This window comes from Gopherus flavomarginatus, chromosome 5 (genome assembly GCF_025201925.1).
Source record: "Gopherus flavomarginatus isolate rGopFla2 chromosome 5, rGopFla2.mat.asm, whole genome shotgun sequence".
In the NCBI taxonomy this organism is placed as follows: domain Eukaryota; kingdom Metazoa; phylum Chordata; order Testudines; family Testudinidae; genus Gopherus; species Gopherus flavomarginatus.
Window position 1 is genome coordinate 7,188,717 of NC_066621.1, and position 68,479 is coordinate 7,257,195.

At 55.8% G+C, this 68,479-nt stretch overlaps 3 protein-coding genes and 1 long non-coding RNA gene across 15 annotated transcripts; 3 read left to right on the forward strand and 1 right to left on the reverse strand.

Annotated features, from left to right (window-relative positions):
• Positions 1-3,909: 3,909 nt before the first annotated feature.
• On the forward strand, positions 3,910-30,150 carry SLC43A3 (solute carrier family 43 member 3). Of its 9 annotated transcripts, none has more exons than XM_050954324.1 (15): positions 3,913-4,007; positions 10,177-10,328; positions 10,959-11,073; positions 14,978-15,216; positions 15,748-15,877; positions 18,056-18,102; positions 19,071-19,147; positions 23,273-23,365; positions 24,603-24,742; positions 25,848-25,993; positions 26,687-26,869; positions 28,155-28,274; positions 28,536-28,741; positions 28,991-29,114; positions 29,519-29,617. In XM_050954324.1, coding segments are annotated over exons 2-15 (1,626 nt in total). In that variant the 5' UTR covers positions 3,913-4,007; positions 10,177-10,324; the 3' UTR covers positions 29,521-29,617. The 9 variants fall into 9 exon arrangements, with proteins under 9 accessions (XP_050810282.1, XP_050810281.1, XP_050810278.1 ...); XM_050954321.1 differs by having other exon boundaries at positions 3,914-4,007; positions 29,539-30,150; XM_050954322.1 differs by having other exon boundaries at positions 3,914-4,007; positions 28,190-28,274; positions 28,555-28,741; positions 29,539-30,150.
• On the forward strand, positions 26,883-27,636 carry LOC127051737 (uncharacterized). Of its 3 annotated transcripts, XR_007774581.1 has the most exons (4): positions 26,883-27,083; positions 27,180-27,209; positions 27,307-27,354; positions 27,452-27,636. It is a non-coding gene; the product is annotated as an uncharacterized LOC127051737 (long non-coding RNA). The 3 variants fall into 3 exon arrangements; XR_007774579.1 differs by having other exon boundaries at positions 26,883-27,209; XR_007774580.1 differs by having other exon boundaries at positions 26,883-27,209; positions 27,500-27,636.
• Positions 30,151-30,833: 683 nt separating the features above from the next.
• Positions 30,834-34,816, reverse strand: LOC127051714 (bone marrow proteoglycan-like). 2 transcript variants are annotated; one of them, XM_050954390.1, is made up of 6 exons: positions 34,220-34,816; positions 33,463-33,543; positions 32,811-32,992; positions 32,121-32,255; positions 31,473-31,584; positions 30,834-31,089 (listed from the first exon to the last, which is right to left on the reverse strand). In XM_050954390.1, exons 1-6 carry the CDS (start codon positions 34,440-34,442, stop codon positions 31,031-31,033), a joined length of 792 nt encoding a protein of 263 aa, XP_050810347.1. In that variant the 5' UTR covers positions 34,443-34,816; the 3' UTR covers positions 30,834-31,030. The 2 variants fall into 2 exon arrangements, with proteins under 2 accessions (XP_050810347.1, XP_050810346.1); XM_050954389.1 differs by lacking the exon at positions 30,834-31,089 and having other exon boundaries at positions 31,389-31,584.
• An 8,072-nt stretch (positions 34,817-42,888) lies between these two features.
• On the forward strand, positions 42,889-58,014 carry LOC127051701 (bone marrow proteoglycan-like). The gene is made up of 10 exons (XM_050954367.1): positions 42,889-43,143; positions 43,845-43,932; positions 44,412-44,587; positions 45,262-45,396; positions 45,910-46,021; positions 55,145-55,210; positions 55,643-55,824; positions 56,626-56,760; positions 57,198-57,309; positions 57,756-58,014. Exons 2-10 carry the CDS (start codon positions 43,872-43,874, stop codon positions 57,812-57,814), a joined length of 1,038 nt encoding a protein of 345 aa, XP_050810324.1. The 5' UTR covers positions 42,889-43,143; positions 43,845-43,871; the 3' UTR covers positions 57,815-58,014.
• Positions 58,015-68,479: the final 10,465 nt, after the last annotated feature.

Genomic DNA, 68,479 nt, shown 5'->3' on the forward strand with positions numbered 1-68,479 from the left:
TGGGAGACAGGCCAGTCCTCGCTTACAGACACCCTCCTGAAGCAAATACTCACCAGCAACCACACAACAAAAACACTAATCCGGGAACCTATCCTTGCAACAAAGCCTGTTGCCAACTCTGTCCACATATCTATTCAGGGGACACCATCTTAGGACCTAATCACAACAGCCATGCCATCAGGGGTTTGTTCACCTGCACATCTACCAATGTGATGTATGCCATCATGTGCCAGCAATGCCCCTCTGCCATGTACATTGGCCATACCGGATAGTCTCTACGCAAACGAATAAATGGACACAAATCAGACATCAAGAATTATAACATTCAAAAACCAGTTGGAGAACACTTCAATCTCCCTGGTCACTCAATTACAGACCTAAAAGTCTCAATACTCCAACAAAAACCTTCAAAACACAGACTCCAACGAGAAACAGCAGAATTGGAATTAATTTGCAACCTGGACACTATTAAATTAGGCTTGAATAAAGACTGGGAGTGGATGGGTCATTACACAAAGTAAAAACTATTTCCCCGTGCTAATTTCCCCACTACTGTTACTCACACCTTCTTATCAACTGTTGGAAATGGGCCATCCTGATTACCACTACAAAAGTTTTTTTTCTCCTGCTGATAATAGCCCACCTGAATTGACTAGTCTGGTTATGGTTTGTATGGCAACAAGTACTTCGAACCAGAATTGGCGCCAATAGCATTAGGCTCATCCGATTCGACTCCTGTGTCAATCATATATGATCTCAGTGGAGAGCAGCAGCAATAGATGCGACAGCTGGTCCAATCCTTTCCAGCCATGCTATCGTCCTGCCCTGGATGCATGAACCTAACATACCATCACATAGCCACCAGCCCAGGGCAGAAGGTCGAAGACTATCATAAGCCAATACACCAGAAGATGTGAGTAGTCATCCAAGAGGAGCTCAAAGCAATGCTGGCCCTGGGGGTTATAGAAGAGTCTTGAAGGGAGTGGAGGAGGCCCACTGTATTTGGGTCAATGAGATTCTGCATCGACTTTGGGAAAGTTGGTGCTGTCTTGCATTTTGATGCTTACCCAGTGCCCCAAGCTCCTCAAACCTCCAGGGAATTTATATCCATGCTGAACTGGACAAAGGTTTACAGGCAAATTCTCCTGACCCCAACAACACAGGAGAAAACAGCCTTTGCCACTCCTTTTCCAGGTTATAACCATGCTGTTTGGACTCCATGGGACCTCAGTGAACTTCCAATAGCTAACGGACCAGCTGCTGCAACCTCATAACCAGTACACAGCAGCTTATGTTGCTGATTTTGTAATTTAGAGTACTAGCTGGGAAGATCATCAACGACACCTCACCGCAAGGCTGCAAACACTCCAGGAAGCTGGGCTAACTGCAAACCCAGCTAAATGTCACCTAGGGCAAAGGGAGATGACATACCTAGGGTACGTGGTAGGACGGGGTCAGATCCAAGCCTTGAGAGACTGCCCATGACCACAAGGCAGGTAAGGCAGTTCCTCTGGCTGACTAGCTACTACAGGCACTTTGTGCCCGAGTTCACCACCCTAGCTGCGCCCCTTACAGATAAGATGAAAAACTCCTGGCCATGAAAAGTGCAGTGGTTAAAGGAGTGTGAACAGGCCGTCCAGGCCCTAAAGGGCCAGCTGAGTCAGGAACCAGTCCTATTCCGTCCCAGTAGCGGGATGGGGAGGCGCACCCTACACTTTACTTAAGCAGGAAATTAGTCCCCTTTGAAACGAAATATTCTACAATCGAAAAAGAGGCCCTGGCAGCCAAGAGGGCAGTTAAAGCCCTATAGTATTACCTGCTGGGGAACCCTTTCCAACTCATCACCGACCATGCACCCTTTTGGTGCATTAACTCCACAAAGGACACCGACGCCAGGGTTATGAGGTGGTACCTCTCTCTCCAGCCCTACAAGTTCTAGGTCCTTTATCATCTGGGTAGGGCTCGTGTGAATGCCGACTTCTTCTCCTGAGTGAGAGGGGGTGACACCGGGCCCTAACTTGGGGGGAAGGATGTGTGACAGGGTGTATAAACTCAGCACTGGTCGGGGGGGAGGTAACAAATCACTTTGCGCGGAGAAGGCCACGTGCTTCTGGTGGAGGGAACAAATAAAAGGCAACTGGTCAGTTCAGTCAGGGCTGGCTGAGGAGAAGGATGGACATATCGCAGGCTCCTGCTGAAGAACTGTCAGCTCTCCAGACTGCCGAGGAGGATATCCTAGACTATCCCTCAGAGGATCCACCAGCTATGGAGCCCAACGGAGACGCCAAGCCGCTGCCCAGGGAAGACAAACCTGTGGGAGGCTCAAGAGTAAGAAGTGACCCAGAGAATGCATTGGGAGCTGACACTTGAATACTTAATAAGGAGGTTACAGGACCCTGAGTTGGAACCAGTGCTTAATTTGTAATTAAAGAGGTGCTGGGGCATAAGCAATTATATGCTGGGGCAGGGCCACCCAGAGGATTCAGGGGGTCTGGAGTCTTCGGCAGTGGGTCCCAGGGTGAAAGGAGCCCCCACCGCAGGTCTTCGGGGCTGCTGAATTGTTGCTGAAGACCCAGAGCAGAAGAAGCTCTGGGGGCCCGGGCCCCACAAGAGTTTACCAGGGCCCCCGGAGCGAGTGAAGGGCCCCACTCCAGGGCCCCCGAAAAATTCCTGTGGGGGACCCTGGGGCAAATTGCCCCACTTGCCCTCCCCTCTGGGTGGCCCTGTGCCAAGGCTAAGCAATTTTTTGCAAAGCCCAGAGGTGCTGGGGCTACGAACTGCCAGGCCCAGAGGTGCTGGGGCTATGAACTGCCAGGCCCAGAGGTGCTGGGGCTACGAACTGCCAGGCCCAGATGTGCTGGGTCTCAGCACTGCCAAGCCCTGGCACAAATTAAACACTGGTCAGAACCCAGTGGAGTAGGGTGGATCCGGGTTCCCCTACACTCACCCTGTGCTAGCCACTAGGCTTTACAGCTGAGGATCATTGATATAGACTGTTTTCCCCTGCCCAGACTGCTATTGTCAGCCCTAGCCAGGAGGCCAAGGGCTATACCAGGGCTAGGCAACCTATGGCACAGGTGCCAAAGGCAGCACGCGAGCTGATTGTCAGTGGCACGCACACTGCCCGGGTCCTGGCCACTGGTCCGGGGGGCTCTGCATTTTAATTTAATTTTAAATGAAGCTTCTTAAACATTTTAAAAACCTTATTTACTTTACATACAACAATAGTTTAATTATATATTATAGACTTCTAGAAAGAGACCTTCTAAAAATGTTAAAATGTATTACTGGCATGTGAAACCTTAAATTAGAGTGAATAAATGAAGACTAGGCACAGCACTTCTGAAAGGTTGCCAACCCCTGGGCTATACACCGGCCCTGCCAAAGCAACAGCAGGTGACCAAAGCAGTACTGAGGATTTTTTGGCACCTGATGGCCATGCAAGAAGAGGCAGTTCAGTGTCTGATACAATATCATGACATGCAAAAGGGACAACTCCTTTTTCATACTGCGCCCTGTGACAGCCCCTGAGAGCAACTGTGCATTGGGGGTGGGGTTGCAGGGATCTGCAACAGTGTGTGTGTTTGTGTGTGAGTGCATGTGTTGTGTGTGAATGCAGCATGTATGTGTGTGTGTGTGTGCATGTATGAGTGAAGTGTATGTGTGTACATGCTGGGTGTATGTATGTGTGTGCATGTATGAGTGACGTGTATGTGTGTACATGCTGGGTGTATGTATGTGTGTGCGCATGTGTGCTGTGTGTGCACATACAAATTGCGTGTGTGCAGTGTGTGCATGTTGTGTACATGCATGAGCATGTGTGCGTGGGAGCAGTGAGTGCTCATTCCAACATCTGTTTCCTGGGAGGGGGCAGAGGCAGGGGTGGAGCTGGGGAGAGGGACAGAGGAGGGAGGAAGGAGAGGGTGTGCCCTGGAGTTTCTTGGCTGTGCTCTCGTGCTGTTGGTAGTCCAGTGCCAACACCCCCACTCCTGAGCTGGTGACCCACGGTGAGTCTCCCCATGCACCTGCTCTGTGAGGGGCCCATCCCCACACTGAGCCTGCCAGAGGTTTGCAGAAGGAGGGGCAAGAGTAGAGGAGGGGGCTGCTGGTTGTGCAGGGGTCAGGTAGGCTGTGTCCCTCTGGCACTGCTGCCCTTTCGCCTGACACTCTCCACCCCAGATCTCACAAGTGCCCAGCCAGGCACCTGGGGCACAACACAGGACTGGGTGGATGCGGGGAGGGGCAGGGGAGTGGGGGGCTTTGGAAATACTTAGCTGATGACGTGGCTTAGGCTATGTCTCCATGTCTACACTATGGACCTTCCCGCGGCACCGGTGAAACATATGTCGATCAAGGGTGTGATTTTTCACACACCTGAGTAACAAAGTTTTACGGACAAAAATGCTACTGTGGACATAGCCTAAGAGAAAACAGATGCATTGTGAGCGATGTGGGGGGAGGGGTGGGTGGCTCTGGCTGCTGCTAAGGATGAGTGACTCAGACAGTGGGGGAAGGGCATGGAGAGTCAAGGGGGGAGAGGGGGGAGGCATTACTGCTCAGGAGGTTCCCAGATAAGAAAGAAAGAAAGAAAGAAAGAAAGAAAGAAAGAAAGAAAAGAGTGTGCATGAGATAGATAAGGTGTATGCAGATAGATTGATAGAGATATCTGCACATAGATAGATGGGTGCATGCAGATTGTTCGATAGAGGAGTATATGCAGATAGATATGTGTGTATGCAGATGGATGGATGGATGGATGATGGAGTGTTGCAGGTGGATGGGTAGATAGGGTGTTGCAGAAGGATAGGTAGATGGGATGTTGCAGAAGGGTGGATAGATGGGGTGTTGAAGATGGAAGGATGGATAGATGGGGTGTTGTGGATGGATAGATGGGGTGTTGCGGATGGATGAATGGATAGATAGGTTGTTGCAGATGGATGGATGGATAGATGGGGTGCTGCAGAAGGGTGGATAGACGGGGTGTTGTGGATGGATGGATGGATGGATGGATGGGTAGATGGGGTGTTGCAGATGGATGAATGGATAGATGGGGTGTTGCAGATGGATAGCTGGGGTGTTGAGGATAGATAGCAGAAGTGTTGCAGATGGATGAATGGATAGATGGAGTATTGCAGATGGATAGATGGGGTGTTGCGGATGGATAGATGGGGTGTTGCAGATGAATGAATGGATTGATGGGGTGTCTGCATAGATAGATGGGGTGTTGGGGATGGGTAGATGGGGTGTTGCAGATGGATGAATGGATAGATGGAGTGTTGCGAATGGATAGATGGGGTGTTACAGATGGATGAATGGATAGATGGGATGTTGCGGATGGGTAGATGGGGTGTTGCGGATGGATAGATGGGGTGTTGCAGATGGATGAATGGATAGATGGGGTGTTGCGGATGGGTAGATGGGGTGTTGCAGATGAATGAATGGATTGATGGGGTGTCTGCATAGATAGATGGGGTGTTGGGGATGGGTAGATGGGGTGTTGCAGATGGATGAATGGATAGATGGAGTGTTGCGAATGGATAGATGGGGTGTTGCAGATGGATGAATGGATAGATGGGATGTTGCGGATGGGTAGATGGGGTGTTGCAGATGAATGAATGGATTGATGGGGTGTTCTGGATAGATAGATGGGGTGTTGCGGATGGGTAGATGGAGTGTTGCAGATGGATGAATGGATAGATGGGGTGTTGAGGATAGATAGCTGAGGTGTTGCAGATGGATGAATGGATAGATGGAGTATTGCAGATGGATAGATGGGGTGTTGCGAATGGATAGATGGGGTGTTGCAGATGGATGAATGGATAGATGGGGTGTTCTGGATAGATAGATGGGGTGTTGCAGATGGATGAATGGATAGATGGGGTGTTCTGGATAGATAGATGGGGTGTTGCGGATGGGTAGATAGGGTGTTGCAGATGGATGAATGGATAGATGGGGTGTTGCGAATGGGTAGACAGGGTGTTGCAGATGAACGAATGGATTGATGGAGTGTTCTGGATAGATAGATGGGGTGTTGCGGATGGGTAGATGGGGTGTTGCAGATGGATGAATGGATAGATGGGGTGTTGCGAATGGATAGCTGGGGTATTGCAGATGCATGGCTAGATGGAGGGGAATGTATGGAGTTGGTAGATGAGCAGGTAAGTGGGAGAGACACCAAGGGAGGGCTGGGTTGCAGGTGGAGCAGGGCAGCCAGGCCACGCCTTGGTCAGTGCCTTGGTGCCATCATCCTCCCAGCCCCCACCACTGGGACGCTTGCTGACCCTGTGCCCCAGCCAGGGCAGATGGGGAGGGGCAGTTGGCCCTTGTGTCCCTGCCCCATGTGTGGGAACTCAGACTCCCTGGGAAGTGGAGAGGACACCCCGGGGTTTGTGTCTGTCTAGCGTGGAGCACGTGTAAGGGCAGAGAGCAGTGATGCCTAGTGACCCACCTAGGGAGTGGGGGGCTGGCAGCCAGCTGGTCCCGACACTGCCATTCCTCCCCCAGGGCAATGCATGCTGTGTCTCTTGGGCTGTGCCAGGGCGGAAGGCTGCTCCTTTCAGGGAAAGCTGGGGGTTGCGAGTTGGGTGGGCATTCGCCCTGGGGCAAAGCAGGGCCCCTGGTAGTGACAGCAAGGCAGAATCCTGGGAGCACATACTGCAGAGAGGTCGGGTTACACAAGCGACATGTCACATGTATGCTGCATGGGTTGGTATTAGGCACTGTATGTGGCTGCTGTGTTACACATAGAGAGATTCCAAAGCGAGACAGGACCGTTGTGATCATCTAGTCTGACCTGGATAACACAGGCCAGAGACCTGCACCCAAATCATTAGAAACCAGCTCCTCTTGGCTGAAAAATCGTCAGTGATGGAGAATCCACCCTGACCCTTGACAGGCTCTATCTATCTATCTATCTAATCTCTACACACTTTGCACAGCTGTTGTGTCGCACACAGGCTGCACACTTGTCATGTTACACATTCATGTGACATTGCACATACACATTTCATAGGGTTGTATTGCACATACTGCAAGGGGGAATGTCACACACACTGCCTGGTTGTCATGTCACACACATCCATGTGACATGTCACACACACATTGCACGGCTGTTGTGTCGCACACATGCTGCATAGGGTCTCATTGCACGTGTGACACCTCACACACATACTGCATGTCAGTCATATCACACACATGTGACATCTCACATGCTGCACGGGAGTCATGTGTAACACCTGACAGGTGCTGCATGGCATACGTGTCTGACACATGCATGACACCGCACACCCACTGCATGGCAATTGTATCACACACATATGTGACATCTCACACAGGCTGCATGGCAGTTGTGTCACATGTGCATGACAACTCACACAGGGTGCATAGGGGGGTCAAGTCTGAGAGGGATCTGGTCTTCACTCCAGGGTGTGTAGCCTGGAGTGAGACAGCCCTTGATTGTGCCTCAGTTTCCCCTTCGGGAAGTTGAGGAGCAGGCACATTCCCAGGGGATGTGGCTTCATGCATGGGGGAAGGGAGAACGCCTGGCGAGTGGCATGTGGCGCTGCCATAGAAATGCAGATGATTATTTATAACATTTCCCACCACCCACAGCTGAGAGGAACAGGCTTCAGTACAACAACGTGCCATTAGTGAGTCACCCGTGCACCCCCAGTCTAGAGGCCAGAGCTGGGGAAGACTGTCACCTAGGGGCTGGGACATCTATCTATCTATCTATCTATCTATCTATCTATCTATCTATCTATCTATCTCCAGCCGCCCCATCTATCTATCTATCTATCTATCTATCTATCTATCTATCTATCTATCCACCAACCTCTTCCTACCCCCTAGTGTATATACTGTGGTCAGACACTGTGGTGATGAGCCTCATATGAAGGGAGGGAGACAGATGGGAAGAAAGAGGGTGTGTGTGGGGCTGGATGGATAGACAGAGAGTGAGTACGGGACCGGTGCAGAGTGTGGGGTTGGAAGCTATGGATGCAATAGACGAACAGAAAGGTGGAAGGCTAGCGGGTGCATATGGGATAGAGGGTGAGGTGATGGGTGGGTGGGTAGCAGGGCATCCTGTGACCCCTCTCCCTGGCACTATGGAAGCACATTCCAGCCCTGCCCTGCTCCGGTCCCTTTGAGTCGCCAGGAGCTCTGCAGGCACAAATAGCTGGTTTTCCGCCGGGCCCCGTCCTCCTGGCATTGATGATCTCTGTGTTCGTGCTGCGTTGCTACATCACATGAGCCCTCAAGCAGAGATCACAAACCGCACTGTGTGGGTGCCCCTGCCTGGATTCCCACCAGCCTCCTGGTCACACCCCTGCACACGGATTCCCCGTGATTGGGGCTCATGGAAATGCTCAGGGTAAACAATTCAGTGGGAACAAATTGTTGGGACCTGAGGGCATCCGCCACTTGGCTGCTGTTTCTATATCAGTAGCACCCAGATATCAGAGTCCCATTGTGCCAGATGCTACACCGACACACAGCGAGAGACAGGCCCTGCTCCAGCTGAGATCACAGCCCCATTGTGCCAGGCACTGCACAGACACAGTGAGAGTCATGCCCTGCCCCAGGTGAGATCACAGCCCCGTTGTGCCAGGTGCTGCACCAACACACAGTGAGAGTCAAGCCCTGCTCCAGCTGAGATCGCCCCGTCGTACTAGGCACTGCACTGCACAAACACAATGAGAGTCAGACCCTGCCCCAGGTGAGATCACAGCCCTGTTATGCCAGGCGCTGCCCAGACACACAGCGAGAGACAGGTGCTGCCCCAGGTGAGATCAGGGCCCTGTTGTGCCAGGTGCTGCACCAACACACAGTGAGAGACAGGCTTTGCCCCAGCTGAGATCAGGGCCCCTTTGAACCAGGAGCTGCCCAGACACAGTGAGAGTCAGGCTCTGCCCTAAAGAGCTCACACTCCAAATAGCCAAGGCAGATGGGGAAACCAAGGTACAGAGCAGGGCAGTGACTTGCTCACAGTCACCCAGCAGAGGCAGGACTAGAACCCAATCTCCTGAGCAGCAGGCTAGTGATTTAGTCCCTGGGCTGTTCTGCCCCTAACCCCCAGCTCTGTCTCTACGATCCCACCGGAGTCCTGGAATGTTGAGTCCGAGTCACCCTGCCAAGGGGCTCCAGGCCTGCAGCGCCCTGTGGGAACTGGTCCCTTGGGGATGCCATAAATCACTGCCCGTGGCCCTGTCCCAGAGTTACCCCTGCGTCCTTCCTAGCTCAGCATTAAAATTCTGCTGACAGGATTGTTCTTGCCAGTACTCAAGGTGCTGGCTCCTGCGCCCGGCCAGCACCGGCCAGTCCCTTATTGCCTCCAGAGCACAGCCTGCTCAGGGCGAGGCTCCGATTCTTGGCACTGAGGGGCAGGGAGTAACCCGACTGGCTACCCCTCAGCCTGGGCACAGTGCCAGAGCCCCCAACACAGCCCAGGATGGGCAAAGAAGCACAGCGAGAAGGAGGGGGGAGGAGCGTGGGAGATAGAGAGGGAGGCTTTTATAGGTTCCCTGATCCATATCCCACATTTTCCCCACCTCCCCAATCATCTGTGCTGAGCTCAGCACGTGTCCCCTACTGAGCCCCTGGCTCTGTGCAGGTGGCAGCTAATGCAGCCGTCCCTGCCGGGGAAGTGATATTTGCTCTGACCCCCCCAGGCCTCCCACTAAGTGGGGGGAGCTCTGGGATGGGGGACTGGGAGAAACCCAAATGGTTCAGTAGGGGGCACACTCCCCTCAGAGTCAGTGCAGACCTGAGAGCTAGGGGGCGCTGGGCTTGAGGGAGCAGGGCAGGGTCTCACTAGGGGGAGCTGTCAATGCACAGTCAGTGCTGACTCCAGTGCCCCAGTGCGGTGCTAGGGGGCGCTGTGCTGCAGTGAGCGTGTCAAGGGCTCAGTGGGGTGTGCTGTCCTCACACAGTCTGTGCTGACCCCAATGCCCTAGTGTGGCACTAGGGGGTGCTGTACTGAAGGGAGCAGGGCAGAGGATCAGTAGCGGGTGCTGTCCTCACACAGTGTTAATCCCAATGCTACCAAGGTCTCTTGAACTTTCCAAGGGCATGGAGGATCCAGTGGCATTTTTCACAAGACCTCCCCCCATGCACTGGCCTGTTTCCCACAGGGTTAATTCTAATTTGCCATATTCAATTTCCCTGTGGTTCCAGCTGGACGCATCCAGCCTTCAGCTCTTGTGCGCTGTTTCAGTGCCACTTCTGCATCCCACCCCAGAGGCAGCTGCACCGCTGCATTGGGCAAGGAACCCCTGCATAAAGAGCTGATGTACCCTACCCCAGATGTGGTATCCCTGCAGTGATGGGTAAGGGATCTCTGTATAAGCATCTGCTACTCCCCACCCCAGAAGTGGCTGCTTTGCAGTGCTCGGTGAGTGATCCCTGCGTGGTGATGTGCTGTGGCTGGTAAACAGCTGCCACTGCTCACCCCATAGGCAGCCATATCTCAGCACTGGTCAAGAGAGTCATCTACAAATAGCTGCTACACTCCACCCCAGTGGTAGCAACATCTCAATGTTGGGTGGTGGCTCTGTCTGTAAACAGCTGTTATGCTCCATAAGAATATAAGAGAACATAAGAGCTGACACACTGGGTCAGACCATAGTCCATATTGCCAGTGTCCTGTCTCTGACAGTGGCCCATGCTAGAGCTGCAGGGGGATTGTACAGAAAGCAGCAAAGACTGAGTGATCCACCCCTGTCTTCCACACCTAGCTTCTGGCAGTCAGAAGTTTAGGGACACTGAGAGCATGGGCTGGCGTTCTTGACCATCTTGGCTAATAGCCATTGATGGATCTATCCTCTGTGAACTTAGCTTTTCTTTTCTGAAGGCAAGTGTACTTTTGGCCTTCACTGCATCCCACAGGTTAGTTGTGCACTGCGTGAAAAGGTCCTGCCTCTTGTTTTTATTAAACCTGTTTGTGATGTTCCCTTCAGGTGTTATCTGGACCGGTGATCTGCTAGGTCACTCCAATCCTGGACTCTGGGAGCCAGCCTCATCCTGCTCTGCTGTGAGAACCCCCGCTCCTGGGCTGTTCACGCATAACCTCTGGCAAGTAAGCTGCTCCTTGGATTGTGCAACCGAATGACACGAGCCAATATCTCTGGTCCCAGACTCAACCCTAGGAACCTGCAGTGTCCAGTTCTGCCCATTGGACGCTGTGAGCTTATATGAGTTCATCAATTTAACAAAGAAATTGATATGTACCAGGCTTGTTATCCCAAGGAGAGTCACTGACACGCTTCAAACCAAACATGCTGCTTCAGGTAGAATAGACAAAACAAATTTATTAACTATAAAGATAGATTTTACGTGATTATAAGTCAAAACATAACAAGTCAGATTTGGTCAAATGAAATAAAAGCAAAACGCATTCTAAGCTGATCTTAACACTCTCAGGGCCCTTACAAACTTAGATGCTTCTCACCACAGGCTGGCTGGTTTCTCTTCAGCCAGGCTATCTCCTTTGATCAGTGCTTCAGTTGCTTTGTGTGGTGTCTGTAGAGGTAGGTGGAAGAGAGAGAGTGCATGGCAAATGTCTCTTCCTTTTATCCTGTCCTTTCTTCCTCCTTGGCTTTCCCCCCGCTCCCTTCAGAGTCAGGTAAGCATTTCCTCATCGCAGTCCCAACCTGGCCAAAGGAAGAGGGGCTTCTCACTTGAGAGTCCAACAAATTCTTTTGTTGCTGCCTAGGCCAGCGTCCTATGTTCCTGTGAGTCTGCGTAGGTTTGTCCCATACCTGCCCTGATGAAGTGTGACCTGCCCCTCTGTTCTTGGAGAGTTTTTGCCTGGGCCTGCTTTAAGCCATGAGGACACATTTTCAGCCTCATAACTATATACATGAAATTATAACCTATAACATTGCTATAACATTACTATAACAATTACTATAACATCATTATAATGACCATGCTCAGTGCATCATGAGCCTTTTCTAAGACACCCAACATGACAAACTTTGCATTGGATACCACACAATCATTTTATAAAGGTGAACATGGGGGTGCAGGGTGTTCCCCTAAGGTACAGAGTCACACTATTGCCTGCTAATTTCACTGGGTGACCCCAGTTTCTGTATATGTAAAGGGTTAATTAACAGTGCACCATTCATGATTTTATAGACCTCTCTCATATCCCCTCTGAGTTGTTTCTTCTAAGCTGAACAGCCCCAGTCTTTGTATGGAAGCTGTTCTATACCCATGATCATCTTTGTTGCCCTTCCTTGAACCTTTACCAGTTCCATGCATTCCTTTTGAGATGAGGCCACAAGACCTGGACACAGTATTCAAGCTGTGAGCACACCCTGGGTTATACAGTGGCGTTATGATATTTTATGTCTTATTATCTATCCCTTTCCTCATAGTTCCTAACATTCTGTTAACCGTTTTGATCCCTGCGGTGCACTGAGTGGACATTTTCAGAGAACTATCCATGATGACTCCAGGATCTCTTTCTTAGGTGGTAACAGCTAATTTAGACCCCCTCTTGTTGTAGGTATAGGTGGGATTACATTTTCCAGTGTGTATTATTTTGCACTTATCAGTGTTGAATTTCATCTGCTATTTTGTGGTCCAGTCACCCAGTTTTGGGAGACCCCTTTGTAATTCTTCACAGTCAGTGTTGGATGGAACTATCTTGACTATTTTCGTAACATCTGCAAACGTTGCCACCTCTCTGTTCACCCCAGTTATTGATCCATGAGGGGACCTTCCCTCTTAGTCCTTGGTTACCTTATCAAAGGTAAACTGAAAATCCACGTACACTATATTGTCTGGGTCACCCTTCCCCACGTGTTTGCTGCTCCCCTCAAATAATTGTAGTAGATTGGTGAGGCATGATTTTCCTTTACAAAAGCTGTGTTGACTCCTCCCCAACAAATTGTGTTCATCTGTGTGTCTGGTAATTCTGTTCTTTACTAAAGTTTCAACTATTTTACCCTGGTACTGAAGTTAGGTTTAGTGGCCTGTAATTGCCAGGAGTGCTCTGGAGCCCTTTTTAAAAATCAGTGTTACATTAGCTATCCTCCAGTGATCTGGGATAGAGGACGATTTAAGCAGTAGGTTACATACCGTAGTTAGGAGTTCTGCAGTTTCATATTTAAACTCCTCCAGAACTCTTGGGTGAATCCTATCTGGCCCCGGGGCCATTACTTTTTAATTTATCAATTTGTTCCCAAACCTTCTCTATTGACATCTCAATTTGGGGCAGTTTCTCAGATTTGTCAGCTAAGAAGCATGGCCCAGGTGTGGGATTCTCCCCCACATCCCCTGTAGTGAAGACTGATGCAGAGAATTCATTTAGCTTCTCTGCAATGACCTCGTCTTCGTTGAGTGCTCCTTGAACCCCTCTGTTGTCCAGTGGCCCCATTGACTGTTTGGCAGGCTTCCTGCTTCTGGCGTACTTAAAACTTTTTACTGTTAGTTGTTGCATCTTTAGCAAGCTGCTTCTTAAATCCTTTTTTGGCCTGTCCTGTTAGACTTTCACATTTTCTTTGCCAAAGTTTATGCTCCTTACTTTTGCCGCTAGAAGTCTCCATTACTCTGCTGTTTAGCCCTCCTACCATCTGTTTGGATCTGGAGGGGCATTTTGTCTGAGCCTCAAGGATGGTGTTTGTAAGTATCTCCATGCAGCTTGCAGGCGTTTTACCCTTGGCACTGCTCTTTTCAATTTCCATCTAACTACCATCCTTTGTAAAGTTACGTTGTTCCCCTTTGTAAAGTTACGTATGAGTATGGTGGGTTTTTTTGTATTTTCTCCCCTACAAGGCTACTACATTTAACCATGTTATGGTCACTATTACCAAGTGGTTCAGCTGTATTCACCCCTGGGGTCAGATTTTGTGTGCCACTGAGGACTAAATCAAGAATCCTCTTTCCCCTTGTGGATCCCAGGACTAGCTGCTCCAAGAAGCTGTCATTTATAGTATCTATAAACTTTATCTCTGCCAGGGGCGGCTCTAGACATTTTGCCACCCCAAGCATGGCGTCATGCTGCAGGGGGCTCTCTGCAGCTCGCTGGTCCCGCGGCTCCAGTGGACCTCCCGCAGGCGTGCCTGCGAAGGGTCCGCTGGTCCTGCGGCTTTAGTGGAGCTGCGGGACCAGCGGACCCTCCGCAGGCATGCCGCTGAAGGCAGCCTGCCTGCCGCCCTCCCGGTGACTGGCAGAGTGCCCCCCGCGGCATGCCGCCCCAAGCACGCGCTTGGCGTGCTGGGGCCTGGAGCTGCCCCTGATCTCTGCATCCTGTCCTGGGTGACATGTACCCAGTCAATACGGGGAAAGTTGAAATCCCCCATTACTATTGGGTTTTCTGGTATTTTAGCCTCCCTGATGTCCCTGAACATTTCACAGCCATATGGTGGGTAGTATATCCCTACTGCCGTACTCCAATTGTTTAAGCACGGAGTGTCTAGCCATAGAGATTCTGCAGAACTGTTTGATTTGTTTAAGATTTTTACTTTATTTGGCTTGGTGCTTTCTTTCCTGTACAGTGCTACTCCCCCACCAGCATGACCAGCTCTCTCATTCCTGTATATTTTGTACCCTGGTATTTCTGTGTCCCAGTGGTTAGCCTCATTCCATCAAGTTTCTGTGGTGCCTGTTACATCAATAGCCTCCTTTAATGCCAGGCACTCAGGTTCACCCAGTGTTTAGATGTCTAGCATCTGTGTATAAGCACTTGTGCATGTTGTCTATATGCAGTTGCTTGCCTCCATGTGTTGTGTTTAAATGGGATGCTTACATTTGACTGTTCCTCATCTGGAATTTACCAACTTCTTTCCTCGACTCCATATTAGGATATAGGTTTCCCCCTGAGGCAGCTGCATCTCAGTGTTGGGTGGGGGAACCCTGTATTAATATCTGGTCCACCCCCTTCCCCAGAAGCAGCTGCATCTCAGCACCGGGTATGGGCTGTCTCTGCAAAGTGTTGACCTCCTGGAGTGTCTCTTTGTGGTTCCAGGCTCAGAAAGGGACCCTTCCAGGAGCAGAAGGGAAGCGGGCAGGGTGCCATGGAGGAGCAGGGTGTGAGACTGGCCAAGCGGCTGGGCACACTGCTCTCGGGCCTGCTGGAATGCATGTGCTTTGCTGGCGTCATCTTCGGCTGGGCCTCGTTGGTGTACGTGCTGAAGGACATGCACTACTTCGAGGAGCTGTGTGTGCCGGCAGCTAATGGCATGGGCAATGGCACGCAGGGCCCAGGTATGGCGGGGGGCAGCACTAGAGTGGCACCGGGGAGCGCTGCAGGGGAGTGGGTGGATGCTGGAGGGAGGAGGAGCAGCAATGCAGGGCCGGGGGGATGGGGGATGTCCTCATCTCAGGTGCTGCACCAGGGCCAGAAGGCTAATGAAAATATGCAAATAATGCAACACCCTTATTTGCATATCAGGACTATGCATTGTCTCATTTGCATATTCCTAAATTAAGATTTCTTCCCTTTCTGGTTCCCTACCTTGAGCTCCCCCCCCGGCTCAGTGCCACCCATTTCCCCTAGACACCCTCTTGGGCCATGGGTGAGGTGAGGAGAGGGTATTGGGGTTGGGGGATGTGTGTATGGGAGGGGATGGGGTGTCAGGGCAGGGGGTCCATGTTTGGGAGTGAATCCATGTTAGGGTCCCGTATGAGTGTTGGGATCCAGGTGGGGGGTCTATGGGTGTCAGAATCCATGAGGGGCATGTGGGAGCTGTGGAGCTGGGTTGGTCAGTTCAGTGTCTCAGGCCATGCTCTCCCCAGACTGCCGGGCACAGGATGAGCAGCTGTCACTCGTCTTCACCATCGGCTCCTTCATGAACAACTTAATGACCTTCCCCACCGGCTACATCTTTGACCGCTTTGGCACCATGCCGGCCCGCTTGCTGGCCATGTGAGTGTGGGGGCGGGGGGCCCCAGGGATCCACCCTGTGGGACCCTCCCGCTGGCCCCCTACCCCACTCCCACTGCGACCCTTACCCCCCTCCACTGGGACCCTCCTCTTGGATCCCTCCCCTGAATCCCCTGAACTGCATCCCCTCTGGGACCCCTCCCCTAGGATCCCTGGGGACCTGGAGGTGGGGGATGGGATGCTCTCCCCTCGGAGCCAGACCTTATTTCCATGGGTTTGGCTCATGCGTGTGTGGGGAATAAACCCCATGGAATCACAGGGAGGGGAGAGGTCCCCTGGGACAGGATCCCCCATCCCTCCCCACTCTTTCTTTCTATGGTTGTTTCTCTTCCTCACTCTCCCCACAATGCGGTGACAATGGGGGACACCAAGCAGGGACCATGCCTGGCCCAGGTTATCCAGTGAACTCATCCGCCTCTCCCGGCAGCGGCCTACCTGGGCCCACGGATCAGTGCCTGTAGCAGCAAGCCCCTCAGACCACACCCCCCAGCACAACCCCCGACCACTACTTTCACAGGGTCAGCCCCCCCAGCACAGCCCCTCCCCACAGCTGGGACTGGTGGTTGCCAGCTGTCCCTTGTCCTTAGGGCTCCAGGGCACCTGTAGCTCATTCGTTTCTCCTTGGCTGAGTTAGTGTCTGTTAATGGGCCAAGGGCTAAGCCTGTATGCAGCTGGGCCAGGGGACACTGGTGCAGCTGGCTCTGGGCTCACTCCCCTGCACCCCAGAGCATGGCCAGCAGGCTACTGCTGAGTTTGCACAAGAGCCCAGAAGGAAGTGCTCGCTGCTTGCTTCCCGCAAGCTGTTCCCTCCCGTCCTTGCTGCAGAGCTGGGACTGCTGCTTCCGGGGCTCTGCAGCTCCAGTACCTCCCGCTCAGCTGAGCTCCCTCACCAGGACTCTGTGGGCCAGCCCCACAGCCCATGGCAGTCAAAGCAAAGGCCTGCTGCCTGGGCTGACATACACCCTATCCGTACATCCATCTATTGATATACACTCCATCCATCCATCCATCGACATACCTTCCATTAATCCATCCACATACCCTCCATCGATCCATCTACATACACCCCATCCCTCCCTCCCTCCCTTCCTCCACATACACCCCATCCATCCACTTACACCCAATTCATCCATCGACATACCCTCCATCAATTGATCGATCGATCTCCATACACTCCATCCATCCATCCACCCACTTACACTCCCGCCATCCATCTATCCATGCATCTACATACACCCAATACATCCATCTATTGACTACACCCCACCCATCCATCCATCCATCCATCCATCCATCCATCCATCGACATAGCCTCCATTGATCAATCGATCTACATACACCCCATCTATGGATCCATCTATCTATCCAATCCAGGAAGGGCACTAAATGAGGGGAGGTCTGCCCAGGTATATTAACCAATCAGGCTCTATCATTCTAATCCTGGTGCTGTGCTTAGACGGGGGTAACTCACTGTGGGATCTGGTTCTTCACTCTTTAGAGTGATGCAGTACTGGAGTCAGTCTCCCAGTGCAGACAAGCTGGCTGGCCCGAGCCCCAGTGTTCAGGACCATGCTGTGGCCTTTTGTGCCCTGGCTGCCAACACCCAGCAGTAGCCCCCTGTCCCCAACCCAGCTCTGCCCCGACCACCTTGCAGTGTCGCCTGTTCCATCCCTTGCACCAGCGTGCCTTGCCGTGCTCCCCCCAACCCACTCTTACTGCTCCCAGCATTCCCTGGGGTGCAACCAGTGTTTGTGGTGTCCGGTCTGCAGCTCCTGGTTCGGCTTGGGCCCTTCTCCCAGCCCTGTCTCCTGCCCTCCACCACCTTGACTGTGGGGTTAAATCCTGCCACTGTCCCCCATCCTTCCCTGCCCACTCTCCTCCTCCCCCTCCCTTCCTGACTTCCCCTGCATCCCTGTCCCACCATCACCCCCTCCCCATCCTCCTCCTTCCTTCCACTCCCCCTCTCTGCCCCCCATTGCACCCCAAGTGTCTAGCTCCCCACTGTCTACCTCACCGCTGCGTTCCACTAGCCCCTCCCTTGCTCCCCCCACCCCTGGAGTTGCAACTCCCCCATGTGGGACAGAAGCCACAGTAGAGAGGAGGTGTTCTCTGCCCCCCTTGGTTGCTCCCCCAGCATGGCCCTGTGTTTATGTGTTTCAGATCCCTCTACACCAGCGGCACGCTGCTTATTGCCTTCTCCACGGCAGGTGAGGCCTCTGCCTGTGGGCGCGATGGGGCAGGGCACCTCCTGATGGCCTGGGCTGGGGTTGGGGCACCAAGCAGGGTGGGGCTCTGCCCCTCATGGTAGCACTGGGGGGACCCAGCCCTTCTGTGTGGAAGCACCCCCACTGGGCTGGGAACTCTGCCTCTGCTTGTGACTGGGCGCAGTTCTGCCTCCTGCTGGGCAGAGAGAGCCAGTCCTGATCCACCATGGTTTGGAGACCCCTCTGGGCGAGTGTGGCTGGGCACCTACCTTGTGTGTGTGTGTGTGTATGTGTGACATTCGCTGGGGCTTGTTACGAGGCCCGACAGTGTGTGTGTGTGTGTGTGTGTGTGTGTGTGTGTGTGTGTGTGTGTGTGTGTGTGTGTGTGTGGCTTGTCATAGGGCCCAACAGGGTGTGTGTGTGTGTATGTGTGTGTGAGACACTTGCTGGGGCTTGTTACAGGGCCCAACAGGGTATGTGTGCGTGTGTGACAGAGAGAGAGATACTCACTGGGGCTTGTTATGAGGCCCAATTTTGTGTGTGTGTGACACTTGCTGGGGCTCGTTATGAGGCTCGACAGGGTGTGTGTGTATGTTTGTGTGTAACACTCTCTGGGGTTTGTTATGAGGCCTAATTGTGTGTGTGTGTTTGTTACCCTGCATCTTTTTATGAGACCTGACTCTGTGTGTGTGTGTGTGTGTGTGTGTGTGTGTGTGGACATTCACTGGGGTTTGTTATGAGGCCGGATGGGTGTGTGTGTGTGCTACACTTGCTAGGAATTGTTATATCTCATGATTGTACGTGTGTTACACTCACTGGAGTTTGTTAAGAAGCCTGATAGTGTATGTCCTTGTGTGTGTGCATGTTGCACTCGCTGTCTGTGTGTGTGCCCAGTGCCTTGGCGTGTATGGTATATGGTGCGTCTACGGTGTGCTGCTCCCTGACGTGCGGTGCTTGTGTGTCCCCTGCAGCCACGGCGCTGATCCTTTTCCCAGCTATGTGTCTGCTCTCCATTGGCGGGATTCTCCTCATCCTCACCAACATGCAGGTCTGACCCTCCCACGCCCTCCGTCTGGGCTTTCCTGGGGGTGCCAGCCATGGGGCGAGAACTGCCCCAGGCAATGGCCGAGTGATCTCTAGCTGGGCACTGAGGAAGGGGCCTACTGAGAGGGGGCGGGTTTGCTGCCTCCTATTGGTCCCCCTGGGGAGAGCAAGGCTGGATTGATGAGATTGGAGGCCCAGGGCTAATGGATTTTAGAGGCAATCAACAAGTCCTGCACATGACTGAATAAGGGCTAGGATGGGACATGCACCCACCCCGATCTGGGCGAGGTTCAGGAGCTCCTCTGGCCTCACGTGCTATTGGATCGGCCCAGCTGCAGAGCCCGAGGCAGCAAGGTTAAAAGGGGAGCTTGGCACAGACGGGGCTGCAGCCAAGAGGAAAAGTAGCTTTCTCTTGCTACAGAGCGGAGAAAGGGAACAGCTGACAAGCTTCTGCTGCCCACTGGGATGTAGGAAATCCAGAGTAAGCTCATCACCACAAGACACCCAGGGTCCAGCTGTGCTGGACCCTCATCTATTAATCAGACCTTTATAAAGAGCCTCAGAGACTGAACGTCCCCTGAAGTGGGAGACCCCCACAGGGGAGAATTCAGGAAAGCTGGAGTATGGTTCCCAAGTGGAGGGAGAACTTTGGAAAAGGAGGGGACACTGAGATGGCTCCAGAGAAAGGCCCACCCAGTTGTGACACAGAAAGAAAAGCGAAGATGCTGAGCAGGGTACGTGCCACCTGGATAAACACAGAACAAAGCGAGTCAAATGAAAGGCTGAACATTTCAACTGACATCTTGCGAGCTTTAGGTGCCGCAAAATTCAGCGATTGTACCTTCAGACGGCAGCGTGCAAAATGCATTCCCTTCAGCTGCCACCATAGCGAGAGCTCTGGGCTTTGCTTCTGCCATCGTTGGCAGAAGATGATTTTCTATGAAGGCAAGCGTTGAGAACGCTCGCTCTGCTCTGCAGCTGGCAATGGGCACAGCCCAATACAGCCTCAACATAATGCAAACAGTAGGGAAGATGTTACTCAGGCCTTGCTCATGCAAAAACGTGATGATTTCAGGAGCATACTCATCCTGCACTTCACAGTATCTTACAAACGCTGAATGCTCCATTTCGTGGACAAGCTGAGGCTGTAGATCATTTGTGTAAGTGTCGAGCAGGGCTGGCATGCATGACAGTTCAGCATAACATTCACTTCTTCTTTTCAGTTCCCAGCTTAGCTTGTGGAGGAGAGGAGAAAGCACTCAACTTCCGATTTCCTCCTTCCTCACTTTTGCCATCTGGAAGTATTTGTGTTACAGTGCATTTGTGGTTTTCATGAAGGACTCATCACCTTCACTTCCCATTTCTTTTCGCTTGCATCTCAAAATAGTCAAACTGAGATCGGAAGCTTGTGGCAAATTCTTGCAAGGAAGGCAGCAAATGAACAGCAATGACAAGACCCAGGCCTTGCTTTTGAATCCTTAGGCTAGTTTTGTCCAACCTTTCTAATATCCCATTCCACAGGGTACTCATAAGGTGCAGATGGTTGCATTTCCCTTTGAGTTCCACTGTTTTCCTCGGTGTTGTCCATTGTTCTTTGAAACAACATTGAATGTCCTCAGGGTCCACTACACTGCTTTACAAGATTCAGCCTGACAGGACCAGCTCGTTTTTGGCAGGGTTTCGAGGACAAGGAGAATTATTTGGTCACTCTTAGTAAGCTTCTTGCACAGATGCTGCCATCGCCTGGGCGATGCCGCAACAAAACAAAGAACATTTAATTTCTGAACAAAACAGAGAAAGTTTATGGCTCTCATGCAAGCATCAATGCTACAGTTCCAACTATGTTCAGAGAATGAGCTGTGTGTGGCACCTACCCAACTAGTGGGCTTAGTCTTTTGATCTGAGCTTGAAGACCTTCATACTTTTCAGACCTGTAACTTGCATTATCTTTGGCTTGACCTCTGCAGTTTTCAAGAGCAGTGTTGTTTGTGTCCAATAAAGACTCCACGGGCTGGAAGAGTGACTTTGCTATGTGGCTTTTGATGAGTATAAACCCAACAAGATGCTCATATCTGGCACTGTGTAAGCTATATCGGACAATAACAGATAACTGTTCAAAGTGAGTGATAGCAGGACTTGAACCTGTGATCAAAGAGTAGTATTTGGCTTCTTTGACTTCACTTATAATGAATTTCAAAACCTTACATCCCATTGGCTCAATGAACTCATTGCAGATTGTTTTCAACAAGTAGGATGTTTCCATAGCGTTTAACTCACTCATGTAGACACAGATCGTATTTGGGCAAAAGCTTCAAGAATCCCTCGATACTTTCCATTTTCAGGAGAGCCGGTAATGTCCCTCCTTCCTCCAAATGTTAAACCACTTTCAGTGAGAAGCTTAATTGTCACAACAAGCCTTAAAACTTCCCTCCAGGATGCAGTTCAAAAATAGCACCGACCTTCCTCCATACGCTGCGTGCAAAACTCCTCCATTATCAAAGGCTATTTATCCAGATCTTCGTTTATCTTAATGGCCACTTTATTCGCCTTATCACGACTTGTCTCTCCGCCTTCTGTTCGGACAGGTGGTAGGAAAAGTGGGTCTTCTCTTTCATCATGACATTTGTCCTGGATTTCAGGAACGCTTGTCTTTTCTTTTGACCTCTCCTGAGGGAGCAAGTTCATAGCCATAGCTTCACTGTGATTATCATTTTTGGAGCAAGCTGGTCCAGCATCTTTGGAAGATGATTTTGAAGTCGTGCTAGCAAAGAAACAGCTGTGTACATTTGGGTAACTTGCTTACAGTGTTCTCTCTTTCTAACTTAGCGTTCCTTCTCAGACGTGACCTCCACCGTGCAGTGCTACCATTAGCAGCCAGAAACCAGCGATTAGTGCCACCAATTCACACCCCTGTCTCCAGCAACTGAAAGTCTGAAAACAATTAATTAAACTTGAAGTGTGAAAGCTTCAGAAATAGGGACAAAATCAGTGTCAGCAGAGGCCACCAATGATTGTTTTGTTCTTTTTTGTGTTAGCACGAATCCGATAAAAACCCCACTTATATATAGTGTATAGAATCAGATCCCCCTGCAGAAAAGCAGAGAGCTGGGGGTGAGGGCATCCTCACGGGAGCAGATGCCCCAGCTCCAGCTGCCCTGCCAGAACTGCTGCCAGTTGAGTAATGGAGGCAGAAAACAGGCCCTCCTTTAGCCCGGCTCCCTAGAGACCTTAGCCCCCATAGCACCCCCAGCCTGGCTCCCTGGGGGATCTTCAACCCCTCAGTGCCCCCCTCAGCCCAACTCCGCAGGGACACCATATCCCATAGTGCCAGTCCCACATCCCAGCCTCCTGGGACAAACCTGACCCCGCAGAGTCCCCCAGGAGCTTGCATCTCAGCTCCCCAGGCAACCCAGGCCACATGGTGCCACCCTCCCCAATCCAGCTCCCTGTGGGTCCCAGACCCCCTAGTGCTCAATCAGCCCCCAGCCCATGCTCCCTGTGGCCCGGCAGGATTGGGGTGCCCTGGGCGATGTTGATGATATGAGTCAACAGTGTGCCTTTGTTGCCAAGAATGCTAACGGCATTTTGGGCTGTATAAGTAGGAGCCTTGCCAGCAGATCGAGGGATGTGATCATTCCCTTCTATTTGACATTGGTGAGGCCACATCTGGAGTACTGTGTCCAGTTTTGGGCCCCACACTACAAGAAGGATGTGGAAAAATTGGAAAGAGTCCAGCAGAGGGCAATTAAAATGATTAGGGGGCTGGAGCACATGACTTATGAGGAGAGGCTGAGCAAACTGGGATTGTTTAGTCTGCAGAAGAGAAGAATGAGGGGGGATTTGATAGCTGCTTTCAACTACCTGAAAGGGGGTTCCAAAGAGGATGGAACTAGACTGTTCTCAGTGGTACCAGGTGACAGAGGTGGTTACCTAGGGAGGTGGTGGAATCTCCTTCCTTAGAGGTTTTAAGGTCAGGCTTGACAAAGCCCTGGCTGGGATGATTTAGTTGGGGATTGGTCCTGCTTTGAGCAAGGAGTTGGACTAGATGACCTCCTGAGGTCCCTTCCAACCCTGATAGTCCATGATTCTATGATGATTGGGTGTGTCGGGGGGGGTATTGTTCCTCCAGGTGGGGAACCTGTTTGGGAAGCACCGTTCAACCATCATCACCCTCTACAATGGAGCCTTCGACTCGTCCTCCGCTGTCTTCCTTGTGGTCAAGGTGAGCCCCTAGGCCCTAGCTCCGGGATCCGGGAAGAGAGGAGGTGGCTGGAGGAGACAGCAATAGGGAGGGTGGGAAGGGTGGGGCAGACCACTTCCTGGAAACCCCAGCTCTGCTCCATGGTGGCCGAGGGCAGGATTAAAGGTGCAGGTTTAGGGTCCATTAAGCAAGGATTTCCTTAGATACAGCCACCTCCTAAACCTTGTGACACGCAAATGTTCAGGTTCTTCTCACCCTTCCTGCACGCCCCTGGGATTCGCACTGCGTTCCGATCCCCCCCAGACTGGCCTTTTTTGGACAGGATTGAGCTCAGTCAGCACCCAGCCGCAGCTGAGATCTGGGCCCCATTGTGCCAGGCTTTGCACACACACACACACAGAGCGAGAGACAGGCCCTGCCCCAGCTGAGATCAGGGCCCTGTTGTGCCAGGCGCTGCACACACACACAGTGAGCGACAGGCCTGGCCCAGCTGAGATCAGGGCCCCATTGTGCCGAGGGCTGCATAGACACACAGTGACAGACAGGCTCTGCTCCAGCTGAGATCAGGGCCCTGTGGGGCTGGGCACTTCATAGATCCTAGCTGTGGAGATTCCCACTGCTTCCATGTTCTTTCCCTTGGCTTTGGCTGTGAGTTGTTCCTCTTCTCACATCTCCCCTCCAGGCCATGTGCTGCCACGGGGTTTATGTGTTGCATGGGAACAACCAACCTGAGGTTGTGTCTCTGCAGCGAGGGCCCGCTGAGAGAAATAATCCTGTGATGATCTTCCAGCCCTGTGCTGAGACGTATGAAGGGAGCCTGAGCCACTCGGGAAGCAGTCCATTGCTGGGCTGTTGGCATGAGGGCAGGATGAAGTGTGGGTGTGGTTAAACCACGGGTTTGGAAATCAGGCCATGTGGGTGCTATTCCTGGCCTTGTCACTGACACACGAGGGGCAGGGGCAGGTTGAGTCAGTTCCCCTCCCTGTACCTCAGTTTCCACTTTTCTGTTTAGACTGTGAGTTTTTCAAGGCACGGGATGTCCCTTGCTATGTGTCTGCGTCGGGCCTGATCTCAGTGGGGGTCTGTGCAGGGCCTGGCACAACAGGGGCCTGGGTCTCGGTGGGGGTCTGTGCAGGGCTTGGCACAACGGGGGCCCCGATCCTGGCTGCAGCCTCTGGGAGCCACCCTAAGAACAATGCAGGTCACTGAATCCAGGTTGGCCCCGTATGCACCCACTGACAACATCCTTCACCCCCAGCTGCTGTACGAGCAAGGCCTGACCCTGCGAGCCACGTTCCTCTTCCTCTCGGCCTGCAGTGCCTGGCACCTGACCCGCACCTTCTTCCTGATGCCTAGGTGGCACATCCCCTACCCGCTGCCCCCAAGATACGCATATGGGTGAGTCACCCTCCCCCCCGCTCCAGTCCCCCATCTGCCTCCCATGGGCCCCTCTGTCTCCCATGGGCCCCCTGCCCCATGGGTCCCTCCATCCCCAATCTGCCTCCTGTGGGGCTCTCTGCTCCCCATGGGCCCCATCACCCCTCATCTGCCTCCAATAGGTGTCTTTGCCCTGTCCATCCCCCATCTGTGTCCCATGCGCCTCCTTGTCCCCACATCTGCCTCCCGTGGGCCCCTCCACCCCACATCTGCCTCTTGTGGATCTCTCCATCCCCCATTTGGGCTCTCTGCCCCCCCATCTGCTTCCCATGGATGCTGCCATAGCAGTCTGTCTCGTAACCCCACTGCACCCTTGCTGCCCTCTCTCAGGGAACAGGCTCTGCTGGGTAAATGGGGCTCAGCCCCATGGCAGCAGTGGGTGGTGCCGGACCCCTGGAAGCGATTCTCCCCTGGCCCCTAGGCCATGCTGCCTCGGGGCTGCTCCTGTGCTGCAGGGGAGCACCGGTGGGTGCTGGGAAGCCTCGGCTCTTGCAGGGCCGGTGCAACCATTTAGGCGACCTAGGTGGTCGCCTAGGGAACTAGGATTTGGGGGGTGCCATTTTCTTTGGCAGCGACCGCGGCGGCAGGATCTTCGGTCACTCCGGTCGCCGTCGGCATTTAGGCGGAGGGAGCTGGGGCAGGGAAGCACGGGGAGGGCCGCCTGCAGCTAGTAAGGGGGGCGCGGCACGCAGGGGAACCGCTCCGTGCCCCAGCTCACCCCTGCCCCTAAGCTGATTGGCGCCGCAAGCCTGGGAGGTGGGAGAAGTGAAGCAGCGATGGCGTGCTCGGGGTGCTCGGGGTGCTTGTGCTCGTGCATGGAGCAGGGGTGAGCTGGGGTGGGAGGGTGCCTCAGGGCGGAGGGTAGGGGGTGGGGAGCACCTCAGGGTGGGGCGCGGTGCGGGGGGAGGCTGCAAGGTGGAAGTTTCGCCTAGGGCGCGAAACATCCTTGTACCGGCCCTGGGCTCTTGCATGGGGGTTGCTGGTCCCAGTAGTGGGCCTGGGTGGGTGCTGTCTTTGGCCCTGCCCCGGGCTGTGGTGGGCGGTGATTGGCTCGCTGTGTCCACAGGCTGAGGTGCCGGAGGCAGGGGTGCTCCTACCGTACCCACGAGGAGCAGTGGCCAGGCCTGGGCGATGGAACCCACGAGCCCAGCGACCCGTGCTCGGAGCCAGGCCCGGGAGGCACCGATGCCGGCAAAGCCCCCATGGGCAAAGGTAGGGCTGGCCAAGTCCCCTCACCGAATTCGTCCTCTGCCTCCTGGGGCCCCACCGAGCAAGCCCCCCAAATCCCCCTCTATCCCTGCAGCACTCATGACCTCCAGTGAGCCCCTCAAATTCTCCCCCACCCTTGAATCGCCCCATGACTTCCGGTGACCCCCCCCCCAATGCCCCTCCACCTCCAAAGTGCCCCATGGCCTCCAGTGAGCCCCTCACAGATCCACTGGTCTGGTGCTCTGGGAGAGTCCCTGGAGGACCCTGCCCCCTTTTAGGCTCCCACTCTGTCACTGGGGTAAGCCACTCAGCCCCACTGCCTCTGGGGAGCAAACCTCAGCGCCTCCAGCACCCCTGCTGCAGGCCACAAGCTCCCTTCGGTGACTCCACCTGCGATGGATGCAAGGAGAGCCCTGTGCCCCCAAGGGGAGCAGGGCAGCCTCCCCAGCCTCTGCAGGGACTAGCCTGTGCTGCGACATCTGGAGAGAACGGAAAGTTAACGCAGGGGCCAGCTTGAGCAGCCCCAGCCCTCCGACCCTGCTCTTGGCCCAGTCCAGGAGAGACTCCAGCTCCCACATTTAGCCATGTCTCTCTGGATCGCCTGGGCACAAGCCTCCACTCTGAAACTACACCCTTCTCCCACCCCATCCCCTCCAGACCTAGGGCTAATCCTGAGTGCACTATGTCCATCCCCAGGAGAGTCAGGGGCCGGGCCAGGCCATGGAGAGCCCCCTGGCATGTCTTTCCGGGCCTGTGTCTTCTCCAAGCTCTTCTTCTGGCACCTCATGTGGCTATCGGTGATGCAGCTGCGGCACTACCTCTTCATTGGCACCCTCAACCCCATGCTGGAGCACCTGGCTGCCCACGACACCGCGCTAGGTACGGGGCACCCAGCCTGCCACAGCTGGGGGTATGGGGGAAGGAGGAGAACGGAACAATAGGGCAGGCAAAGGAGAAGAGAGATGGTCTAGGGAAGGACAGAGGGAATGGAGCAGGAGGGGATGGAGAGAGATGATCGAGGGAAGGATGGAAGGAAGGAAGCAGGTGGGGGTGGAGAGAGATGATCAAGGGAAGGTCAGAGGGAATGGAGCAGGTGGGAATGGAGAGAGATGACGGAGGGAAGAACAGGGGAATGGAGCAAGTGAGGATGGAGAGAGGTGATGGAGGGAAGAACAGGGGAATGGAGCAGGTGGGGATGGAGAGAGATGATCGAGGGAAGGTCAGAGGGAATGGAGCAGGTGGGAATGGAGAGAGATGACGGAGGGAAGAACAGGGGAATGGAGCAAGTGAGGATGGAGAGAGGTGATGGAGGGAAGAACAGGGGAATGGAGCAGGTGGGGATGGAGAGAGATGATCGAGGGAAGGTCAGAGGGAATGGAGCAGGTGGGAATGGAGAGAGATGACGGAGGGAAGAACAGGGGAATGGAGCAAGTGAGGATGGAGAGAGGTGATGGAGGGAAGAACAGGGGAATGGAGCAGGTGGGGATGGAGAGAGATGATTGAGGGAAGGATGGACGGAAGGAAGCAGGCGAGAGTGGAGAGAGATGATCAAAGGAAGGTCAGAGGGAATGGAGCAGGCGGGGATGGAGAGAGATGATGGAGGGAAGAACAGGGGAATGGAGCAGGCTGGGATGGAGAAAGATGATGGAGGGAAGGACAGAGGGAATGGAGCAGGTGGGGATGGAGAGAGATGATGGAGGGAAGGACAGAGGGAATGGAGCAGGCAGGGATGGAGAGATTTTGTAGGTAAAGTTAGGGGTGGGATGGAGCTGGAGTAGGCAGCGGTGTCTCTGAGCTGGGCTGTTCTGCCCCCTGCTGTCTGATGAATGGATTGTACTTATTGGTGTGGATGGGGTGAGGAGAACTGAAGGGGGGAATGGGGCAGGCTCCAGAGGAGGGGAGGGAGGCTGGAATAAGTACAAACCCTTGGCCCTTCCTGCCCAGCATCTCAAATGACCTGACGAGGTTGGTACTATTGTCACCCATGGGAAACTGAGGCAGGGGGAGGGGCAGTAGCTTGGCCAAGGTCACCCAGGGCTGGGTGCGGGACCCAGGAGTGCCTGGCCAATGCAGGCCACCCTCTCGTCCAGTGGATCAGGAAGTGAACAGGAGGTGTGGGGTGAAGTCTCAAGCATTATGCCTTGCTCTCTGTCTCTGTCCCCAGTAAGCACCTACACCAATGCCTTCGCCTTCACCCAGCTCTGTGGGGTCCTGTGCGCCCCCTGGAATGGGCTCATCTTAGACCGACACAAGCGTGGGAGGAGCAAGGATGGCAGTGCCAAAGGTAATCACCCCATCTGTCACCAGCTGCTGGACCCAGCTCTGCCCGCTGCTGCTCCTGCCGGTGCCCATCCAGGACCCTGGTGCTGTGAGCTTCCCTGCAGCTGTTTCTGTCCGGGACCGCGGTGCTTAAAGCTTCCCCACAGCATTTCCCATCTGGGACCGCGGCACAAACGAGCTTCCCCACAGCAGTGCCTGTCTGGGACCCTGGTGCTGCGAGCTTCCCTGCAGCAGTGCCCCATGCCTCTCCCTTCCCTCTTGCCAGTGTCTCTCCTGTCTGTCAGGTGGCTCGGACTCCCTGGCCGACCTGCGCTCCTGCGTCCTGTCGCTGGCTGTGACAGTGCTGCAGTGTGTAGCCTTCTCGGTGTGCGCCTCTGTGCCAGTGCTACCCGTGCAGTACGCCACCTTCATCCTGCAGGTGCTGAGCCGCTCCTTCCTGTACGGGGGCAACGCCGCCTTCCTGGCCATCGCGTGAGTCACCCGGGGGCACAGGCTGGGGGGAGGGAAGATCCTAGACATGGAGGGGGCAGGGGGCTACCAGTGGGGCAGGGGTACAGAGCTGGGCTGGAGGAAATGGAGGGGAGGGTTGGCAGGGCACAGAGATGCCCTGCAATGGACAGTGGGGTAGGGTACACCTCTGGCCTGTCTCACAGCAGTGCCCTCCCCCCTCATCTGTAACACTGTCCCCCCCCCCCCCCCCACTGGGTCGGCTCTCCACAGGTTCCCGCTGGAACATTTCGGGAAGCTTTATGGGCTGGTGATGGGCCTGTCAGCCGTGGTGTCACTCCTCCAGTACCCCTGCTTTGCACTCATCAAGGGACCGCTCAGCGACGACCCCTTCTATGTGAGTGTCCTGTCCCATCTGGGGCCTGGGGAGCTTCATCAACACCCTGCAGTGAGAGATGGGGGGTGCTTCTTACAGGGCCGGGGGGGAACTTTATTGACACCCCGTAGTGAGAGACGAGGGGTGCCCCTTACAGGGCCTGGTGGGGAACTTTATTAACATCTAGCAGTGAGAGATGGAGAGTGCCCCATTCAGAGCCTGAGGAACTTTATCGACACCCCACAGTGAGAGACAAGGAGTGCCCCATCTGGGGCCTAGAGAACTTTATTGCCATCCTGCAGTGAGAGTTGGGGTGCCCATACGGGTCTTGAGGAACTTTATTGACATCCTGCAGTGAAAGACAGGGGATGCCTCATACCAGACTTGGGGGAACTTTGTTGACCCCCACTTTCTGTGCTGTTCAGAACCTGATTTTACCATCCAGGTGAACATTGGCCTCATCATCGTCATCCTTCTGGCCTTCGTCAGTCCGCTGGTGGTGCTGCGGGAGTGCCAGCGCCGGGAGAGGGAGCAGGAAAAGCAACATGTTGACTCACTCTCCCTGACCCTGACAAAGGCTGAGGTGGAGTCCTCCATCTGACCACCCCCAGCAGGGATCTTCAGGGGCTGCTCCCCCGAAAAGGGAATGAGGAAAGAGAATTAGGAGTGCAGGCTGAGCCCCAGCCAATCCCCAGCTGTGTCCCTCCAGCCCAGCATTGTCACCATCAGCTCCAGCCAGGCACTCGGTTCTCTCCAGCAGCAGGGTGGTGGGTCATGTTGGGTTATTTTTAAAGATACTTGATTTTCTAGGTTTTTGTATAGCCCGATCAGTATAAATCCAGCCTTTCCCTCTCCCTGCGCCCAGTGTGCACGGCAGGGGGAGTGGGGGCGGGAAGTGTATTATAGTTCCCCTTATCGGCAGGGTTTATTTCAATCCCCTCATTTCCTTCTCTTTTACTGCAGAGATTTTATTTCTGTGCTTCTTTGTAAAAGTGAGGGAATGGGACACCCCGGGGCCTTCCTTCCTGAAATCACATAAACGCTAACGAGGAACTAACCCAGCTCTGCACTTAGCCTTCTCCAGAGGTCACCAGAGGCCCCTGGCCTGCTCTGCCTGGCTTGTCCCCATCTTGTCTGACTGCCTGAACCTCCCCCAGCGCCCCCCAAGGGGCTCCAGCATGGCTTATTGTCTGAGACAGAAGTCAGGTTTTAATTTGGTGCCCCCAGGCACTGGAGAACCCACCATCCCAGGGGAAGAGGACACAGGAGTTAGATACCCTCCATGTTAAAAACATGCCCCCTGTTCCTGGTCTGAATCTGGTGCATGCCCGTGCCCAGCGCCTGCCAGACTGAAGAGCCTCTGCTGTGAGAAATCTCCTCCCAGCGACGGCACGCACAGACCAGGTGCAAGTCCCCTCAAAAGCTTCTCTTGGCTGAATGAAATGGCTGGCACTTCCTGACTGCGCAGCCTATGGCAGGGTTGCAGCCTGGGCGTTTCTGAGCCCTTTGCTTGCTGGGAATGTCCCGGGGGCGGGGGTACCCCTGAACTGGACGCAGTTCCCACTAGTGGGATCCCTAATGCCCGGTACAGTGGTAACTCCTCCTCCTGACTCAATCCCTGGGTGGGGGTAACCCCCAGCCCCTCTCCCCGCAGGCCACCTCTTGCCCTCTCTCTGCCCGGGTCCAGCCCCAGGGAGGGTCCTCGGTGTCCCGGTGCAGGAAGGAGCAATACCCAAAGATGATGAGTCTAGCACTGTTTTATTGCAGGGAGTCACAGGCAATAAGCGAGGGGTGGAGGCTTCCCCCCCGGGGAGCTGGGGCAAGGCTGGGAGCAGAGCCGAGTCCAGGAAGCTGGGGCACCTCCGGCAGGGCAGAGTGGGGGTCCCAGGCCAGGAGAGCAGTGGGGGCAATGGGACCCCATTTAGAAAGCAGCCTCCTCAGTACTCGCAAATAAAGGGCAGGCGAGTCCCGCAGCTGACGCTTCTCCATTGACCACCTGGCCGAAAGAGAGGGATTAGTGCCCTCCCAGCTGGCACCTGGCACCCAGCCCACAGCAAATCCCAGCTCCCTTGCCCCAGACCTCCATAGTACCACTAACTCCAGATCCCCTGCACCAAAACCCCGGCCCCACCTACCCTCAGATGCCCTGTCCCATGGCCCCACCTACCCTTGGATTCCCTTCCCCATGCCCTAAAGCCCCACCTCCCCTACACCCCATGACCCAACCTACCCTCATCTCCTGCCCCACACCCCACAGCCCCACCTACCCTCGGACCCCTGTCCCACAGATCCGCGGTTCCCTTGCCTAAGGGCTCTTGTTCCCACAAGCAGTGAATAGATCCCCATCTCCACCCTGTCCTGCCCCAGGGGGCTCCTCACCTACAGTGCACATGGCGACACACGATTTCCAAAACCGCCAAGGGTTCCCTCTGGCCCAGTTGGAGTAGTTCCAGGAACTGTGGTCGACCCAGCGGGGGTGCACATGCAAGAACTGGGGGAAATGGCTGGGGTTGGATCAGTGCTGTCTCATCTGCAGGGTGCCCCAGGAAATCCCCTCCCTTCCAGCCCCCAAGGGGATGGGGCCATCGGTTGAGCTGGGGCAGGAGCTGCTCCTGCATTGGAGCCAGCCCGGGGCCACAGTGAGGGGCTCTGGATTTGCTGGGAAGTACCTGGGACTTGCTGGCACCAGTCTCTGCCCTGGCACCAGCCCTGGCACCTCGTGGGCAACCAAGGTCATTGGGCCCAAGGAGACTGCCAGCCATCTAGGGGTCAGCTGGGACCCACACCTGAGCTACCCAGGCCCACCTCCCAGCGTGCAAACGGGGAGGTCTGGGACAGCCCTGAGTAGGGTCCCAGCTGGGGACACACTGAGCAGCAGTGGGGAATGGATCCCCCTGTTCGCGCGCTGCACTGGAGGGGAGGCCAGCCTCAGAGCTGGCAGGGCCCTGATGAGAGGGGGAGGGGGGATTCTGGGCCAGGCCCAGGCAGTGGGTGAATGGGGGCAGCAGGGCCGGACACTCTCCTTACCCAGCGGGAGGTGTAGCCGCCAATCCACACCTGGCCCTGGTTGGTGTGAGCATGCGCCATGCAGCTCAGGCGCTGGTTGGTTGCATAGTTGTGGATGGAGGCCAGGCGGCCGTGGTAGCAGTGGGCACATAGTTTCTGTGGGGAGAGGGTGAGGGGGACATTGAGCAGTAAGGGCCCAGGCACAGAGTCACATCCACCCGCCACCCCCCCCCCGTGCACCATCCACTGTCCCTATGCCCCCCATGTCACCCCTTCAACTCCTCCACTGTCCCCATGCCTCCTCCACTGCCTACATGGCTCTCCCCATCATCCTTATGCCACCCCTTCAACACCCCATGCCCCCTCCACCACCTCCACACCTCCTCGACTGCATCCATGGGCCCCCCATTGCACCTATGCCACCCCTCCACCACCTCATGCCCCCTCCACCACCTCCACGCCTCCTCGACTGCATCCATGGGCCCCCCATTGCACCTATGCCACCCCTCCACCACCTCATGCCCCCTCCACCACGTCCACGCCTCCTCGACTGCATCCATGGGCCCCCCATTGCACCTATGCCACCCCTCCACCACCTCATGCCCCCTCCACTTCCCCTCATGGGCCATTCACCAGCTCCATGGGCTTCTCACTCCACTTTCTGACCTATCTGCGAGTCCTCCTCACCACCTGTGCCCCTGACCTACTCACCTGGGCTGTCCAAAATGGCTGGCAATTGTTCACAAACACATAGCGACAGGTGTGGCCCCCCTGGCCAGGCACTATCATCCTGAAGCTCTCGCTCTCCATGGGGCACGGTGGCTCTGGCTCCCCAGGCTCCTCCTCGCCCTGTTCGGCTGGTACCTCCTGCTCCGGGGTGCCCTTATCTGAGGCTGGGTGCAAGAGACACCAATTGGCCCTTCCAGCTGCAAGTCGCAGCCCAGAGCCCAAACAATCCTTGGAGGTGGGAGCAGATCTAGCGGCCGGGGACACAGGTGTCCGGGATAGAGGGTCAGGGTGTCACTGGGGGGTTAGGGACCCTGGTGTCTGGGACGGAGAGGCTCAGAGGGTCATTACGGGACCAGGGGACCCTGGTGTCCGGGCTACAGTGAGGCAGAAGGTTACTGGGGGCAGGGGCCCCAGGTGGCCGGAACAGAGTGGGGCTGGGGGTCAGTGAGAGCACAGGTCTGGGGTAACGGAGCCCTGTACTGTGCTTGCTGGGGTCTGACCCAAGGCCATGGCGTCCGTGTAGTGTCTACTGGGGGGGGCTGGAGGTTCCCATTGGGGGCAGTGGCTGTAGGTCAGGCTCCCCATAGGGTGGGGGAGGGGCTGTAGCCATAGTGACTTGGGTCCCAGGACTTACGGAGCTGGTGAGCAGAGACGGCCCCCAGGAGGGCAAGTGCCAGGACCAGGACCAGCTTCATCTCGGGCAGATCTGGGGGGGCTGTGAGACAGAGACAGATTGACCCCTCCACCAGGACCCCCCAATCACTGAGCCCAGACTGACCTCCCTGCCTAGAGTCCACCCCCTCCCTCCATTTAGCTCAGACTGACCTCCCATCTAGGGACCCCCCAATCACTGAGCCATAACCTACCACCAAGCTCCCCTGGGTTGATGACCACCCCACAACCAAGGCAACCTTTCCTAACTATGGTAGGGTTGGGCCAACCAAGGGGGACAGAGGAAACCCGGGGCCTTGCCTCTATATGGGATCAGAGGGGCTCTCACTCACAAGGACAAGGGGTACATGCACACATGGGCTATGGACAGAAGCAGCCAGGAAAATTCTAGCATGTGCTGCTAGCCTGTGGAACTCCCTGCCACAGGATACAAGGGGCTGAGAGTGCTGAGCAGTGCCAGGCCTTTCTGGGCATCACAGCAGGTTCGGGAGCCAACAGTGAGGTCTCATGATCTCAGGCTCCAGGGGAGGAGCTGAACAGCCCCTGGGGTCAGGCAGGGATCTGCCCCTGCCACAGAGAGGTGAATAATGGCAGGCACCTCCCCAAGGCAACCGGCACTGGCTGCTGTAAGAACCAGGCCCCAACCGAGTGACCCCACTCTGGAGAAGGTCCCCATTAGCTCCCATATCCCTTGGGGTCAACCAAAGATCCCCCGCCACCTCTGTGATGGCTGTGGGTCCTCAGTGAGCTCCGACAGCTCCAGCCATCCCAGCCCCTTATATTGGTCTGGAACCGGAAGCTGGGTGATGGGGAAAGAGTCACTATCAGCTCCCAGCCCCTTGTGTTCCACCCCCAGCACCCGCACCCCACAGCTTGTGACATCCCTACACTCAGCCTGGGCTCCGACCTACAAGCTGCCCCATATTGCCAGCTAGGGGTCATTGGCAGAGTTTATAAACGAGCTGTCTACAAAGTGCTCCCAACTCCCCATAGACCATAGGGGGTCCTGGATTCACCCCCGTGCTGATGGTAGCAGGGAGCTGGACTCCCAGCCACTCGGGGACCCACTTTAGAAAGACTCTGACTATAATGCTGGGCTAGCATGTGCTGTGGGTCAGGAGAGAGGGGCACCGGCAGAGCTGAGACAGAGAGGGTAGCCAGTGCTGGGCAAGCAGGGGCTGTGGGTCGGGACTGAGGAGAACTGCTGCCAGTCACAACCTCCATCCCATCCCACATCACTGCCCTGCTCTCCGGCCGCACTGGCTCAGGGCGTCCCTGCAGATAAGCATCTCCCTGCTGTGCTGGGCAGGTTTCAAAAGGGCATTTCACACAATAACGGCCACGCTGGGACCCCATACCTGGGCCGTCCTGATAAGCCTGGGGCCGTTTCACCGCAGGTTGCAGCGCTGGGTGCCTGGCCACAGGGAACGGGCCAGTAGCCAACGGGCTGGTGCCATCTACTCCCCGAGTGCCAGTGTTGGGATTCCCTCCCCTGCCAGCACTCCCTGGGGGGCAGCCCTTCAGAGCCAAGGACCCTCCCCACTGCCATGGGCTGGTGCACAATGGGGCTGGGACTGGAGTGGGGCAATCACCCAGATCCTGGCACATGGCCCTTCCCTACCTGCAGTGGGCAGGGGTGCTGGGACCCCAGAGCCTGGGGGGGACTGGCCAGTGCTGAGCCCTGAGGCACAAATGTGTTTCCTCCACTTCCCATAGTGCCCCTTACACACACAGCTGGCACTGATGCCTGCTTCCAACCGCCTGGAGAATGTGGGGGACCCCATGTGGGAGCTGAGTGGAGGGCTCTGCCATGGAGCTGCCCTTAGTCCCAGCAGAACTTCATAGACTCCAAGAGCAGGCAGCCCATTGTGCCCTCTGTCTGCGCTCCTGTGTCACACCAGGCACCAGCCCTGCCCAGGGGCTCCTGCCTCCTGCCCCGATGGAGCCAGAGCGCAGATTCTGGAGAGAGACCCCAGCCTGCCCTGAAAGACTCTGAGTGATGGAGCCTCTGCCACCACCTGGGCGAGTTGTCCCCAGGGAGAATCCCCTTCACTGTTCAAACCTGCCCCTTAGGTTTGCCCTGAATCTCTCTAGCTTCCATCTCTGGCTATCGGGTCTCACTCGGGCTTTGGCCACTGCAGCCTGGAGCCACCTTGTCTCAGAAATCCGCTCCCTTGGGGCAGGGTTGGCTCACTACCCCCCTCCAGCCCTGTCCAGGCTGTGATCTGTCTCTCTTGGAGCACCCGTGATGCTGACGAGGCCCACAGCTTCACTCTTTATGCACCTCCAAGACAGGCCCTCCTGCCTTTGGTTCTCTCCTTATCTTGGCAGCGCATCCAGGTGGCTCCTGACCCCCAGGGCAGAGGTGTTGCCCCATCAAGGAGACACGGCGGGCCGGGAGGTCCTGCAGTAACACAGCAGGGCCCTTTCCACGCATGGCAGCATGGACTGGATCAGCAGAGAGGCGTCCATCATTGGCCAGGCAATGCCAAGCTCAGGGCAGATGCGACTGTGGGCAAAAGCAACTGCCCCAAGACCCCTGGCTCAGCTGGATGTATCCCGGCTCCCTCTGCATCTCCATCCTCTGTGCCAGAGCTCAGTCCTTCCTCATCCCCTGGCCTCGGTGCAGCCTCCGGAGAGGGCTTGGTGGCCTCTGCCTAGTGCATGCCCTGTTCGCCCTCAGCCCCAAGCCCCTTCCCTGGCAGGCTCAGCCAGCAGCCCCAGCTGGGATACGAAGCAGAGCATCTGTCTCCCATGGAGGCAACCCCTTTTGGGCAGGGCAGAGGCCTTTCTGGGTTAGCTCCAGCTCTCAGGGCCTCTCAGGCAAGGGACCTGCTGGGGGAGCAATGCCACTGGGTCTCAGGCCTTTCTGTTTCATTCGACCTCCCCGGCAGGTGCAGGAAGCTAGCAGGGCACCTGCCAGCTAATGTCATGTCAACAGAGAGCTCAGGTAACCAGGCCTTTCCCTCTGGGCATCGCCTGGCACAGCACACTCACAATCTCAGTTCGCATCTGAACAGCAGCTGGCACAATGGGGCAGGACTGCCGACGGGTCGGGGGGCAAAGGGGGCAATCACCTGGGCGGGCTCCTAGGCACATGTGGGGTGATACCGGCAGTGGCGAAGGCAGCCAGGTGGGCATGCGAAAGCCCTGGTCATGCCAGGAGTGCGCCCAGCAGTACAGCCGGCAGCAGCTCACTGGGCAGCAGCCAGCGCAGGTGCAGCACCGCTCAAATGTCAGGCGGACGGCATCTACATGGGCATTGCTTGTGTCTGTGTGCACCAGTCGCTCCACGTGGTCCAGCTCCGTGCCCATGTGGCAATGCCATGCTGGGCCATCCCTTTCTAGGGGGGCCATTGACCATTCTGCCCTGGGGCCCAGAATTTCTGTCGGCAGGCCTGCAACGGGGGCCCTGATCTCGGTGGGGGTCTGTGCAGTGTCTGGCACAATGGGACCCCGATCTCAGTAACTGATATGTGAGAACCCAGGGCTGGGAGGAGATGATCCCTCAGCTCGAGTTCCTGCTCCAGGGCGCGTGGGGCTGTGAGAGTTGAGTGGCTGGACACCAGCTCCTGTTGCCATGACAGTGCCTAGGGCCTTTGCCTCTGAGTCAAAGGCCTTGTGGGATCTCAGCCCTCCATGTGATTCTTGGGGCTCCCTGTGACTCCTTGTGGGTGAAGGCAGCTGGGCCCCACTCCAGCTGCCCATGAGCTGGGGGGAGCGTCTATGGCTGGGCTCCGTGGGCTGGTTGGGAGCTGGCAGGGGCCCAGTGAGATGGGCTGGCAGGACATTGCTGGCTAGAGAGATCTGAGCCAGATCCCCGAGGGACAGTCTGGGGAGGGGTGCAGGTGAGAACAGGTGCTGAGGCCTGGGGCCATCTCTGGGGGAGACACTCCTGATGGAGAGGGCTGGGCAGGGTTACACGCTGGACACCCACAGGCGGCTACTGAGGGTGTTCAGCTGCTTGTGGGTCTAAGGATGCTACTAAAACTAGCCAGGGTCCCACCACAGCTGACCCACTGCCCCCCCACCCCGCAGCCCTACATGGGACTGTCCCCCCATCCTCTACCACAGCTGGCCTCACTATCCTCCCAGCCCTGCACGGGACTGTGCCCTCATCCCCCACAATGGCCAGCCCCACTGTCTCCCCAGCCCTGCGTGGGACTGTGCCCCTGTCCCTTACAATGGCCAGCCCCACTGCCCCCCTAGCCCTGCTTGGGACTATCCCCCATCCTCCACCATGGCCAGCCCCACTGCCCCCTCCAGCCCTGCGTGGGACTGTCTCCCCGTCCTCCACAATGGCCAGCGCCACTTCCCCCCAGCCCTGTGTGGGACAGTGCCCCTGTCTCCCACAATGGCCAGCCCCACTGTGCCCCCAGCCCTGCTTGGAACTGTGCCCCCATCCCCCACAATGGCTAGCCCCATTGCCCCCCCACGGGCTGGCGTGGGACTGTCCCCCCCATCCTCCACCATGGCCAGCCCCTATGCCCCCCCAGCCATGAGTGGAACTGTGTTCCCATCCCCCACAATGGCCAGCCCCACTGCCCCCCTAGTCCCTGCCTGGGACTGTCCTCCCATCCCCTATATCCCAGGATGGGCCCCAGGCGCTGCTCTCTGCTTGCCCCAGTTCTCACAGCTCATCTGCGCCAGGCGAGAGCCAGGGAGCAGAGTGGGGACCAGGGCAGAGATAGGGGCGTGGGCAGGTTGTGCCATGGCTGGGGCAAGCTGGAGCTGGCAGTGGTGGGAATGCACAGGACAGGGTCAGGCCAGGCCAGGTCATAGCACAATCCACAGCCTGGTCTGGGCACTGATAGGAGCATTGCACAGGGCTGGTGCCAGGGCACTGGGCAGCTTGACCCTGGGTCCGCTAGTGTCTGAGGGGCATGTTTACAGCTCCTGAGTCCCAGCCCCACAGGCAGGGACCCCCAGAGAGCAGGGTTGCCAACTTTGGTTGGATGAATTCCTAGAGATTTCATCACATGACATAATCTTTAATTAAAGATTAATCTTTAATTCCTGGGGACTCCAGGACAATCCTGGAGGGTTGGCAACAGTACCAGGGAGTGCTGGCAGGGGTGGGGACGCTAATGCTGACACTCAGGGGGCATGTGGCCTGGTGCTCAGCGCTGAGGCCTGCGGTGAAACGGCCCCGGGGTTATCAGGACAGCCCAGGTGTGGGGTCCCAGCGCAGCAGTTACTGTGTGAAATGCCCTTGTGAAACCTGCCCAGCACGGCGGGGAGATGCTTATCTGCAGGGACACCCTGAGCCAGTGCGGCCGGAGAGCCTGGTAGTGATGGGGGTGGGATGGAGGTTGTGCCTGGCAGCAGTGCTTCTCAGTCCTGACCCGCAGTCCCTGCTAGCCCGTCCCTAGGCACACACCCAGCTCTGCCGGTGCCCCTCAATCCCAGCCCGCACCCCCCAGCCCTGGGCTCCGTGTCACAGATTCACACGGTATATGTTATGCCCCATCCCCGGTCTCCTGGGTCTGCCTCTTCCTGCCCAGCCCCCTCAAGGGGTCGTGCTTTTCCCCATGGACAGGCCATATGGCTCCAGCCTCCTTCTCCCCGCCGGTTCAGAGGCTTTTCACCGCATCCTGTGTTTGCATCAGCACCGGGCAGCCTTGCCCCAGCTTCACTTGGCACAGAGACTGAATTCATGCTGTGGCTCCGACTCGCTACGTCCCTTTGCCAGTCAGGCCTGGTCTAGTCTTAAAATACTGGCACAGCTGTGCTGGCACAACCCCCAGAGTGGACTCAGCTACGTCGATGGATGGGTGTTGCCGTTGGCCCAGCGAATGCCATTCAGGGAGATGGCATCCCTACAGCAGTAGGAAAGGCTCCTCCACTGGCCTACGCTGTGTCTACCCTGGGAGCTGTGCTGGCACAGATTAGGTAGTATAGACACAGCCTCTGCCCCGAGCTGAGCTCCTGTTTGTCTGGGAACCTTGCCCTGATAATGCTGGTTCCTGACCCCTCCAGTCCAGGGCCCCCTGCTGAGCTCACCCAGGCCTACACCTCAAATTTAGATCCCCCAGCCGTGTGTGTGTGTGTGAATCCGTGTGTGTGTGTGTGAATCCGTGTGTGAGAATCCGTGTGTGTGTGTGTGTGTGTGTGTGTGTGTGTGTGTGTGTGTGTGTGTGTGTGTGTGTGAGAGAGAGAAAAGCACACATCCCCGGGCGCCACAACTAGGCCAACCTAACCCCCAGTGTAGACATGGCTAGGGAGACAGATTCCATCCATCTAGGTACAGTGATGGTGTTTATCCCAGGGGACTCCAACAGGAAATCCAGGGCCCCTACCAGTGAGCTCCCACATATGTTACCTGCCAGGTCACACTGTACGGAGGACAGTGAGCAGGATGGAGCAGCTGATGCCAGGTTAGCCAGATCTGGCTTTCAGGGGACCCCTCGCTGCCTTGGGCCCCTTTGTGATTGCCTGGATCATAGCCAGAGGCACTTGGGTTTTACACCCGTTCCTCCTGCTGGGGCGCTGGCTGGTACAGTCAGTCATTGGCTGTGGTCATTGTCTGTGTTGGCAAGTGATAGTTGCAGCCAGCTCGTCATGGCATATTCTTACCACCACAGCCAGCTACCAAGTCAAAGGCCTTGTGACTATGGCTCCGTGACAGGAGAAGAATGAGAACCCCTTGGCACCCAGCGGGTGGCCGTGCCAAGGCCAACAGGGGAATGGAGATGCCTGCTCCTGAGAAAACTATTACAGACAATTCTCATGTTTGTCACGCTCCCTCGCACAGCCAGCCCTGTGGACTTCCCTCAAACCTAACCCACGCCCCCTGCTAGCCCAGTTCTGAGCTCCCTGCTCACCCAGCCCCAAAGACTTCCCTCAACCCCAACCCAGAGCCCCGATAGACCAGTCCTGAGCTCCTAACGTGCTCTGCCCCATCAACTGCCTTCAGCCTGGACCAAAGGACCCTGCTAGACCAGCCCTGAACTCCCCACAACACCCAGCCCCACCAACTTCCTTCAACCCCCAACCCTCATCCCCCTGCTAGCCCAGCTCTGAGTTCCCCACACACCCAGCCCCAGAGACTTCCCTCAACCACAACCCATGGCCCCTGATAGACCAGCCCTGAGCTCCCCACAAACCCTACCTGCACCTTCCTTCAATCCTAACCCATGGCCCCTTGGTAACCTGGCCCTAAGCTCCACACACACCCAACCTGCTGACTTTCCTCAACCCCGACCCACAGCTCCCTGCTAACCTTGCCCTAAGCTCCATACACACCAAGCCCTGCAGACTGTCTTCAGCCCTGACCCACAGCCCCCTGCTAGCTCAGCCCTGAGCTCCCCCCACACACAGGTGTGCCAGGGTCCCTCACTCCCTCTCCCATGCGCAAGCACCCTGTGGTGTTGGGAGCAGAGTATTTGCCAGATGTCAGCATGCCAGCAATCCCAGTGCCCGCTGTCCCATAGTGCCCAGGACCAGGCAGAAAAAAAAGGAATCCTTGTGGCACCTTAGAGACTGACAAATTTATTTGGGCACAAGCTTTCATGGGCCAAAACCCACTTCATCAGATGCATGGAGTGGAACATACAGTAGGAAGAGATATACTGTTTGAAATGGGCTACTCTGAATACCACTACAAAAGTGATTTTTTGCTCCTGCTGAAAAGAGCCCACCTAAATTGAATTGTCTTGTTATAATTGGTAAGGCGACCCTGATCTTTTCATGTACTCTGTACATATATCTTCCTACTGTATTTTCCACTCCATGCATCTGATGAAGTGGGTTTTAGCCCATGAAAGCTTAGGCCCAAATAAATGTTAGTCTCTAAGGTGCCACAAGGATTCCTTGTTGTTTTTGCTGATACAGATAGCTACCTCTCTGAAACCAGTACCAGGCAAGACTCTAGCCCACAGGTCAATGGGGTAGTTGCCCTTTCAGCAGGAGTTTTCCCTGATGCCATATGGGGAGGGATGCAACAATTCCTGGGTGCCCCAGGACTCAGGTTTTGGAATCGGCCCCATCACAGGCTTCGCCGACCCTTTAAGGACAGTGACAGCACCAGAATCACCCCACCTGGCAGAATGGAGGCCTCCCTTGGGGGAGCCAATGGGCAGGCTCCCAGCTGGTGTCAAACAGTCAGACCTCCAGCTGACATCAATGAGCCATAGCGGGTGTAAATTGGTCTAAGCTCTGCCATTTTGGTGCACGCTCCGAGGACGCAGTGCTGAGGAGCTGAGACTGGACACGTTTGATGCGTATCACAGGCTCTGCAGCCCTGGGCCAGAGGGATGGGAACACCCGCAAACATGAAGGGAGCAGCTGAGACCTCTAAGAGCTATTGTTTAGGGCTGTTTTCATCTCCGCGGGGTGTTCTGCAGCTGAGAGCGTCCCCTTGGGAGATGGGCCCCGTCCCACTGCTCTGATCTCGCAGTACAGCCCCTTGAGTGGGGCGCTCCTGTCAGCCTTCTGCCAGACAGGATGTAGTTTGCAGCAGGACGCTGCTGTCAGTTAAAGGCTGACTCTGTGAATCTTCTCAGTACTCCAAAATCCACCTGGGGCGTGGATTGGCTTGAAATGTGCTGGGCCTTATAGGCGCATAGGGCAGGGTGAGCAACTCAAATTTGGCGTTGTTGGCCTGAGGGGTTGCTGAGATACAGGGCGCCCCCTCCCCCCAGAAAAAAGCCATAATTCGGAGTCTTCCCTTCCAGCCTCTCTCCAGAGGCTGTGCTCTGGCTCTGTCGGTGCGGGAGGCAGAAGCCCCAGGGCAGAACCAGTGCCCGGTGTGACACAGAAGTGCAGACAGAGGGCACAATGGGCTGTTGGCTCTCGGAGTCTATGAAGCTCTGCTGGGACTAAAGGCAGCTCCATGGCAGAGCCCCCAGCTCAGCCTCCATTAGGGGACCCCGGAGCCCCAGATTCTCCAGGGGGTTGGAAGTGGGGTTCAGGGGCCCGATGAACTCTGCAAGGGGCATCAGTGCCACCTGTGTGTGTGGGGGGGCACTATAGAAAGTGGGGGGAGCCCATTTGTGCCCCAGGGCTCAGCATAGGAAAGTCCTCCCCCCCCGACCCCCCTGGCTCAGAGGTCCCAGCGCAGCCGTTACTGTGTGAAATCCTCTTGTGAAACCTGCCCAGCCCTTGTGGGGAGATGCTTATCTGCAGGGACGCCCTGAGCCAGCGAGAGTGGGCTGCTGATGGGGGGAGCTGACAGCAGTGCTCCTCAATCCCAACCCACAGCCCCTGCTTGCCCAGCACTGGCTCCCCTCTGCCTCAGCTCTGCCAGTGCCCCTCTCTCCTGACCCACAGCACATGCTAGCCCAGCCTTACAGTCAGGGTCTTTCTAAAGTGGGTCCCTGAGTGGCTGGGAGCCCAGCTCTCTGCTACCATCAGCAGGGGGGTGAATCCAGAACCCCCTATGGTCTATGTGTACTTTGTAGACCGCTTGTTTGTAAACTCCTCTGATGGTCCTAGAGGGTGACATGAGGCAGCTGATGGATCAGAGCCCAGGCTGGGTGTGGGGATGTCGCAAGCTTTCCGTTGCAGAGGGGAGGGGGGCACAAGGGGCTGGGAGCTGATAATGGCTCTTCCCCCATCCCCAGCTTCCTGCTCCAGCCCTATATAAGGGGCTGGGATGGCTGGATCCATTGGAGCTCGCTGAGGACTCACAGCCATCATAGAGGTGAGGAGGTTCTCTGGTGACCCCAGGGGCTATGGGTGGTGATGGGGAGCTGCTTCAGAGTGGGGTCACTTGGTCGGGGCCTGGCTCTTACAGTAGCCAGTTCTGGATGCCTTGGGAAAGTGACTGCCCTAATTCACCTCTCTGTGGCAGGGGCAGATCCCTGCCTGACCCTGGGGGCTGTTCAGCTCCTGCCCTGGACCCTGAGGTCATGAGGCCTCACTGCTGGCTCCTGAGGCTGCTTTGATGCCCAGAAAGGTCTGGCACTGCTCAGCACTCTCAGCCCCTTGTATCCTGTGGCAGGGAGTTCCACAGGCCAACAGCACATGCTGGGTTCTCTCTGCCACCGTCTGTCCACAGTCAATGGATGCCCATAGCCTGTTGTCCCTGTGTTATAGAGCAGGTGAGTGACAGTTCACCTGTCTCCCCCCAGCTGAGCCAAGGCCCTGGGCTCTCTTCTTCACCCTTGCTTGGCCCAGCCCCACCTTAGCTGGGAAAGGCTGAGTTGGTTGGAAGGTGGTCATCAGCCCATGGGAGTTTGGTGGTAGGGTAGGGTGCAGTGGCAGGAGGTCCCTAGGTGCAGGGGGGTCAGTGCAAGCTAAGTGGAGGGAGGGAGATGGGCTCTAGGTCGCGGGGGGGTCGGTATGGGCTTAGTGAGTGGGGGGGGGGCTGGATGGGGAGGTTAATCTGTCTCTGTCTCACAGAGATTTGCCACCCCAGATCTGCCCGAGATGAAGTTGGTCCTGGTCCTGGCACTTGCCCTGCTGGGAGCCGTCTCTGCTCGCCAGCTCCGTAAGTCTTGGGGCCCAAGTCACTATGGCTACAGCCCCTCCCGCAACCTGTGGGGATCCTGACCCGCAGGCCACTGCCCCCAATGGGAACCTTCCCGCCCCCGCCAGCAGACATTGCACGGACCCAATGGGCTTGGGTCAGACCCCAGCAAGCACAGTACAGGGCTCCGTTACCCCAGATCTGTGCTCTCACTAGCCACCAGCCCCACTCTGTTCCAGCCACCTGGGGCCCCTGCCCCCAATAACCTTCTGCCTCTCTGCAGCCCGGACACCAGGGTCCCCTGGCCCCACAACGATTCTCTGAGCCTCTCTGTCCCAGACACCAGGGTCCCCTGACCCACCAGAGACACCCTGACACTCTATCCCGGACACCTGTGTCCCCAGCCGCTAGATCTGTTCCCACCTCAAAGGATTGTTTGGGCTCTGGGCTGCGTCTTGCAGCTGGAAGGGTCAACTGGTGTCTTTCGCACCCACCCTCAGATGAGGGCACCCCGGAGCGGGAGGTACCAGCCGAACAGGGCGAGGAGGAGCCTGAGGAGCCAGAGCCACCGTGCCCCATGGAGAGCGAGAGCTTCAGGATGATAGTACCTGGCCAGGGGGGCCACACCTGTCGCTATGTGTTTGTGAACAATTGCCAGCCATTTTGGACAGCCCAGGTGACTGGAGCAGGGGGCGGGCGGTGGGAAGGACTCACAGATGGGTCAGGAAGTGGGGTGAGAAGTCCATGGAGCTGGTTAATGGCCCATGGGGGCAGTGGAGGGAGCACATAGGTGACGGGGGTCCATGGGGTCAGTGGAGGAGATGTGGGGGTGGTGGAGGGGGCATGGGGTGGTGGAGGGGTGGCATGGGGGCAGTAGAGGGGGCACACAGGTGATGGGGGGCCCATGGGGGCAGTGGAGGAGGAGTGGGACAGTAGAGGGCTGTAAGGGCAGTGGATGGCACATGAGGGCAGTGAAGGGGGCATGGGGTGGTGGAGGGGTGGCATAGGGGTGATAGGGAGCCCATGCTGGCAGTAGAGGAGATATGGGGGTGGTGGAGGGGCATGGGGCGGTGGAGGGGTGGCATAAGTATGATAGGGAGCCCATGGAGGCAGTGGAGGGGGCATGGGGCGGTGGAGGAGATATGGGGGTGGTGGAGGGTGGCATGGGGTAATGGGGGGCACAGGCTCACCTCCCAGGGTGGAGGCAGTGGAGGAGGCATGGGGGTGGTGGAGGCAGCATAGGGGCCGTGGAAGGGATGAAGGGGTGACATAGGGGGCATAGAGGTAGGGGATGGTGCATGGGGTGGTAGTTGGTGGATGCCCCATGTCCCCCTCACCCTCTCCCCACAGCGCCTGTGTGCCCGCTGCTACCACGGCCGCCTGGCCTCCATCCACAACTATGCGACCAACCAGCGCCTGCGCTGCACGGCACGTGCCCGCACCAACCGGGGCCAGGTGTGGATCGGGGGCATCACCACCCTCAGGGTAAGGAGAGTGTCCGGCCCTGCTGCCCCCATTCCCCCATTGCCTGGGCCTGGCCCAGAACCCCCCTTCTTATCAGGGCCCTACCAGCTCTGAGGCTGGCCTCCCCTCCAATGTAGCCCAGACAGGGGGATCCATCCCCCGCTGTGGCTCGGTGTGTCCCCAGCCGGGACCCTGCTCAGGGCAGCCCCAGGCCACGCCCCCTTGCTCCCTGGGAGGTGGGCCTGTGCGGCTCAGGTGTGGGTCCAGCTGACCCCAGATGGCTGGGAGTCTTCTTGGGGCCTCTTGCCAGCACATGCTGGGTGCATCCTGCCCTAGTGCCTGACCCTGATCCCAGCGAATCCCAACTCCTTCCTATGACCCCCAGCCACCGCCCGACTCCAATGCATGAAGGGCTCCTGGCCCCAGCCCAAGCAATGATCCCAGCCCCTCAGAGGTGGGGGGTGCGAGGGAGGTTCCCCGGTGCACCCTGTCGATGGGACAGCACCGATCCTAACCAAGCCCCTTCCCTCACAGCATCGGTGTCTGCATTCCCATTGGATCGACCACAGTCCCTGGAACTACTCCAACTGGGCCAGCGGGAACCCCATCCATGCTTCGCAAACGTGTGTCGCCCTGTGCACCACAGGTGAGGAGCTCTCTGGGGCAGGACAGGGCTGAGATGGGGATCTATTCACTGCTCAGGGAACAAGAGCCCTGGGGCAGGGGAACAGGGGATCTGTGGGCAGTGGATCCAGGGTTCATGGGGCCAGGGAACAGGAGATCCAAGAGTAGGTGGGCCTGTAGGGTGTGGGGCAGGGGATCTGAGGGTAGGTGGGGCTGTAGGTGTGGGCAGGGGATCAGGCATTAGTGGGGATATGGGGGTCTGGGACAAGGGATCCAGGGTTTCCTGGGGTTGCGTTCCAGGTGCCAGCTGGGAGGGCACTAACCCCTCTCTCTCTGCCAGGTGGTAGATGGAGAAGTGTGAACTGCCAGGCTCGCCTGCCCTTTATCTGTGCATACTGAGGGGGCTGCTTCCCCTATGGGGCCCTGCTGCCCCCACTGCTCTGCAGGCCTGGGACTCCCTGCTCTGCCCTGCTGGAGGTGCCCCTGCTCCCTGGACTCGACTCTGCTCCTGGTCCTGCCCCAGCTCCCCAGGGGCAAGTCTGTGCCCCTCACCCTTGCTCATTAATAAAAAGTGCTTCACTCATCACCCCCAGGTGTCGCTCCTTCCTGCCCCAGGACAGAGAGCCCTGCACGCTCCACTGGGCTGGGCCAGTGACGGGTGTGGGGGGGCAGACAAAAGGTGGCCATGGGGGAGGGGGTTGGGGGTTACCTGCACCCAGGGATGGAGTCAGGAAGGGGAGTTGATGCTATTACAGAGCCCACTAGTGGGGACCAGGTCCAGTTCTGGGGTTCCCCTGCCCCTGGGACATTCCCAGCAAGCAAAGGGCTAAGAAACGCCCAACCAGAACGAAGCTGAGAGCTGCAGCCTCCGTGTAATGATGCTGTCTTTGATGGGACACTTCTCAAAGCATTAATTCAGGACAAATTGCTTAGAGCAGGGCAGTCACAGCCCCAGTCTGGTGGTTCTCCACCTCTAAGACACACCAAAGACACTCCAGTTTCCCAGTATCACCACCAGTGCCACTCGTAAAGGGGTTGAATGGTTACGAAAACCAATGCTCCAGTAAAAGAAAAAAGTTTCTCTCGATCCCAAAGGACCAAGCCCCAGACCCAGGTCAATATACTAATCAGATCTTATCCACAAATCACGCTGTTGCCAATCCTTTAGAATCTAAAATCTAAAGATTTATTCATTAAAAAAAGAAATATAAATGAGAGTTAAGACTGGTTAAATGGAATCAATTACATACAGTAATGGCAAAGTTCTTGGTTCAGGCTTGTAGTAGTGATGGAATAAACTGCAGGTTCAAATCAAGTCTCTGGAGTACATCCCCCGCTGGGATGGGTCATTCAGTCCTTTGTTCAGAGCTTCAGTTTGTAGCAAAGTCCCTCCAGAGCTCACGAGCAGGATTGAAGACAAGATGGAGGAGCTGCAGGAGCCTTTTATAATCTCTTGCCATGTGGCCTCTGCTTTCTTTGTTTTAAAGACAAGCTATCCAGCACATGGCATGGAAAAACCTTAGCGTTCTGATCATAGGCATGTCTCTGCATACCTTGCTGAGTCACAAGGCATATCTGCTGTCTCTCAATGGGTCAGTTGTATGGCCGATGGTCCTTAATGGGCCATCAAACAGGCTAGGCAGTGCTGATGCTAAACTGTCTGGGGTGTCACCCAGAAGCATAGCACAAGTTTGAAATACAGACAGTAAAGAGCCAATACTTATACAGTTTATCAATTTAAATTGTAAATGCACAAAAAGACAGCATCACTGCTAATCATACTAGCAAATCATAGCCTTGTCTTAGACACCTCACACAACTACCTTTGCTGCAAATATATAACACTGGTTGCAACAATGATCTATATGGTCACAGTTTATATCAATGTCACACCCCTGCCATAGGCCGCTCCACCAGGAAGTGCCAGCCATTTCGCTCAGCTAAGAGCAGCTTTGTGGGGACTTGCCCCTGGTCTGTGCGCCTTGTTGGGGAGAGGAGATTTCTCACAGCAGGGCTCTTCTGTTTAGCACCCCTTTGTACAGACCCTGATACTCATGATGCCATCTGCCACTTACCTTCTGTGACAGGTTGTCACCCCGGGTGCAGTCTGGGAGCTGTGGGAACCGCTGTGCCTCTGTAAGACGCCCAGCTAGACTGGCCCTTTTCTCACACTGCTGAGTTCAGGGGTTCTCAAACTGGGGGTTGGGACCCCTCGGGGGTCACGGGGTTACTACATGGGAGAGTCGCAAGCTATCAACCTCCACCTCAAAACCCACTTTGCCTCTAGCATTTATAATAGTGTTAAATATATAAAAAAATATTTTTAATTTATAAGGGGGGGATCACACTCAGCGGCTTCCTATGTGAAAGGGGTCCCCAGTACAAACATTTGAGAGCCACTGATCTATACAGCCCCAGCTTGTGTCAATGATGTCACAGTGCGCAAGCCCCAAGACCAGGTCAAGGCCCCTCTCTGGCCAGTCCACGTCACTGAGGTTTCATTTCAACTGACCATGCTGCACTAAAGTGGCTTCACACAGTCAAAGAGACTAACAAAAGACTTCTTCGGTGGAGTTTAGCTCTTCAGGACTTTGATTTTGAGATATAACACATTTCAGGAGCCTCTAACAAAGTGGCTGGTGTACTCTCCCGGGAAAGTTTCCCAGAATCAGCCATGTAAAAATGTCCCTTCATTCCAAGTCATTGTAGTCCTTGAAATGTAAAAAGTACAGTATAGTTCTTCATGTAATTATTAGTAAAATTAGAGGTGCATGGAACTTATTAACGCTGTTTCCTAAACCTCCAGGACGAAATCCCCACTGGTGTGGACCTGACCTGAACCAGGCTGGCCAGCACCGTCTGTGATTCGGGGGGTGATAAATTAAGTGTGTGTTGGGGGGGGGGGGAGTTCCCTTTTATGGACACCTAGCCAGCCAGTTATTTGGAAAATCCCTCTTGGTAGTTGTTCTCTGCTTGCTTTAACTGTAAAGGGTAAAAAAGTCCCCCAGATAAAGAAAAGGAAGTGGGCACCTGACCAAAAGTGCCAATGGGAAGGTAGAACTTTTTAAAACTGGAAAAGAAACTTTCCCTTTGTTGTTCTCCGCAGAAGGAGACATGGAGCAGCACTGCTGTAAGCAGGAATGCTGTGTAAGGTTTGAACCAGGTATGAAAATTCATCTTCCAGACCTAGAAGGAATATTTGGGATAGGGAATGTTTAGCTGGATGCAATCAGGTTTATTTCTTTATTCTGGCTTGTGGAGTCCTCTGTGCTAATCCCCAGCTGCTTTTGGTTGCTTGTGACTTTTAAGCTGCACCCCAAGAAAGCTAATCTTGGTGCTTAATGTTGCTCTTTCAAAATCTAGCAAAAGCCTAAATTCCAGATGTATTTTCTGTCTTTTAGTTTTTAATAAAATTTACCTTTTCTGAGTGCCAGAGTGTGGAATCAGCCTTGACACACTCAAGGGCAGGTAGCCTATTTCCCATCTTCACAGGCTCTCCCCGCCACCCTGGAGTATAAACTAGGGCAGGCAATTAATCCCAGTTAACTCACACGATGAACTCAAAAAAATGAATCGCGATTTAAAAAGTAATCGAAATTAACAGCAGTTTTAATCGCACTCTTTAACAATAGAATACCAGTGCAAATGTATTAAAAATTTTGGGTATTCTATATTTTCATAGATATTGTATTCTGTGTCATAACTGAAATCAAAGTGTGTATTATCTTTACTCCAAATATTTGCACTGTAAAAATGTGTAAGCAGAGTCAGAATGAGCTCTCCCCTGACAGCTGGTGGTGAGCTGTGGAAAAGGACTTCAGGGGCTGATCTCGTTTGCATGGGCACACTCATCCTGTCTAGCTGCTTGCCCAAATAGCCTCTTTGTCTGCTGTGGGATCCCCAGTCTCTTTGTTGTTGGGGCAGGAGTAATGAAGGGTTATTATCCTGGTTATGTGAATCAAGGACAGTAGAACTGTACTTGGCATTTTCTGACTGAGGGACTGTAATGATGCTACCCTTGGTGGGACCCTTCTGAGAGAGTTAATTCAGGACAAATTGCTCAGAACAGGGCAGTTACAGCCCAGGGCTGGGGTTCCTTTGCACACCAAGGCAAACCAAGCCAGCCAAACAGAGAGGACTTCGGTTTTACCCCACTGGCTAACCACAAGTCATACACGCAATTCCCTCAGACAATCCAGATGAGAGCTAGAATTGGTTAAATGGAATCAGTTACATACAGTAGTGGCAAAGTTCTTAGTTCAGGCTTGTAGCAGTGATGGAGTAAACTGCAGGTTCAAATCAAGTCTCTGGAGTACATCCCCTGCTGGGATGGGTCATTCAGTCCTTTGTTCAGAGCTTCGGTTTGTAGCAAAGTCCCTACAGAGGTCAGAAGCAGGATTGAAGACAAGATGGAGATGAGGCATCAACCTTTTATAATCTCTTGCCATGTGGCCTCTGCTTTCTTTGTTTTAAAGACAAGCTATCCAGCACATGGCATGGAAAAACCTTAGCGTTCTGGCCATAGGCATGTCCCTGCATACCTTGGCGCCCCTGCTCCCTGGACTAGGCTCTGTTCCCAGCCTTGCCCCAGGAGAGGCAGCTCCCATCCCCTGCTCTCAGTCATTGCCTGTGACTCCCCACAATAAAACAGCCCTTCACTCATCACCCCCGGGTGTTGCTCCTTCCTGCTCCCAGACACTGAGGTCCCTGCATGCTTCATGGGGCTGAACCAGAGAGAAGTGGGGAAGGACGTGACCAGGATGAGGAGAGAGGGCTGGGTCCCTAAGGGCTGCCTGTCAGCCTCTGCACTGGCTCTAGCAGCTTCACCCCAAGGTGGGGGCATCTGTTTGAGAGAGGGGAGCCAGGGGCAATGCAGGTGTGTGTGTGGGGGGGTGTAGGGTGGTTGGAGGTTGGAGGTTTTAGGGGCAGGGGTTCTCAAACTTGATGGCACCGCGACCCCCTTCTGACAACGAAAATTAACTCAAGACCTGAAGGCCAGGACCAAAGCCTGAGCCCGCCTAAGCCCCATCGCCCTCGGCTGGGGGCCAAAGCCAAAGCCCAAGCCCAAAGGCTTCAGCCCTAGGCGGAGGGCCTGTAAACTGAGCCCTGCCACCCAGGGCTGAAGCCCTCTGGCTTCGGCTTTGGCCCAGCAAGTCTAACACCAGCCCTGGTGACACCATTAAAATGTGGTCCCGACCCGCAGTTAGAGAACCGCTGCTTTAGGGAGTGCAGGGAGCTGTAGATGATGGGGATTACACTGGGTGTGAGGGGTTGGGTGTTTGGAGGTCAAAGGCTTTAGGGAGTGCAGGGAGCTGTAGATGATGGGGGAATACACTGGGTGTGGGGGTTGGGTGTTTGGAGGTCAAAGGCTTTAGGGAGTGCAGGGAGCTGTAGATGATGGGGGAATACACTGGGTGTGGGGGGTGTTGGGTGTTTGGAGGTTGGAGGCTTTAGGGAGTGTGGGGGCTGTAGATGACAGGGGAGTTCACTGGGTGTGGGGGGTGTTAGGCGTTTGGCAGTTGGAGACCTTAGGGAGTGCAGGGAGCTGTGGATGATGGAGGAGCATGCTGGGTGTGGGGAGTGCTGGGTGTTTGGAGGTTGGAGGCTTTAGGGAGTGCGGGGGGCTGTAGATGATGGGGGAGTCTCTGTACACTTGCTGTACTGCCCACTGAGCCAGCTAAACCCCATCTTAACCTCCCCGCTTGACGATTCTCCCAGGATGCACCAGGCCAAAGTCCGGCCTGACCAGGCTACTCACTGGGCAGGTGCTGGGAGGTGCAGGGTTACCCCGGCGCTCACAGCCCTGGGGACAACTCCCCTGGGGGGAACAGGGAGATGCACCGTCACTCAGATACTTTCAGTCCAGACTGGGGTCTCTCTCCAGAGGCTGCACTCTGGCTCGGTGGGGGTGAGAGGTAGGAACCCCTGGGCAGGGCCAGTGACCCAGAAGCACAGACAGACGCCTGTCTGCTCTTCAAGTCTATAAAACTCTGCTTGGACTAAAGGCAACTCTGTGGCAGACCCCCCTTCTCAGCCCCCACATTCTCTAGGGAGTTGGAAGTGGGGCTCATGGGGCCAGATGAACTCTGCAAGGAGCATCAGTGGAGGGGCACTATGAGAAGTGAGGGGAGCCCATTTGTGCTCCAGGGCTCAACACTGGCCAGTCTCCCCCAGGTTCAGGGGTCCCAGGGCCCGTGCTCACTGCAGGCAGGGAAGAGCAACGCGCCAGGCTCTGGGTGATCATCCCACTCTAGTCCCAGCCCCACTGGGAAGGGTCCCGTGGCAGTGAGAGGGGAGCCTGACTCTGAGAGTGACAGTGGAGGAAGGGAGGGGACTGCCCCATTCTCTGTGGCCGGGTGCCCAGCGCAGTGGCCTGTGGTGAAACAGCCCTGGGGTTATCGGGGTGGCCCAGACACAGGGTCCCAACGTGACCGCTACTGTGTGAAATGCCCTTGTGAAACCTGCCTAGCGTGGCGCGGAGATGCTTATCTAGTCAGGGCATGGCTAGTCCTGGGGGGCGAGGGCAGGCGGGATGTGTGTGAGGACGGGAAAGCAGGTGCATGCAACTAACAGCAGCGCTTCTCAGCCCTGACCTGCAGCCCTTGCTAGCCCAGCGCTAGCCTCCCCCACCCCACAGCTCTGCTGACGCACCTCTGACACGCAGCACCCTGCGGCACTGGGTTCTGAGGAATTGCCAGAAGTCACTGAGTTGGGTCCTTCCAGCCCGCTGCCCACTGTGCCATGTGTCATAAAGTGTGGGGGAGTCCAGCCCTGCACCCCTCTTCCTGGGACTCACAGTGACTCTCAGCCAGCCAGTAAAACACAAGGTTTATTGGACAACAGGAATGCAAGTTACAGCAGAGCTTGTAGGCACAGTCAGGACCCCTCAATCAAGTCCTTCTGGGGCTCAGGAAGCTTAGTCCCCTGAATTCCAATCACCCAGCCCAAAACCGAAACTAAACTCAGCTCCCTCCATCCGGCCCCTTCCTTTGTCCAGCTTCCCGGGCAAAGGTGCTGACATACCTCCCTGCTCCCTAGCTCAGGTTACAGGCTTAGATCCTGGTCCCTCACCTAAAGTAATCGCCCGCTCTCCCATCCCCCACACAGACAGTCCCTACTCCATCACACCATGCTACCCACTACCTGGCAGGATCCTACCCCGCTGACCAATGTGGCACTCTACTTGGTGTAGAGTGAACTGGGGGAGTTTCCTGAGGTTGGGAAGGGTGGGAGTGTGTTGAAGCCCCCAGAGAAGGAAGTCCCCTCCTCATCCTTCAGGCTGTGGAACTGGCCAAATCACAAACTACACTGGTGCTTTAAGGGACATCTCAGCCCCATAATCCCTCACCTGACAACATGGGACATCGGCCCAGCTGGAGTCAATGAGCCGGATCCTGCTTGGTGTCAATCGGCCATAGCTCCATTATCACAGAATAATAGAAGAATCATAGAATATCAGGGTTGGAAGAGACCTCAGGAGGTCATCTAGTCCAACTCCCTGCTCAAAGCAGGACTAACTCCAACTAAATCATCCCAGCCAGGGTTTGTCAAGCCTGACCTTAAAAATGTCTAAGGGTGGAGATTCCACCACCTCCCTAGGTAACCCATTCCAGTGCTTCACCACCCTCCTAGTGAAATAGTGTTTCCTAATATCCAACCTAAACCTCCCCCACTGCAACTTGAGACCATTACTCCTTATTTTGTCAACTTGCCAGCAAGTTAATGGGCCAGATCCCAGCTGGTGTAAAGCATCTTTAGCTCTATTGACCCCAACCTCCCAATGGGGCGGGTCCCACTGAGTTGCTGTGATGAGTTGTGACATTCCCCTCCACAGCTGGGCACCCAGTGCATTGGGCAGAGGCTGCTGCTGTGCCGGGGCTGGTTCCTGAGTGGCTCCAGGTCAGGTCACAGGGCTGTAGGGTTTAAGACCAGAAGGGTCGATTTGAACCATCCGCTACAGTCCCTGGCATCACCCATGGCAGGGGCCCCCAGCCACTGCTGCCTCCTACCCAGAACACTGGGGACACCAGGTCTGGAGTCAGATCCCAGGACCAAGGATCCCACACGGCTCACACAATGCCCCTCAGTCCCAGTCCCCCCCACCCCAAGCTCACTGCCACACCTCAGAGCCAGCCCATCCCATCCCTCTTGGATGCACCCTTTACCACCAGTGGTGAACTGCAGAGAACCCAGGTGATGTCCCTCAATTCCAATCTGCCGCCCCCTGCTAGCCCAGCCCTTGGGTCCCCTGACCACAGCTCTGTTGGTGCCCCTCAATTCTGAACTGCAACCCTCTGCTAGCCCAGCCCTGAGCTCCCCCTCCAGCTCTGCCGGTTCCCTTCAATCCCAAACCGCAGCCCCGTTAGCCCAGCCCTGGGTCCCCTGATCATAGCTCTGCTGGTGCCCCTCAGTCCTGCCACACAGCCCCCTGCTAGACCAGCCTTACATCCTGGGCCTCTCTAAAGCAGGTCCCCGAGTGGCTGGGAACCCAGTTCACTGCTACCATTAGGAGGGAGGTGAACCCAGAACCCCATATGGTCTATGGGGAGTTGGGGGCTCTTTGTAGACTGCCAGTTTGTAGACCCCCGCCGCCCCCCCCCCAAAGAGGAGGGAGGAGGGATAGCTCAGTGGTCTGAGCATTGGCCTGCTAAACCCAGGGTTGTGAGTTCAGTCCTTGAGGGGCCCATTTAGGGAACTGGGGTAAAAATCTGTCTGGGGATTGGTCCTGCTTTGAGCAGGGGGTTGGACTAGATGATCTCCTGAGGTTCTTCCAACCCTGATAGTCTGTGATGGCCCCTAGGAGGAGACATGAGGCAGTTTGTGGGTCGTAGCCCAGACTGGGGGCGGGGGGGGGTCACAAGTCATGCAGGGGGGGAAGCACAAGGGGCTGGGAGCTGATAGTGGCTCTTTCCCCATCCCCGGCTTCCTGCTCCAGCCCAATATAAGGGGCTGTGATGGCTGGAGGAGGAAGTCAAAGATGAGAGGTGAGGGGGGCAGGGGCGCTAAGTGCAGGGGGTCAGTCTGGGCTCAGTGAGGATGGCTGGGGGCCAGTGTGGGCTCCATGGCAGGTGGCTCTAGGCAGTGCCTAGCTGTATGTGTGTTGGGGGGTGTTAATCTGTCTCTGTCTCGTGGTGTCTCCCCTAAGGTCCGCCTGAGATGAAGCTGTTTCTGGTGCTCACCCTGCTGGGGGCCGTCTCTAGTCGCCGTCTCTGTAAGTCCTGGTGCCCCCTCGATGGAGCCCCTCATTCAGCCCTGGAGGGAGCCTGACCCACAGGCCACTGCCCCCAAAGGGGCCCCCTACAGAGGGCTACTGCTTGGGCCCCATGGGCTTGGGTGGGATCCCAGCCCAGACAGTACAGCGCTCAGTTATCCCCAGATGTGTGCTCTCACTGACCCCCAACCCTGCTGCATTCTGGACACTGGGTCCTCCGACCCCCACCCTTTTCTGTCCTGGCACCTGGGTCCCACTGAGCCCCAGCCATGCTTTGTCTCTGACCCAGACCCTGTGTACATGCCCCCCAACCCCTGCCATTGTACCGCCTGGTCCCTGCAGCCATGGGGGCATCTCTCCTCTCCCCAGTCATTTGCGGTCTGGGGTGCACCATGGGGCTGGAAGGGCCCATTGGTCTCTCTCACCACCTAGCTGAGGGCGCCCTGGAGCAGGAGGTATCAACCGAGCAGGGCAGCTCTGATCTGGAGGAGGAGCCCGGGGAGCTGGAGCCACTGGGATCTGGGGAGAACAAGAGCTTCATGGGGAGAGGTGCACTGGGCAAGAGGCTTCGTTATTCAGTGGTGATACAGGACCAGATCTTTTATGGGGCCATGGTGAGTAGAGGGGAAAGGGGGCAGGGAAAGGTGGTGCATGGGGCCAGTGGATGATCTATAGGACTGACAGATGGTGCATGGGAGAGGTGGATAGGATGTGGGGCTGGTGGATGGGATGCACGGGGCTGTGAATGTGCCATGAGGCTGGCTCATGGTGTGTATGGGTGGTGGAGGGTGTGTGGGGCTGGCGGATGGAGCATAGGGGGCAGCAGAAGATACATGGATCTGGCTCGTGTGTGTGGGTGGTGGAGGGTGTGTGGCATGGCTGACAGGGGCAGTGGATGGTGCATGAGGCTGGAGGATAGGGTGTGGGGGCAGAGGATGATGCATGGGGTTGGCTCATGGTGTGTGGGGTGGTGGATGGTGCGTGGTCCTGGAGGATGGGGTGTGAAGGGCACTGGATGGTGCATGGGGCTGACTCATGAGGTGTTGGAGCAGTGCATGGGGCTGGAGGATGGGGGGCAGCGGATGGTGTGTGGGGCTGGAGGACGGGGGCAGTGGATGTTGCGTGGGGCTGGAGGACGAGAGGCAGCGGATGATGTGTGGGGCTGGAGGATGGGGTCAGCGGATGATGTGTGAGGCTGGAGGAAGGGGGTAGCGGATGATATGTGGGGCTGGAGGACGGGGGGCAGCGGATGATATGTGGGGCTGGAGGACGGGGGGCAGCGGATGATATGTGGGGCTGGAGGAAGGGGGGTAGCAGATGGTGCGTGGGCTGGAGGATGTGGGGCAGTCGATGGTGCATGTAGCAGCAGCCGTGGGCCAGTCTGTGGCTGCGCCCCACCCTCTCTCTCCCCACAGAGCGAGTGCAGTAGGATCTTCCATGGCCACCTGGCCTCCATCCACAGCAACTCGGCCAATGAGCAACTGCGCACAGTAGCACGCGCCCACACCAACCAGGGCCAGGTGTGGGTCGGGGGCATCACCTCCTCCTCGGTAAAGTGATCGTCTGGCCCTGCTGCTCCACCCACCGCAGCCTGGGCCCAGCCCAGGGCTCCCCAAACTCCCTATTTTGGGAGGATGACCCATCCCCCACTGCAGCTCTATATCTCCAGCCAGGACCCAGCTCCAGGCAGCCCCAGGCCAAGCCCTGCTTGCCCGCCGTGAGCCAGCCCTGGGGGTCTCTGGAAGTTCGGGGCTTTGTCCCAGCCCTCTCCATGCCCGGGAGTCTCCTTGGGGCCCATTGACCTTGGCTGCCCATGAGGTGCCTGGGGCCTGTGCCCCCCACCAAGTGAGCGTTCTGCCCCCGACCCAGTGAGCCCGTAGCCCCCCGCTCTAGCCCCTGGACTCCGCTGGCTGCTGGCTTGGGAAGGTCCCCAGGGTGCCCTGCAAATGGGGCAACACTGATCCTACCCAGCCCCCCCGCCTTGCAGGGCGGACGAACATTCTCCCGCTGGATGGACGACACCGCTTGGGACTTCTCCAACTGGGCCAGGGGGAACCCCAGCCGCTCTGGGCAAACCTGTGTTGCCCTGTGCACTGCAGGTCAGGGACTGCTGGGCTAGGTGGGGCCCTGGGGGCTGGGGTGGTGGGGGGAGCCCGGGTTAAGTGCAGCCCTGGGGGCTGGGGTGGAGGAGGGAGCCCGGGTTGGGGGGGCCCTGGGAGCTGGAGTGGTGAGGGGAGCCTGGGTTAAGTGGGGCCCTGGGGGTTGGGGCAGAGAGGGGGTGTGTGGAACAGGGCTAGGTGGGACCTTGGGCTGGGGGGAACTGGGGATAGGTGGGGTCCCAGGGTCTGGGGCTGAGGGGAGCCGGGCCTAGGTGGAGCCCTGGGGTCTGGAGCTGGGGGGAGCCGGGGATAGGAGGAGCCCCGGGGTCTGGGGTCAGGGGGAGCCAGGCCTAGGTGGAGTCCCGGGGTCTGGGGCCGAGGGGAGCCGGGGTTTGCTTGGTGCCAGGTGCCGGCTGGGCGGGCACTAACTCCTCTCTCTCTGCCAGGTGGACATTGGAGAAGTGTCAGTTGCCAGACTCGCCTTCCCTTTATCTGCGAGTACTGAGGGGGCTGCTCGCCCCACGGGGTCCTGCTGCCCACACTGCAATTGCTGGTACTCCTTGCTCCACCTTGCCGGAGGCGCCCCTGCTCCCTGGACTTGGCTTTGCTCCCAGCCTTGCCCCATCTCCCCAGGAGGGACAGCCCCCATCCCCTGCTCTTGGTCATTGCTTGTGACCCCCCACAATAAAACAGCCCTGCACTAGACACTGACGACCCTGCACTTTCCATGGGGCTGAACCAGAGGGAAGTGGGGAAGGACATGACCAGGCTGGGGAGAGAGGGCTGTGTCCCTAAGGGCTGCCTGTCAGCCTCTGCACTGGCTCTAGCAGCTTCACCCCAAGGTGGGAGCATCTGTCTGAGAGATGGGAGCCAGGGGCAATGCAGGGGAGGGGGTGTGTGAGGTGGGTGTGTGTAGGGGGTGTTGGGTGTTTGAAGGTTGGAGGCTTTAGGGAGTGCGGGGGGCTGTAGATGATGGGGGAGTACACTGGGTGTGTGGGGCGTTGGATGTTTGGAGGTTGGAGGCTTTAGGGAGTCCATGGGGCTGTAGATGACGGGGGAGTACACGGGTGTGGGGGGTGTTGGTTGTGTTGTAAGGTCTGTAAGAAGCAGAACATCACATCATCCCCTTCCATCTAAATCACATCAAAACAGCGATGTATCAGGCTGTTAAGAAGGCTCCTGTCCTAATAGCACCCACCATCACCAGCTAAAGAAACAGCTCATCAGATCTCTAAAGAAAACCTTGTTCGACACATTCTGTCTGGCAAGAAATCACTTATCAGCCGTTGTGGTTGTGAGATCGATAAGTCTCTTGTTTTGCCATTATGGTCCCCACTTCTCTATTGTTTATCTGTAGGGTCTGTCTGGTTCTTTGATTGTTTCTGTCTGTTGCATAACTAATTTTTCAAGATTTAAATCAACTAAGGTGGTGAGGTCTCATTGGGTAAAGAATTGTTTCATAATGGGCTGGGATCGGTGAAAAATACCGTTCTGTAGGACTTCCGTTTACAATGATTGGGTGAGGTACAGCTAAGCAGGACTCAAGTTTCACTCACTGTAGAAACTGGGCTCCAAAGGGAAGTTCTCTGAAACCCAACTCCAGGACCCAGCCCAGGATCAGAGCTGCCAGACCCAACACCTGCCAAGCATAATTGTGCAGAAGCTGGAGTCCCCGGACGATCTACTCTTAACTGGCCACCAATGGTGGTGGTGTGCAGTGTAGGGTGGGCTATGGGAGGGTGTTTGTGATGTGTTTAGGGAGAATCTCTGGCCACCGGCAACAGGCAGTGTGGCGTAGGGTGGGGAGACCGAGTGGATCTTTATCCCTGGAAGATTCCTGGTGCCTTCTCATAGAGCTTGAATCTCCCAGGGAAACAGAGATACCCAAAGGGCAGTGGGAGTGAGGCGCTGATCCACACTCACCTAGTCTCTGTGGTTTGTCAGCGGCTTAGCTCGGACCACAGAGACTATGTGTGTGTGTGGAGAGAGCATCTCCCCTCCACAGGTCGGGTCGGGACTGGAACATAGAGATGATGGGGTGTGTTGGGGCCAGAGTGGCTCATGGTGTGCAGTGCAGCAGGGGCTGGGCCACGGGGCTCATAAGGGAGGCTGCAGAGATGCCTGTCTCCAACTGCCCTCCTCCCCCACACCCACATGGGAACCAGGGCCCTCTAGGCTGCTCCTGCCTGGGGCTCATATGGGCTCCGAGCTGTGACACTGTTGAGGGTGTTAACATGGGTGTTTCCCCACCACATGTTCTGGGGGGCTGCCTGAGCACGGGGCTCTGGTACAATTGTCTCACTTCTCCCTTCTCTTGTCAGATGGCAGGAGGGGGGGCCCTGCCTCTCGGCACTGTTAGCAATTGGTTTCTAAAACTGAAAGGTGACTGGGGTAGGGGTGTGGGTAAATCCCTGGGATTGTATAATGCTTCTGAGAATGTTTTAGTAACAGGCAATCTAGGAACAACGACCTCTGAGCTTAGCTAATAAAACCCATGTCCTTCGTTACTCCTGACTGCCTTGAACGCTGTCACAGTATTGCCCCTGTCCAGCTGACAGAGGCGAGTCTGATTGGGCCGGTACAGTCTGATCCAGACGCTCTGCTGCTGTAGTGTTGTAGTGTAGACACTTGCTACAAGGATGGAAGGGCTTTTTCTGTTGCTGGAGTTAATCCGCCTCTCCGAGAGGTGGTAGCTAGATCGCCGGAAGAATTCTTCCACCAGCCTCCCTGTATCTACACCAGGGGTTAGGCTGCCTTAACCATGTGTCTCAGGCATGTGAATTTTTCACACCTCTGAGCAATGTGATTTCAGTTGACCTAAGTTTTAGGTGTAGACCAGGCCTCACTGGCGAACATAACAGCCTTCAAACCAAAGAGTCCACAGCTACTAATGGGCATAGAAGACTTTTGGCCTCTAGACTGCAGGTTCAAATCCAGCCAGGCTTGGAACTCCAAGCCCACACCACGTGATGGCTGTTCGGTGGATCATGGGCACGGAGGCGGGAACAGGGAGAGGGGCTCACATATACCTTACAGGGGTACTGCTCCTCAGGGCAACCTCATGTCACCATCACTGCTCTGCCAAGCAGTTGCAGCCAAGCTCTCCTCCATTCAGTACAGTGACACCTGCCCAGTGACTACAGCTGGAGCGCCTGGCAGAGAATTGCCAGTGATTCCAGCCAGCTCCAGAGGGCAGAGCTAAGGTTACGTGGACATTTATCTTCACACTGTAGCTCCTGATTTTCTAATATTTAAGTTTGGCTGAACTGGCTGTTCTGGACAGGCCCAAGTTCCCACCAGGAAGAGGTCACTGGGCGTTGATTGTCAGCGAATTGCCTCCGCCTTTAGCCTGGCTTTCCCAGGCTGACCTACGACCCCTCAGAGGCCATGGACCAGTGACTACTCAGTCAGCCCGTCCGAGTGGGCTGGGGTGCGTCACTGCAGAGCCCCTCAGCTTGCAGCGTGCCAGGAAGGGGCAGGAAGCTCTAAACAGAGGCAGCATTTTCACTCACTGTTGCACCACAGGGTGAAACGGGGACGGGGTGGGGGTGCTGCAGCCTGAAGGCGCCGGCTCAGAGTCAGAGAGCTGCAGAACTTGCCCTGGGGAAAAGCTAGGCCTGGGACCTGGCAAGGAACAGGGGCACTGCTAGGAGCCTGGACACAGGACCCCATGGAGAGCTGTAACTGCCAGGTGCTGGGTACTGCCCAGACCCTGACCGAGATCAGGCCCCATTGTGCCAGGTGCTGCCCAGATAGCAGCAGAGATCAGGCCCCATTGTGCTGGGTGCTGCATATACAACAAGCAAGAAAGATCCCCTACGCGAATGAGTTCACAGTCTATATGGAGAACGGTGGGCAGGGGAAACTGAGACACAGGGCTGGGATGTGACTGACCCATGGTGACATCACAGGTGGGTGCAAACCAGGTGAAGAACCCAGGTGTCCTGGCTCCCACTTGCTGTACTGCCCACTGAGCCAGCTAAACCCCATCTTAACCTCCCCGCTTGACGATTCTCCCAGGATGCACCAGGCCAAGGCCCGGCCTGACCAGGCTACTCACTGGGCAGGTCCTAGGAGGTGCAGGGGTAACCCCGGCGCTCACAGCCCTGGGGACAACTCCCCTGGGGGGGACAGGGAGATGCACCGTCACTCAGATACTTTCAGTCCAGACTGGGGTCTCTCTCCAGAGGCTGCGCCCTGGCTCGGTTGGGGCGGGAGGCAGGAGCCCCTGGGCAGAGCCGGTGCCCGGTGTGACACAGGAGCGCAGACAGAGGGCATAATGAATTGCCTGCTCTTGGAGTCTATGAAGCTCTGCTTGGACTAACAGCAGCTCCACAGCAGAGGCCCCACTTAGGCCCACTTGGTGCCCCCAGGCCTCCACATTCTCCAGAGGGTTGGAAATGGGGCTCACAGGGCCTGATGAACTCTGCCATGGGCATCAGTGCCAAGTGTGTGTGTGCTGGGGGACACTATGGGAAGTGGAGGAAGCACATTTGTGCCCCAGGGCTCAGCAGTGGCCAGTCCCCCCCAGGCACCCCTGTTCACCGCAGACAAGGAAGGGCCATGCGCCAGGCTCTGGGTGATGGCCCCACTTCAGTCCCAGCCCCACTGGGCGGGATCCCATGGCAGAGTGGGGATCCCTGGCTCTGAGGGGTTGCCCCCAAGGGGCAGGGGAGGGAACCCCAACGTTGGCACTCAGAGAGTAGATGGCACCAGCCCATTGGCTACTGCCCCGTTCCCTGGCCAGAAACCCAGCGCTGCGGCCTGCGGTGAAACGGCTCCAGGGTTATCAGAACAGCCCAGGTGTGGGGTCCCAGTGCAGCCGTTACTGTGTGAAATGCCCTTGTGAAACCTGCCCAGCTCGGTGGGGAGATGCTTATCTGCAGGGACGCCCTGAGCCAGTGCGCAGCTGGTCCTAGGGGGAGGGGCAGGGGCGGGGATGTGTGTGGGGAGAGGAGAGCAGGGGCATGCAAGGGACAGCAGCACTTCTCAGTCCTGACCCGCAGCCCTGGCCTCCCCGACCCCACAGCTTTGCCGAAGTGCCTCTGACACGCAGCACCCAGGGGCATTGGGCACTGAGGAATTGCCAGGTCAATGAGCTGGGTCCTCCCAGCCCACTGCCCGCTGTGCCATGCTGCCTGGTACCAGGCAGGGTCCTGCCCCACTAACCAGTGTGGCACTCTCCCTGCTGGGGGAGTTTCCCGAGGGGGGGGAAGTGTGTTGAGGCCCCCAGAGAAGACAGTCCCTCCCCATCCTTCAGGCCGTGGAATTGGCCAAATCACAAACTACACTGACACTGTAAAGGACGTTTCAGCCCCAGAATCCTGCATCTGACAAAATGGTGCATCGCCCAGCTGGGGTCAATGGGCTGGATCCCAGCTGGTGTAAACCATCTTTAGCTCTATTGACCCCAACCTCCCAATGGGGCGGGTCCCACTGAGTTGCTGTGATGCGTGTGACATTCCCCTCCACAGCTGGGCACCCAGTACATTGGGCAGAGGCTGCTGCTGTGCCGGGGCTGGTTCATGAGCGGCTCCAGGTCAGGTCACAGGGCTGTAGGGTTTAAGACTGAAGGGTCGATTCGGACCATCCTCTACAGTCCATGGCATCACCCATGGCAGGGGCCCACAGCCACTGCTGCTCCCTGCCCAGAACACCAGGGACACCAGGTCTGGACTTAGATCCCAGGGTCAGGGTCCCACACGGCACACATAATGCCCCTCAGTCCCAGCCCCTCCCTCCTCCAGCTCAGCACCACACCTCAGAGCCAGCCCATCCCATTCCTCTTGGATGCACCCTCTACCACCAGTGATGAACTGCGGAGAGCCCAGGTGATGCCTCTCAATCCCAACCCACAGCCCCCTGCTAGCCCAGCCCTAGGGTCCCCTGACCACAGCTCTGCTGGTGCCCCTCAATCCTGACCCACCGCACCCTGCTAGCCCAGCCCTGAGCTCCTCCTCCAGCTCTGCCAGTGCCCCTGAATCCTAACCCGCAGCCCCCTGCTAGCCCAGCCCTGAGCTCCCCCTCCAGCTCTGCTGCTCCCCTTCAATCCCAACCCACAGCCCCCGATAGCCCAGCCCTTGGCTCCTCCTGCCCCCTAGCTCTGCCGGTGCCCCTCAATCCAGATCCACAGCCCCCTACTAGACTAGCTCTGGGCACCTCCCCCAGCACCAGCTCCGCCAGTGACCCTCTTTCCTGAGCCACAGCTCCCTGCTAGCCCAGCTTTTACATCCTGGGCCTCTCTACAGTGGGTCCCCGAGTGGTTGGGAGCCCAGCTCTCTGCTACCATTAGGAGGGGGAAGTAACGATGCTGCCTTTGGTGGGACACTTCTGAGAGTATCAGTTTAGGACAAATTGCTTAGAGCAGGGCAGTCACAGCCCCAGGCTGGTGGTTCTCCACCTCTAAGGCACCAAACCAGACAGACAGAGAGGACTTCGATCTCACCCCACTGGCTAACCACAAGTCACACAAGCAATTCCCTTAGACACTACAGTCTCCCAGTATCACCACCAGTGCCATTCATTATGGGGACAAATAGTTATGAAAACCAATACCCTAGAAAAGAAAAATGGTTCACCCAATCCTAAAGGACCAAGCCGCAGACCCAGGTCAATATACAAATCAGATCTTACCCACAAATCACGCTGTTGCCAATCCTTTAGAATCTAAAATCTAAAGGTCTATTCATAAAATGAAACTGAGATGAGAGCTAGAATTGGTTAAATGGAGTCAGTTACATACAGTAATGGCAAAGTTCTTGGTTCAGGCTTGTAGCAGTGATGGAATAAACTGCAGGTTCAAATCAAGTCTCTGGAGTACATCCCCAGCTGGGATGGGTCATTCAGTCCTTTGTTCAGAGCTTCAGTTTGTAGGAAGGTTCCTCCAGAGGTCAGAAGCTGGATTGAAGACAAAATGGAGGGGTTTTCAAGGCCTTTTATATCTTCTGCCATATGAAAAGCCACCTCTCTGTTCTTACTGTGGAATTCACAGCCGCAAGATGGAGTTTGGAGTCACACGGGCAAGTCACACGTCCTTGCAAGACTCAGTTCTTTACAGGCCGATAGCATTGTTTACATGTTAGTTTGAACGTTCCCAGGAAAGCTCAGATGTGGGTTGGCGTCTCCCAAAGTCCATTGTCAGTTGAGTGTTTCTTGACTGGGCACTTACTGAGACTAGTCCCTTCTCAAGAAGCTGTCCAAATGCTTCACTGAGACTACTTAGAATACAAACACATTGAGAGACAAGTACAGAGCCAATATTCATAACTTCAAATACAAAAATCTTACACACATACAGACAGAATAATCATAACCAGAAAATCATAACCTTTCCATAGACACCTCACATGACAACTTTTGTACAATATTTTCTGAAAATATATAACAGTGGTTGCAACAATGATCTATATGATCACAGTTTATGTCAGTAACGTCACATGGGGTGAACCCAGAACTCTGTATGGTCTGTGTCATATGGTGGATGTCATAAACAGATAGTTAAGGGTTAATGTCTCTTTTACCTGTAAAGGGTTAACAAATAGGGAACCAAAAACACCTGACCAGAGGACCAATCAGGAAACAAGATACTTTCAAATCTCGGTGGAGGGAAGCCTTTGTTTGTGTTTTTTGGGTTTTGCTTTGTTTTCTCTGGGTCCTGAAAGGGAATAGACGTGCGACCAGGTTTCTTGCCAATCTCCCTGCTACAGTCTCTTATATATTCAGAACAGTGAGTATTAAGTAGAAAAGGCCGTTATAGTCTTTTGATTGTTTTCTGTATTTGCAAATGTATAGTTTGCTGGAAGTATTTTAAATTGTATTTTGCTGGGAGGGGGCTTCTCTCTAGTGTCTGTAAGCTAAAAGACCTTGTAACTTTTACCATCTAAATTACAGAGACAACTTTTACTTTTTTTCTTTCTTTTTATTAAAAGTTTTGCTTTTTAAGACCTGTTTGATTTTTTTCCCCTTGTTGAGGATCAAAGGAATTGAGTCTGTACTTACCGGGAAAGTGGTGGGAGACAGGGAGAAAGAAGGGAGGAGGAAAGAGGGAATCCCTTTGTTTAGATTCAAGGAACTTGAATCTGTCTATCTCTCCAGGATAACCCAGGGACGGAACGCCTGGGAAGGGGAGAGATGGGGGGGAAACCAACCTGATTTCTCTGTGTTGTGATTCAAGGAGTTTGAATCACAGTATCTTCCAGAGTAACTCAGGGAAGGGAAGCCTGAGAGAGGCAACGGTGAGGGAAAGGGTTTACTTTCCTTGTGTTAAGATCCAGAGGGTCTGGGTCTTGGGGATCCTCGGGAAAGGTTTTGTAGGGACCTGAGTGTACCAGGCACTGGAATTCCTGGTTGGTGGCAGCATATCAGATCTAAGCAGGTAATTAAGCTTAGAAGAATTCATGCTGGTACCCTAATTTTTTGGACTCTAAGGTTCAGATTGGGGATAGAATACCATGACAGTGGGAACTTGGGGGCATGTTGAAGACAGCTCGTTTGTAGACCTACCCCCTGGTAGCCCCTTGGGAGCGACATGGAGCAGCTCGTGAGTCAGACTCCAGGCTGGGTGTGGGGACGTCACACGTCATGGAGTACAGGGGGCAGGAAGCACAAGGGGCTGGGAGCTGATAGTGGCTCTTTCCCCATCCCCAGCTTTCTGCTCCAGCCCAATATAAGGGGCGGTGATGGCTGGAGGAGGAAGTCAAAGAGAGAGGTGAGAGGGGAGGGGCGTTAAGTGCAGGGGGTTAGTCTGGGCTTGATGACGATGGCAGGGGGCTCCAGGTTGGGGGTCAGTGTGGGCTCCATGGCGGGTAGCTCTAGGCAGTGCCTAGCTGTATGTTGGGGGGTGTTAATCTGTCTTTGTCTCGTGGTGTCTCCCCTAAGGTCCGCCTGAGATGAAGCTGTTCCTGGCGCTCGCCCTGCTGGGGGCCGTCTCTAGTCGCCGTCTCTGTAAGTCCTGGTGCCCCCTGGATGGAGCCTCTCACTCAGCCCTGGGGGGAGCCTGACTCACAGGCCACTGCCCCCAAAGGGGCCCCCTACGGCGGGCTACTGCATGGGCCCCTGGGCTTGGTTGAGACCCCAGCCCGGACAGTACAGGGCTCAGTTATCCCCAGATGTGTGCTCTCACTGACCCCCAACCTCACTGCATTCTGGACGCTGGGTCCTCCTACCCCCACCCTTTTCAATCCTGACACCTGGGTCCCCCATCTCCCACTGACCCCCAGCCATGCTTTGTCTCTGACCCAGACCCAGTGTAGGTGCACCCCAGCCCCTGCCATTGTACCCCCTGGTCCCAGCAGCCATGGGGGCATATCTCCTCTCCCCGGTCGTTTGCGGTCTGAGGTGCACCATGAGGCTGGAAGGGCCCATTGGTCTCTCTTGCCCCCCTACCGAAGGTGCCCTGGAGCAGGAGGCACCAGCTGAGCAGAGCAGCTTTGTTCTGGAGGAGGAGCCCAGGGATCCGGAGCCACCAGGATCCGGGGAGAACAAGAGCAGGTTGGACAAACACCTTTCAGGGATGGCCTATATAATACTTAGTCCTGTTTTGAGTGCAGAGGACTGGACTAGATGACCAATCAAGGTCCCATCCAATTCTATGATATACAGCCCCCTATCACTCCCTAAAACCTCCAACCTCCAAACACCCAACACCCCACACACCCAGTGTACTCCCCCATCATCTACAGTCCCTTGCACTCCCTAAAGCCTCCAACCTCCAAACACCCAACACCCCTCACACCCAGTGTACTCCCCCGTCATCTACAGTCCCTCGCACTCCCTAAAGCCTCCAATCTCCAAACACCCAATATGCCCCCCACCTCACACACACCCTCCCCTGCACTGCCCCGGGCTCCTGTCTCTCAGACAGATGCTCCGACTGTGGCGTGAAGCTGCTAGAACCAGGGCAGATGCTGACAGGCAGTCCTTAGGGACCCAGCCCTCTCTCTCCAGCCTGGCGACCCCTGCCCCATCCCTCGCTTCCCCTGGCCCAGCCCCATGGAGCTGAAGGGCAGTTGGAGCCCTGGTCCTGGGGTGAGAAGAAGCGATACCTGGGGGTGATGTGATTTTTTACTGCAGGGAGTCACTAGCAATCACTGAGAGCAGGGGACTGCTGCTTCCCCCCCCCCCTCATGTGGCTGGGAGCAGAGCCAAATCTGGGGATCAGGATGGAAGGGCTTTTTCTGTTGCTGGTCAACATGACAGTCTCACTGGCCTACATGGCAGTCTTCAAACCAAGCTGGGAATGTGGAGCAAAAAGTTCACGATTACTAATGGGCATAGCAGACTTTTGGCCTCTATTGTTGGGTCGAATCCAGCCTGGCTTGGAACTCCAAGCCCATACTGTATGACAGCTGTTTGGTGGCTCATGGCACATGTGATGAGTTTGGTGTCTTGTGTCAGGCCTCAGCAATTGAGTGTCTACAGCACAAAATAGCTCTTGGCAATTAGCGCTAATCCCCTTTCCCGCATACACACATCTTCTCCTTGCTGGTGATCTGTTCTTGCACCTTCCCTTGAAGCATCTGGTACTGGCTGATGATGGGGTACTGAGATAGATAGATGTCAGATCTCACCCAGCTTGGCCCTAAGAGGGTTGAATTTGGGTCACAGACCCAGAATGTGCATTTGTGTCCACTGTGCTGGACAGAGGAGGCAGCTTGCTCCCTGGAAGCATTGGCAGTGCTGCTATCTGTCCAGACATGAAGATGCATATTTTCATATGTGAGGGTTTCTGTTCCAACCCAGTCCCTGGAATCAGGTGATTCTGTGGGGCTCCTGGCATCCATTTAACAAGGAAGAGAAGTCTCACCCTCGCGGCTGCCCAGAAAGGCTTGCAAACATGACTGCAAAGTCTCCAGACTTAGAGGAGAACTGAGAGTTCAACCTTAAAAATCTCATGATCGTTAAACCAATCTTAGGAGTTTTGGGGGAGTGGAGACCATTTTTGACTGCTTCAGGGTGACAATATTTCATAGATTTGAAGGCCAGGAGGGACCATTGTGGTCATTTAGTCTGACCTCCTGTATAACACAAGCCAGAGACCTGCCCTGAAATCATTCCTAGAGCAGAGTTTTAGAAAACCAGCCCATCTCTTGACTGAAAAATTGCCAGTGGTAGAGAAGTCACTGGGACCCTTGGTCAATTGTTCCAATGGCTAACTACCCTCACTGTCAAA

What these genes read in the sequence shown, in the direction of transcription:
- LOC127051714 (XM_050954389.1), bottom strand. Translation starts at nt 34,442, where the DNA reads ATGACCCCTAGCTGGCAATATGGGGCAGCTTGTAGGTCGGAGCCCAGG. An exon ending in GACCCACAGCCATCACAGAG is followed by an intron (nt 33,544 to 34,219) that starts GTGGCGGGGGAT and finishes TCTGTCTCACAG; the next exon opens with CCCCCCCAGATCTGCCCGAG. An exon ending in GCGGCTACACCTCCCGCTGG is followed by an intron (nt 31,585 to 32,120) that starts GTAAGGAGAGTG and finishes CATTTCCCCCAG; the next exon opens with TTCTTGCATGTGCACCCCCG.
- LOC127051701 (XM_050954367.1), top strand. Translation starts at nt 43,872, where the DNA reads ATGAAGTTGGTCCTGGTCCTGGCACTTGCCCTGCTGGGAGCCGTCTCT. An exon ending in AGATCTTTTATGGGGCCATG is followed by an intron (nt 55,825 to 56,625) that starts GTGAGTAGAGGG and finishes CTCTCCCCACAG; the next exon opens with AGCGAGTGCAGTAGGATCTT. An exon ending in GGGGCATCACCTCCTCCTCG is followed by an intron (nt 56,761 to 57,197) that starts GTAAAGTGATCG and finishes CCCGCCTTGCAG; the next exon opens with GGCGGACGAACATTCTCCCG.
- SLC43A3 (XM_050954320.1), top strand. An exon ending in CCGGCCCGCTTGCTGGCCAT is followed by an intron (nt 15,878 to 18,055) that starts GTGAGTGTGGGG and finishes TATGTGTTTCAG; the next exon opens with ATCCCTCTACACCAGCGGCA. An exon ending in CAAAGCCCCCATGGGCAAAG is followed by an intron (nt 25,994 to 26,686) that starts GTAGGGCTGGCC and finishes GTCCATCCCCAG; the next exon opens with GAGAGTCAGGGGCCGGGCCA.